This window comes from Equus quagga, chromosome 20 (genome assembly GCF_021613505.1).
Source record: "Equus quagga isolate Etosha38 chromosome 20, UCLA_HA_Equagga_1.0, whole genome shotgun sequence".
In the NCBI taxonomy this organism is placed as follows: Eukaryota; Metazoa; Chordata; class Mammalia; order Perissodactyla; family Equidae; genus Equus; species Equus quagga.
In genome coordinates, this window is record NC_060286.1 from 34207527 (window position 1) to 34279376 (window position 71850).

The following is a 71850-nucleotide window of genomic DNA, read 5'->3' on the forward strand; positions in this document are numbered from 1 at the left end:
GTAACTCCTACCTCTTTGCTGCTGTTCTCTATTTGATGAGCCATTTGGGGCATACTTTCCTTTAGTTCTTTGAACATACTTATGATCACTGCTTTAACGTCCTTGTGTGCTAAGTCCTACATCTCAGACCATTTATATTGATTTCCCCCCCATGTATGGTCACATTTTCCTGTTCCTTTGCACGTCTCTTAATTTTTTCTTGAAAACTGGACATTTTAGGTAATATATTGCAGCAACTTTGTGTTCTGATCTGCCCCAGTGGGGATGTGTTTTTTGTTGCTTGTTTGTTTGTATAGTGTATATATTTGTTTGTATAGTTTATGTATGTTTGTTTGTTTAATGACTTGTCTGGACTAATTCTGCAAAATTTCCCTCCTCAACAGTGTGTTACCACTGATGTCTATGTTCAGGTTTGTATTTTTTTTTTTTTAATTTTTATTTCTAAGGCTGGTTTCCTAGAGGTTTCACCAGGGTCAACATAGCTTAGCACTCAGTCAAAGATTGGTCAATACCTTGAGCCAGTAAAGCTTCTACCATTTCTTGATGGACCTGTGTCATCAAGATGGGTTGGGGAACACATTCAAAATTCAGACAGTTTATAAGACTGCCCTGGCTTTTAGTCTACTGGGCTTTTTAGTGTCTCCTCTGTATCTGTGTACAGCCAGAAGTGAGTAGATGACTTGGGCTCTCTCCAGATTCTCCTGAGCTTAGACAGCCTTCCAGACCACCAGGGTACGTGGGAGCTTATCAAAGCTCACTATGGCTGTCACATTACCTGGTTCTCACCATTAAACCTCCACAGGGGTTCTAGTTAGTTGTTTGCCCAACCCATATTGCAACCTCAGGCAGCTGTGAGGTTGGCATTCTCAAATGAGCCTTCTCCTCGGGCATGATGCTTGTCTGGCTCCACTTCAAATCAAATCGGCCTTCTCTGGCACCACAGTTGGGGGTTTCTCCAGCTTTCCCAGCCCTGGTAGAACTATCTCCACAGAGCTGGAGTGGGGAGGCAGGATTGGGAATTTCCCTGGGCTAAAATGTCACATGATCTCAGCCGGATTTTAATAGATTTTCTTGAATAAACGTTTCTTAATTTGTGTTGTGCCTATGGTTGATTTCCAGGGAGTTAATCATTTTTCACAATTTTGTCCAATTTTATCATTGTTTGGGGGGGAAAGGATTTGCTGGGCTCCCCCCTCTGCCATTTCAGAATTCACAATACAGCCCTGTTTGTTTAAAACTTCATTCTTAGCACTATTCAGAACTCTTCTCCTCCCTGGCCCCTGGAGCAGACCAGCTTGGTTGCACCAGAGATATGGAGTGGAGGCCAGAGTCTCAATCGGGTCCTCACACATTTCTTCTCCTTCCTTTTCAAGGAGGTAGCTCCTCTGGTGGCATTAGGGCAAGGAAGAAGCGGGAAGGAAAAGGCAAATTTTCTTACCCACTGGGCAAGGTTGTAATCTCTTTCTTTTGGGTGTGCTGTTTCTCTGGTTAATCCAGCCTGGCCTCAATGACTTCTGGGTGGTAGGTCCCTATATGCTGACTTGCTTGGACGGTATATGTGGGAATTCTTTAAACACTTTTTTGGGGGCCTGCCCACTGCCAATTGTTTTTCACATGGGAGACTTGGCTGAACTTCAGCTTCCTTCATTCTCACTCCTTCAGTGGTTAAGAGCATCATTTCTGGAGTCATATTGACCTAGGTTTGAATCTTAGATGTACTACTTACTCCCTGGGCGACTATAGGAAAGTAACTAAACCTCTTTAAATCTCCACATCTTCATCTGTAAAACGGGGGTATGTATTAGTCAGATATCATTAGGTAAGTCTGTGTAGGAAACAATTCCAGATCTCAGTGGTGTCTAAAAGCAAAGGTTTAGGGCCTGGCCCCGTGGCGCAGAGGTTAAGTTCGTACATTCTGCTTCTCGGCAGCCTGGGGTTCACTGGTTTGGATCCCGGGTGCAGACAAGGCACCGCTTGGCAAGCCATGCTGTTGTAGGCATCCCACATATAAAGTAGAGGAAGATGGGCACAGATGTTAGCTCAGGGCCAGGCTTCCTCAGCAAAAAAGAGGAGGATTGGCAGTAGTTATCTCAGGGCTTATCTTCCTCAAAAAAAAAATAAAATTTTAAAAATAAATAAAAAAATAAAACAAAGGTTTATTTTTCAGTCATGTGACATGTTAGATGTGGACTGTTTTACATCTCGTTTTCCTTCCAGGACCTTGGGATAGGGAGCAGCCCCATCTGGGACAGGCCATTCTCATGAGAGAGGAAAAAGATCAAAACAGCCAGTGGAAATACATAATGGTTCCTAACACTTCTGTTCAGATGTAGTGAAAGGTGCTTCTGTTCACGTTCCATTGGTCGAAGCAAGTCACATGATCAAGCCTGACATCACGGAGGCAGACAGGACACTTTTCCCAGAGGAGGCAGTGCAGTCACATGGCAACCAGCGGTGCTGTATAGTCCTTAACAGGAAGAGCTACTTAACAGTTGGGAACAACAATACCATCTACCACAGGATAGTAATAGTACCTTGTTGTGAGAATTAAATGAGGTGAAGCACATCCGACGCTTAACACAGTATTCTGCACTTAACAGGGGCTCAATGAGCGTTAGATGCTGTTATTATTACCTCCCGGTGCTGCTGAAAGTTTTTCTGTTCATTAGATGAGGCTGAACCTGACTAGAGAGGAAGAAAAGGAGTTGTAATCACTTCCAATATTTAATTTGGAGACAACATGGTGTCTAAGGGCATAGGCTTTGGAGTAATGTGGACTCCTTATGAGGGCAGATGAACTAAGTTACTCAACCTCTCTGAGCCTTAGTTTCCTCAACCTGAAAACGGGGATCCTTGGGACTATGTTGCAGTCTTGTCATTAGGGCCGAATTAGCCCAATCCTGTACACAAAGCAGGCACTGAGTATTTACTGAATTACCGAAGGTGGACTTAAACTAATTTCAAATATTCAATGAATCGTATGTAAAGCCCTTTACTGGCCTTTTCCATCTTTTGGGTCTCAGCTCAAATGTCACTTCCTTAGAGAGACCTTCCCTGACCACACCATTTAAAGAGCTTCCTCCATCTCCAGTTACTTCTTGTTATCTTGTCTTCACAGCTCTGGTAACACTGAAATTGTCTTGTTCACTCACGGATTTATTCAATATGTCTCTGCCGCTAGAAAGTAAGCTGCATGAAATCAGGGATCCTGCGGTAGGCCTCAGAATCCTCAAGCGTAAAACTGAGGGGGGAGGCGGAACCCGCACAGGTGAAAGCGGACCAGTCCACCGGGTTCTCAGCTCCCGCCCACTTCAGGCCGCAAATTCCTTCCAGGCTGGGCACCGCCTCTGACACCCACGTGCGCCGCAGTGGGGCCCCGCCTGTGGTGGGCGTGGCCTCCAATGTTGCGCCTGCGGCGTGGAGGACGTCGTCCGGGAGAGGTGAGCTACGTCACACGCACGCAGCCCCGCCCCGGCCCTGTCTCGCCACGGGGCGTGGCCAGGCGCGAGGACCCCGCAGCTGTCGGCGCCGCCGCCTGAGTCGCCACCAGGTGGCTACTCTCGGTTCCCGGCTGCTCAGGCAGCTCGGAAGCCACTCTGTTTTGGGGTCCTCGCCGCCCTTCCACGTCTCCCGGAAAACGAGCCGGGCCGCGGCAGTTTGCGGACGGTGTTCCCTCGGCCTGGGCCCTCTCTCGGCCAGTTGCTGAGGGAGGGGCGGCCCAGGACGACGACAAGGCCGCGGTGCGGCGGCTCCCGAGTCCTCAGGTGAGGCGGCGGCGAGGGCCCAGTGCGCGGACCGGTCGGCCTGGGGCGTTAACGGCCTGAGGCGCGGGGGCGTGGACTCTGGTCTCTCTTCCCGGTTGGGGGTGAGGGAGGAGGCAGGAGAGCCCCCTTGGGCCTCAGCCGACGTTGTTTAGTGCCCCCTCTTCCTCTTTCCCTCCACCCTCAGTCTGGTTTGACCACTCTTCTCGCTCTGGAGGCTCAACCTGGTGGGTGGGGAGCGAAGTGGGCATCTGCGCTCGCCTACGTGGGATCCACCGACTGACACTCCCCGGACCGTCCCACCGACCGCCAGCCTCCGTCCCTTTGTGTTGACGCCTGGCCTTCCAGCCGGCCCTGCCCCGCCTCCTGCAGACCCACCCCGTCCTAGCACGCCCACCCTCTCTCCACCTCGGTGTGGGCCCCTCCTGGGACGGTGCCAGAGGAATTATCTGGGGCCTCTGTGCCTCTGAAGTCCGTTCGAGATGCTTGTCAATGGGGCAAGTGCCCAGGGCACATCTTAGTATTTGTTTAATTGGGTAATCAACATTAAGCCACGTGCTTTTATTTTAAAGTCCTATTAACTTTAAAATGGGAGGTGAGGTATAAGGAATTAATGTGTGTTTTGATTGCTTTATTAGGAGAGGTAATTTGCCCCCCAGTCACCAACAGTGTTTACTTGAGAATAATGCCTTACATCTGTAGAGAGTTTTATACGTTACAAAGCATTTCACCTCCATTTTGGTTTGATTTCGCATAAACTCAGCCAAATACACAGGCACATAATAGTCCCATTTTGTGAGGAACAGGTATAGAGGGTAAGTTCTTCTTGGGGTTACTCAGATACTGAGAAACTAGATGGGGAAGGCAGGGGTTAAAGAGTGGGTCTGACTCTCTAAGATTTGAGGATCTGAGCTGCCATCTAAACTCTGGAATCTTTGTAAGCCTTTTCCCCATTTGTGAGAAACAGTGCTGCTTACCACATAATGTGGTTGTCAAAGTTACGTGTAATAAAGATAATGTTTGCACGGCATCTGATGCATAAAAACTAATTCCATTCAGCAGTGTTTATGGATGCCCACCCTGTGCTAGATGCTGGGAATTCATTGGTGAGCACAACAGACATGGCCTTAATCCACCCACTCACCTCCCCCCCTTCCCCAATAGGGAGAGAGAGAAAAAAAAGGAACGTAGTAATAAAACCCGAAGGGCTGTGAGGGAAAAGAATAACATGTGATGGGAGAATGATAGGACCTAATTTAGATGGAAAGAAAGAGCACCGCTTTTGGAGCAGGTGACTGACATTCAAGTGAACAGTAAGAATAGGAAAGAGTTAACCATGAAAGTGTTGCAGGCGAAAGGAACAATGTGTACATTCAAGAGATGCTTGTTGACTTTTTTATACAGTACTCCTTCTTCTGTATGTAAGGACTGATTACTTCATTGTTATTCTGAGTCATTGTGGCACGTCATAAGTACTCAAATACATGTATCAGATGAATGGCTATGCCATCGTATTTTTTTCTTCTGAACCTAGCTTAATGTGTACATGGTGGGTCCTATTGAAGATGTACATTAGACAGGTTATGTACGTGCACACCTAAATTATCCTTAATAGCGCTGCATTTTAACATGAAGATAGATTTTGTATTACTTCTTCGAGTGTTAGCACCTTCAAACGAACTTCAGGGAATTACAGTTTTTATTTGGTTGTAGTGGAATTTTGCCATATTAATCATTTGCTATTTGGATATATTATTTCACCTTAAAACCATCCTAAAATGTAACAGTTATTTTCCTCATTTTCTAGGTAAAGTTTCTCAGTTTCAGTTAAGTAGTTTGCTCAAGGTTACGTAGCTAGTAAGGGGCAGGGTTAGGCTTTCAAGCCAGGACTGACTCCAGAGCCTGGCCTTGACCACTGTGCTGTGCTGTTGTGCCACACTGATCACTTTCCACTTTATGTCCTTTTTACAGGTTCACCAATAGGATTATTCTGCTATCATCATGTCTTGGTTTGCTGATCTTGCTGGAAAGGCAGAAGATCTTTTAAACCGAGTTGATCAAGGGGCTGCAACTGCTCTCAGTAGAAAAGAGAACACGAGCAACATCATATACAGCAAAAATACTGACTATCCTGACCTTCACCAGCAAAATGCAGATTTGACGTATCAGACTGGACCTAGAGCTACTTATATTTCCTCAGCAGCTGACAACATTAGAAATCAAAAGGCCACCATCTTAGCTGGCACTGCAAATGTGACACTAGGATCCAGGACGTCAGTGGAGGCCTCCCACCCTGTTGAAAACGCATCAGTCCCTAGGCCTTCGTCCCAGTTTGTTCGAAGGAAAAAGTCAGAACCTGATGATGAGCTGCTGTTTGATTTTCTTAATAGTTCACAGAAGGAACCTGCCGGGAGGGTGGAAATCAAAAAAGAAAGGGGCAAGACGCCTGTCCTTCAGAGTTCTCGGACAGCTAGTGTCAGTTCTGTGAACACCAGCGTAACCACCGTCAAAACCGTCGAAGAAAATCCTTCTGGGAGCCAAAGCCATGGTAGTTAATCGGTCCTCTGTTTCTTTTAGAGTTAAGCAAATTGGATGTGTCGTTATAGCCTAACACGTTCTGGTAGTGTTTCTCGTGCTCTGTCTTGTTACCTGTCCCCACTGGTGTAAGGGCAGGCTCTGAAATGTGTGGTGTAGACAAGGGAGACAGCATGGAACACTATTACTCAGTAGACACTTATAGTGGAGATCTTTGAATGTTGTCTGTGGGTAGCCCAGCCTCTAAGAGAGTGTGTCCAAAGTGATTCTCTAAGATGTTTTAAGATACAAAAAAGACAATTTTGAAATCTGAAAGAAAACATATGATTTTGGAGTTGGGACTATCTCAATTCGTTTCTTTTTGTCATTGGGATTATAAAAATGACAGGAGGCTGTCCTTTGCATATATTCTGGGTTATGAGTTTTTTCTTTTGTTCTGTTTTCCTGCCTTGCCCAGAAATGAAACTGAGAGACTGAACTTTGATCCCAGTTGACGGGTCGAAGGCATTGACCTAGTAGTGAAGTAAAAGCATAGAATTCTGGTTGTCAGTTTAATTTGCTGTGGAATTATCCCCACATGTACATCTTCTCGTGTGCAGAAATGAGGTTAACGTGGTAATGTGACTATTTCAAGCACCTACTAACCATTTTAAAGTAGCAATAAACATGATAGGTTCTTGCGGGGATTCGTATAAAGTTGATGATTAATGGAAGGTTGTTACGTTCCTAAATGTTATAGCTTCTCCCCCAGTCTTGACTGTTAGTGAATAAAAGCTGTCATGGGGCCGGCCTGGTGGTGCAGCGGTTAAGTGCGCATGTTCCGCTTCGGTGGCCCGGGGTTTGCCAGTTCAGATCCCGGGTGCGGACGTGGCACCACTTGGCAAGCCATGCTGTGGCAGGCATCCCACATAGAAAGTAGAGGAAGATGGACACGGATGTTAGCTCAGGGCCAGGCTTCCTCAGCAAAAAGAGGAGGATTGGTGGCAGTTAGCTCAGGGCTAATCTTCCTCAAAAAAAAAAAAACTGGGGGCTGGCCCCGTGGCCGAGTGGTTAAGTTCGCGTGTTCCGCTGCAGGCGGCCCAGTGTTTTGTTGGTTCAAATCCTGGGCGCGGACATGGCACTGCTCGTCAGACCACGCTGAGGCAGCGTCCCACATGCCACAACTAGAAGAACCCACAACGAAGAATACACAACTATATACCGGGGGGCTTTGGGGAGAAAAAGGAAAAAATAAAATCTTTAAAAAAAAAAAAAGAAAAACTGTCTTGTATCTTCAAGACAAAAAAGTGGTAAAGAGGTAAGGGTTTTGGGCTTTTAAGACAGGAGCATGCAATAGCAGTTGATTAATTATGAATGCACACCCCTAAATTTCTGCTCAACTACCTCTTGATTAATTATAAAAATATTTATTGAGAAGCTGCTGGAGCCAGGATACAGAATTGAATAGGTCATGGTCTAGTGGGTGAGACAGACATGTAAACATAATTTACATATAGTGTAGTAAATGTGGTCATTGAGGTCTGGTCCGAGTGTTGTGGAAACATAAAGGAGAAAGTAATTGCCTAAGGTATTCAGGTAGGGATTCACAGGGGTCTGTAACTTGAACTGGGTCTTAAAGAGTGAATAGGAGTTTTTCAGGTGAAAAAGAAGAGGGCCTGGAAACAGCAGTCGGTGCAGAGATTCCCATACTCGCTGGGAACAGTGAGTGTGCGATGGACGGCAATGAAGAAAATGAAGCCAGCAAGGAGAGTTGGGGCCTGTTTGTGAAGGCCATTGTATGCCGCTGTTTACTTGTTTAAACTCGTTATTCCCATAAGTCATTCTTGAAGGTGTTCTCTGGACAACTTGCATTAGAATCACGTGTGTGATTAATAAAAAATGAATTATTGGGTGCTGCCCCAGACCTCCTGAATCAGATTTTCTGAGGATGGAGCCGGGACATCTGAATCTTTTCATTCTCCAGGTGGTTGCTAGGCCAATAAAAGTTGAAAGTGCCATAGCAATGTCGTGCTAATAGAGGTCTTTTAAGCTGAAGTTGACTTGAATTATCTTCCTGCTGTAAAGGATAGATCAAAGAAAGCCTGGTTGACAGGGAGGTAAGTTAGAACCAGGTAATACGTGGCAGTTATAAAAATTAGGTTTTGTTTCTTTAGGGCAGGGTCCCTCAATCTTCGGACTGTTGACATTTTGGGCCAAATAATTTGTTGTGTGAGGCTGTCCTGTCCGTTCTAGGATGTTCAGCAGCATCCCTGGCCTCTTAACCCATTTGATGCCAGTAGCACACCCAGTTGTGACAGCCAAAAATGTTTTCATGTGTTGCCAAACGTCAGTTGGGGGGCAGAATTGCCCCAGATTGAGAACCAATGCCCTCTGAGGCCTTGAAATGCCTCGAAAGGGCATCGCTGAGTTGTAGGGGGTGACAGTGTTCAACTGCACTAGTAATGAATGCCAAAGTTGTTTTCTGAAGAGGTTGTACCAATTTATACTTCAGCTGTGGTTAGGAGTTCATTTTGCTCTGCATTCTCACCAATACTTGATATTTTTAATACACCTTTTTATGTTTTGCTAATCATGCGTGAAAAGGTTTGTCATTATTTTTTACTTCTCTCATTACTAATGAGGTTGAACATCTTTTCAAATGTTTGACTGTTGAGGTTTTATCTTCTGGGAACGGCCTATTTAAGTTTTTGATCAGTTTTTTTCCAATGGATTGTCTGTCTTTTTCCTTGTTGACTCAGGGATAGTCTTTTTTTTTTTTTTTTTGGCAGAGGAAGATTTCACCCTGAGTTAACATCATGCCAGTCTTCCCCTATCTTTTAGTATATGGGCTGCTAGCACAGCACAACCACTAACAGAGCAGTGTAGGTCCATGCCGGGGAACCAAACCCAGGCCGCTGAAGTGGAGCATGCTGAACTTAACCACTAGGCCACCGGGGCTGGCCCTCATGGATATTCGTTATATATTCCAGATGGTAATTCTTTCTCATCCTCCTCCAGTTTTATCCCTCTCTCTGGTGTCTAATTGAATAGAGTTCTTAATGTAGATGAGTTTATCAGTATTTTCCTTATGGTTTGTGTTTTTGTGTCTTAGAAAATTTTTCGCTATCCTAAGATCTTACAGATACTTTCCTATATTATCTTCTAAAGGTTTTATAGTTTTGCCTTTCATGTTTAGATGTTTACCTAAAGTTGTTTTTTATGAATGATGTGAGGTAGGCATCTAATTTCATTTTTTCCCATTTGGAAATGAGTTATCTCAGCATCATTTATTGAAAATATTTCTTTTCCCTATCCATCTGTAATACTACCTCTGTTCTCTATCAAATATCCGTCTTTACGTTGCTCTGTTTCTGGGCACTTAATTCTGTTTCATTGGTTTATTTGTCTATCTTTGTGCCAGTGCCATACTATCTTAATAATGTCTTTATACCATCTTTATAATGTATCTCGGTATCTCATAGAGCAACTTCTACCACTTGGTCCTTCTTCGAGAGTGTTTTGGCTGTTCTTGGACTTTTGTACATCACTTTGCATTTTAGAATTTGCTCGCTAAGTTTCCCAAAAATTCTGTCGGTCTTTTTATTGGAGTCTGTTGCTCCTATATAGACAGTTGGGTGACAATCAGCATCTTTATAATATTGAGTTTTCTAACCCATTAACATGATATAATTTTAACTTATCTTTAAAATGTCTTTTATTAAGATTTTACTGTTTTCTCCATGAAGGTCTTGCATACTTTTTGTTAGATTTATTCCTGGTAGTGTATATTTTTTGAAACTATTATAAATGGTATCCCTTTAAAATTTTTACTTTGTTTCTTGCTGGTGTATTGTTTTTTGACAGACAGCAACCTGTGTGTCAAAGATAGCTCTTCTTGGGCCGGCCCGGTGGCCGAGTGGTCAAGTTCATGCACTCTGCTTTGGCGGCCCAGGGTTTCTCGGGTTTGAATCCCGCATGTGGACATGGCACAGCTCATCAAGCCATGTTGAGGCGGCATCCCACATGCCACAGCTAGAAAGACCCACAACTAAAAATACACAGCTATGTACTGGGGGGCTTTGGGGAGAAAAAGGAAAAATAAAATCTTAAAAAAAAGATAACTCTTTTTATTTTTCTGTATATTCATTTAGATTTTCAACAACACAATAATATCATATGTGGATAATGACAGTTTGGTTTCTTCTTAACCCTTTTATCTTTTTAAAAAATCCTTTTCTTGCTTTACTGCATTGGCTAGGACTGAAAACCAATTTTGTGTCTTGTACATATCACAAAGGGAATGCTTTGAGTCTTTCACTAAGTATGATGTTTGTGTTAGGTTTTTCATGGGTACTTTTTATCAGGCTAAGGAAGTTTCCATATATATCTAGTTTGAGGTTTTTTTGTTGAATTTTAGCCCGTTTTAACTGTATGTATGAGATATCATATGACTTTTCTTCTTTAATAATAGGGTATACAAATCAGTTGATTTTTTTAAAACCTAAAACCAAACTTAACTTTCAGTTTGCTAATGCTCTGTTTAGGACTTTTGCATTTATTTCATAAGTGAGATTGACCTGTAATATTGTTAGGTTTTAGTATTACAGTTATGTTAGCCTTATAAAATGAATTGGAAAGTGTTCCCTCTTTTCCTATTGTCTTAATTATTTGATGTAAGACTGAGATTGTTTATTCCCTAAATGTTTACTAAAACTCACTGGTAAAACCATCAGGGTCTGGGGTATTCTTACTGGAAGATTTTAACTATTGATTCATTTTGTTTTCCATTTATTTGATTTTGGTGAGTTATAGTCTAAGCATTTGTCTATTTTGTATACTTTTGGGGGCATTATATTTTGCTTAATTTCAGGAAAATAATGAAGGTGTCACAGCTGAAACTTTAACACAATCAGACACTAATCTAATCATTTATACTAACCCTGCAGAAACCAAAGCTTGATCACAGATACTACCTGCCAGATATTATCTGGCTCTGTGCTAAATGCTTGTTTTTTAAAAAAAATAGGGGCCTGCTCCGTGGCCAAGTGGTTAAGTTCACACACTCTGCTTCAGCGGCCCAGGGTTTCGTCGGTTCGAATCCTGGGCGTGGACATGGCACCACTCATTAACCCACGCTGAGGTGGCATCCCACATGCCACAACTAGAAGGACCTACAACTAAAAATACACAACTATGTACCGGGGGGCTTTGGGAGAAAAAGGAAAAATAAAATAAAATCTTAAAAAAAATAACATTAATGAAGTATAACTGACATACAATAAACTACACTTATTTAGAGTATACAGTTTCATGGGTTTCAACATGTACATTTAAAAATTTATTGGCGTAAATTATCTTTATGTTCTCTAATATGTTTCTTCTCTGTTTTGGTCCTTTCTTGTCTATTGTTAATTTCTGCTTTCTTTGGGTTTATTTTGCTGTTTTTATAACCCTTAACATGGATGGATAACTGTTAATTCTTCCTTCCTTTCATTTTTAATATAAATATTTAAGACTATAAATGTCCTTCTAAATACTACTTTAGATACAGATATGCCCCTCTTGATGACGTATCTGTCAATGAAGGACCGCATATGCGATGGTGGTCCCATAAGATTAGTACCTTAGAGCCTGGGTGTATAGTAGGCTATAGCATCTAGGTTTGTGTAAGTACACTCTGAGATTCTCACAATGACAAAATCACCTAACGATGCATTTCTGAGAATATATCCCTGTCATTAAGTGGTGTGTGACTGTATATATCCCACAAGTTTGGATATATACTTTATTTCTTTTTAAAATCTTTATTTTGGAAATGTCAAACATACCAAAGTAGAGATTGATTGATGACCACTCCCCACCTTGTATTACTTATTATCCAGCCAGAGTAATCGACAGCTCATAGCCATTCTTGTTTTATTTATACCCTGCCATTTGCCACCCCTTCCTTTACCTCTGTCCTCCACAGAATTATTTTGAAGCAAATCACAGATCTCATATTATTTCTTTTATAAATACTTCATTTTATTACTCTGAAAAAATACAAGCATTAAAAACAAATATCTGCACCATTATCACCTTAAAAACTTAGTAATTCCTTAGTATCATCTAGGACCTAGTCAGTGCTCAAATTTCCCTGTTTGTCTCATAATTTGTTTTATGTATGTTGAAATGCACAGATCTTGGCTATACAGACAAATGGCTATACCCAGGTAACCCACAGCTGTATTAGGATAAGGAACATTTCCTTTGGCCCAGAAAGTTCCTCATGTCTCTTCCCAGTTAATCTCCCCACCCCATCTCCCCAAGCACCCTCTGTTCTGATTTTTTTCACCTTAGGTTAGTTTTTGTTTTAAAACTTCATAAAAATGGAATCATATACTATATACACTTTCTTATCTGACTTAATATGTCAGCGAGATTCATCCAAGTTATTGGATATATCAATAGTTTGTTCTTTTTCATTGTGTAGTAGTCTGTTATCCACAATTTATCCATTCTTTTTTATGGACATTGAGGTTGCTTTCAGTTTTTGGTTATTGTAAATAAAGTTGCTGTGAACAATTTTGTACAGTACTTGTCTTTTGTGGGAAAGTGTTTTTTTTCTCTTGGTTAAATATCTAGAAATGGAATTATTGGGTCACACGGTAGGTGTGTGTTTAATTTCATAAGAAACTGTGAAACCTTTTTCCACAGTGGTTACACCATTTATACTCCCACTGGCAATCTGTGGGAGTTCCAGTTGCTCCATATCCCTGTCAACATTCGGTGTTGTCTTTAATTTTAGCCATTCCAGTGGGTGTTTGTCAGTTCTCATTGTGGTTTTAATTTGCATTTCTTTGATCACTAACGATGTTGAGAACTTTTTCATATGATTATTGATCATTTGTTTATCTTCCTTTGTAAAGTGTCAAGTCTTTTGCCCATACAGTTATAGTTTGGGTCTGTTTTATCATTTAGATAGAGTTTGTTTTTTAGCACATACCTAATTTTTTTTAGAGTAAGTAAAAAGTGTGTTTGTATCACATTTAGTAGCAGATTAAAAACAGGATGAATCTGAATTCACGAATCTCTGCCTCTTTAGGTAAGGCATTTTAGACTCTGCTTTGCTATGTAGCAAGTGGCTCTGATCTGTTACTACTCTCCTTGCCCTGAAACCCACAACTGTTCTTTTGTGCCTTTCCATTATTTTTACTGTTGAGACTTCTCCCTTTTTTTCAAAAATAATTCAAAGACAAAAGGGAGACCAAAACTCTTTATATCTAAACCCAACCACTTAAATTATCTCTGATTTTCTCCTTCCCAGAACAGTATTCTTTTATCTATTCTTTATCACCATTCATTCATTGTATCCAGATTTTGAGGATCCTTAGAGGTCTATAAAGCTCCATGTATGAGAATGAAATTTCATCAGAGGGAAGTCGATTGAGAATTTGTTTACTTGTTACGGTATTTTAGCTGTAGCAGTCAACTTGAGCCAAAAGACCTTCTACCAAAGTAAGCTACTGATGTGTATGTAGTGAGCGTTCCAATGTAACAAAAATGTATTCCTTTTTTACAGAAACCTCTAATAATACAGATTCTGGCCATGAAGTCCAAGAGGATTCTTCGAAGGAAAATGTATTGTCAGATGCTGCCTGCGCTGATCACAACCCAGCTCCTACTGATGACGGCAAATCACATGAACTGTCTAATCTTCGACTGGAGAATCAACTGCTGAGGAATGAAGTTCAGTCTTTAAATCAGGAAATGGCCTCACTACTTCAAAGATCCAAGGAAACTCAAGAAGGTAGAGCCTTATTTAAATTGTTCAGGATTAGGAATTTAACATTTCAAAAATAAACTAAAAACTTGGTTAAAGACTTGTAAAATAGTGTTTTCATAGTAATATAGGGCCCAGATTTGGAAAAGGGACCAATCATTCTCCCCCCAACCTGAAACCCAGAACACTGGCTTGTTTGGCCATTCTTAGAACTATGAAATTTAAGAACTGAGAAGGGCAGAACGTGAGTAGTCAGCGGGTTTATTTTATTAATTGATTCTGAACTTTCGAGAGGAACTGTGCATGAACCATAGGTGGGATTAAACAGAGTGGGAGGCTCTTGTAGGCAAGGTCACAGTATTGCACTGCTCCAGGGGACGTCAAATGAACGTGGAGTTCAGTTTGAATAGTGTCCTCTGGAATTGTGCAGTGAGGTGACCCTAGAATAGAAAACCCACAGCTTCCTCAGAAATGGATAATTAAAAAGTAAATAATCCCATGACTGAGGTAGTGATGGGGCAGTATGTTAGTGCTATTGTAAGTGTGGCTGAGGAGAAAACAAAAGAGAGGAGAAATCTCTGCCTTGGTTCCTGGTGGTGATTCAAAAGAAGTGTGGGGACTGTGGGAAGAGTTTTGCCAAGACATGGATGGAGCCCCTGCAGAGTGCAATAGGATAGTTTAAGACTCGTTGGACTGACTTTAGAAAAGGCTTCACCTTACCCAGACTGATGTAGACATAGAAATAGAGCTTTCCCTGAGACCCTGTACAATTTGCGTCAACTTAAAAAAAAAGGGTTTTTTTGCTGGTAAACTGCAATTACAGATAGTACATGAGGGTATGGAAATCTGCACTGCATTGCTCTTTCTGCACCAATTTCCTAGGTTAAAAGAATAGCATCTTTTTGCCACAGTAATGGAAAGAAACATATTCTTTTCTGTGTTTCTCTTCAGCATTTGTTTTTGTTTGTTTGGCCTTACTGGGGTGGACATTATCTACCCTTGAGTTGGATTTGCTTTCTTTCCTGTGTCTGGCAGAACTCCACCAATCCATTGACCATTTTAGTCTTGTGAACTCCCCACTATCTACTGGCCTTGGCTCCCAGATGCTTTATGCTGTGTCTCCAGAGAAAACATTTGTAGAAGAGCAGCTAGCGTCATGCCCCTTTCCACCCTTTCAACTGTAATATAAGGGTGAATGTCGGCCTTGAAAAATGAGTGGCCCATTTGGAGCAAAAAATTTGGAGATATTTGTAAGCTCCTAATTTTGGCAATAAGTAAAACACTAAAGAGACTCAAAGGAGAATCTGTGTGTGCTCAGAGAAAGAAGTGTTTGCTTGAATAGAGAAATTGTATTTTTTTTTAGAATTAAACAAAGCAAGAGCAAGAGTTGAAAAGTGGAATGTTGACCATTCAAAGAGTGATCGAATAAGTCGGGAACTTCGAGCCCAGGTAGATGACCTGACCGAAGCGGTGGCTGCGAAGGATTCCCAGCTGGCCATACTGAAAGTGAGGCTGCAAGAAGCTGACCAGCTCCTGAGCGCTCGCACGGAAGCATTAGAAACCTTACAGAGTGAAAAATCACGGTAGCCAATTCTATGAATAATGAAAAAAGGAGCTAGAATCATGCTTTCTATATAAGTAATGATAAACGTTGCAATATGTACTGCCTTATTAAAATTTAGCTTTTAGAGATTTACAAGAGGGAAAATTTATCTTTGGTAATCTTGGAAAATGTGTGTTAAGGAAAATGGATTTATTGTTTGAATCTTGAGGTGCATTGTTAGCGAATTCTGAATTTAAAAATATTTGAAGAGCATACTGTCATTAGTCTTTCAACATACAGTGATACGTGGTGTGTGCTTACATTTGGATGCCTAAAAATATAGATTACATTCCATTAAAAGAGAAAAAAATTTCTTTAAGAATGTTTTAGTTAAACCATCTTTTTTGTGCTTACAAGCTGATGCTCTAAAAATTATTCTACCTTATCACCTGTACACTTGGAAATGAGTTGTTTCAGGTGATGTGTTTTCTTTTAGAATAATGCAGGATCACAGCGAAGGTAGCAGCCTACAGAATCAAGCGCTGCAGACTCTTCAGGAGAGACTGCATGAAGCTGACGCCGCCCTGAAGAGAGAGCAGGAGAGCTATAAACAGATGCAGGTTAGAATGGGGACCACCGAGGTCTTTCGTTTCTGGGACGGGGAGGAATGGCTTTATGCTGTTTCATAACACATTCACTCATTAGTAACATTCTGTTTCTGTGACAAAAACCACGCATTTGAAAATTTAGCTTGATCCTTGCTAAATTTATTTAATTTTATGTATTGAAATATAATTAAAATAGTTAATATTCATTAGAGATAGAAATCTTTTCATTTAATTTGGTTGTGCAACAAACATTACTGTTATTTGATTAAAAGCTGATTTGGGACATCTTGTTTTTTTTTTTATTTAAGCTTTTTCTGATGCCAGTTTAATCAGATTTATTTATTTCATGAGAAAATTGTGCATAATATTTAGAGTTTTACTCTTAAGTGAATTTTGTCATCTAGTTCAGTGATTCACAACCCTCTGTATGCATTAGAATCACCTACGTAGCTTATTAATGCTTTCTGATGCCAGGTCTCTGCTCCCAGAGAGTCTGATCCCACTGTAGGAGGTAAGGCATAGACGGTGGTGGTGTGGTTTTACAAGATTTGCAGGTATATCTAATGCGCAGTCAGGGTTGAGAATCTCTGGCCAGGCTATCTTTCAAACAGGTGAAAATAGTTCAGCCCGGAAAGTAAATATCAGCTAATGTGGATTTTTGAAAATTTTATTAATATATTTTATTTAACACTGTATATCTAAAGTACTATCATCTCAAAATATAGTTAATATTAAAAATTATTAATGAGGTATTTTACAGTCTTTTTTGTATACAGATTCTTTAAAATATGGTGTATTTTACACTTAATTCGGTCATTAAATTTTCTTCTGAAATACTTGATATGTATTTAGAGTTCATAAAATTTACAGGTGAAAGAATAAATTCTCATACCCAGGTTGTTCTAAACGTATTCAGAAGTTTTCCACTTAACAGACAGTTCCTCAAAAAGTTAAACATATGACCCAGCAGTTCTACTCCTAGGCATATACCCAAGAGAAATGAAAATACATGTCCACACAAAAACTTGTATGCGAATGTTCATAGCAGAACTATTTATAATAGCCCCAAACTGGAAACAATACACAGGTCTGTCAGTTTCTGAATGGATAAACAAAATGTGGTATATCCATACAAGGAGATCTCATTCAGCCATGAAAAGGAGTGAAGTGAGCCAGACCTGATGGCCTGGTAATTCAAGTTCAGCACACCCTGCTTCAGTGGCCCAGGTTTGGCTCCCACATGCCGAATTGCACCACTTGTCTGTCAGTGGCCATGCTGTGGCAGCAGCTCACGTAGAAGAACCAGAAGGACTTAACAAGTAGAATATACAGCTCTGCACTGGGGCTTTGGAGAGAAAAAAAAAAAAGAGGAAGATTGGCAACAGATGTTAACTCAGGGTGAATCTTTCCCAGCAAACAATTTTAGAAAAAAGAATGAAGTACTGATTCATGCTACAACATGGATGACCCTTTAAAACATTATGCCAAGTGAAAGAAGGCAGACACAAAAGGCCACATTTTGTATGATTCCATTTATATGACATGTCCAGAGTAGGCACATCTATAGAGAAAGAAAGTAGATTAATGTTTGCCAGAGATTGGGAGGGAGGGAGGAATGACAGAGGATGAAAATGTTCTGAAACTAGGTAGTGATAATGGTATGTGACAGTGGTTGCACGACTCTCTGAATACACTAAAAACCACTGAGGTGTACACCTTAAAATGGTAGACTTTATGCTATGTGAATTAGATCTCAGTAACTCTTTTCCTAATGGAATTACTAGGTTTTATGTTTAAATTTAAATTGGTTAAAATGAATAAACTTGAAAGTTCAGTTCTCAGTTGCGTTGGACACATCTCACGTGCTCAGGGGGCAGCAGGAGTAGTCCTCCTGCTGCTTTTCTTCAGAACAGGAGTTAACGTTGGATCAGAGGTTTGTGGGCTTCAGATATTGGCATGTAACTCTAAAGGCTTTCTGACTTCTGCCTCACCTTCTGAGTTTTTTGATGATGGGAGCTTTTGAGAATGAAGATAAAATATAAAAAATTCTCAGAACTAGATAGGCTAGAAAGTGACAGGCCATGTGTTTTATAGAATGTGCTTTAAAAATTTCTTAAGCTAAAAAATTACATTGAGTAGTTTATTAGAAAATTTGAAATAAAGGGAAAATGTTAGCTGTGCTATTAGAAAAGATGCAGCTATTTACTTGTTTCCTAATAGACTATCTAGTTTTCTCTAGGCCTGTTATCCATTGATCAGCTGGTATCAGACCAGACCTAGTATCCAAGTGACTGGGTTCACCTGGGGAATTTCTTAAAAAACAGATTTTCAAGCCCAGTCTTGGAAATTCCAATTCGGTAAGCCTGGGAAAGGCCTTGGATGGCTGTATTTTTAACAGACTCCCTAACTGATTGTGATGCATTGCCATGTTTGAGAGCCACAACCCCACAGGATATCTGAATGGATGGTTGCAAAATATATCTCAAAGCAAAATGATGTAAGTATGATATAAAACTTTGTCACAGAGTGAGTTTGCTGCACGTCTTAATAAAATGGAAGTGGAACGTCAGAATTTGGCAGAAGCAGTTACTCTGGCAGAGAGAAAATACTCAGATGAGAAGAAGAGAGTTGATGAGATGCAGCAGCAAGTCAAGATGTATAAGTCCAACTTGGAGTCCTCTAAGCAGGAATTAATTGACTACAAGCAGAAAGCTACTAGAATCCTCCAGGTAAGCGTGAAATGTACACTTCTGAACGTTAAGAGATGCCGTTTAACCGGGAGCCACGGAGACTGTACAGATCTGTGGGATGATTGGTTCCTGTTTGGCTGGGCTGGCTCTCTTCAGATGCCTCACTCTACTTGGAAACACTGCGGAGAGGATGCAGTGTCTCTTGTTCCTATCGCTTTTTTTCTTTTTATCTAAAGTTCATTCTGCCACTGCCTAGTTCAAGTCTTCAACCTTCATCACTGTAATAATATTCAGGGTTGTCATTAAACAGTCGTTTACTCTTTCTTGTTGATCGTCTGTTAAGTTTTCACAATAGCTGGTCTAGACCTCCTCCAGCTCTCAGCATCGCCTCATCCAGCTTGTTCTCTGTTCCTCACACCTAAGGCCACCTTACCTTCTACTTTTCTAAAAAGACTGCAGTTAGCAGACATACCTTTAAACTTCTCTCTTTGCCTCTCATAGCAGAGGGAAAAACGTGTCCTTCCATTTTTTTTCTAGAATAATTTTCTGCTTGTGCATGGATTCCATATCTTCCCATCTCATTTAAGCCCTTTCTCCCTAAATTTGTGCTCTCCATCTGTATCTTTCTGCTGCCTTCTGGCTCAGGTTATTCAAGAGCACACTGTTACTTAGTGGAAGAATGAAGACTAGATCTTGGAACTCTTGCCTAAGGGAAAAAACACTCCTTTTGGCTTTTTTAACCACTTTCATCCATTTACCTGTCCTTTCTTTCAATGTCAGACTGCTGTTGTCATTTTAGAACTAATTTCAACTCCTTCATTGTAATTTCTCTCCCCATTACATTTTTGAAACTGGCTTCTCAAAAGTCTTTAATGACCTAAATATATTTTTTCTGTCCTTTTCTTAGTTTGCATCCACTTTGATTTTGGTAGAGCATTTGACACTATTAACCCTCCGACTTTCTTGAAACTCTTGCCTTCTGATGCCACTTGCACTGCCTTAGGTCTCCTTGTCCTCTCTTACTGCTGTTTCTGTCTCAGTTGGACCCTGTTACCAGTCCCCAAAGAGGAAGAATCATCTCAAGTTCTATCCTACACAGAATTTTTTGTTATTCTTTCTTACTTTGCATTATCATATACTCACTCTGCTTCTGTCACCTCAGTGTGACTTCAGCATGTCTCCAACCCTAGCTTCCTGACCCCAGTTTCTAAATGTCTGCCATGCTTCTCTGCATGGGGTGTCCCAGTCCCCAAACCAGCTTCTCCTTCATTCTGCTATTTTGATAAATATTATTGCCATCTTCCCAGGCAATAGAGCTTGAAACTACAGTGTCATTTTGACTCCCCCTTTTTCCTTTAGCCCCAACCTCCTATTGGTTATGAATGCCTTTTCCATTCCCTTCATGAAACATTGTATCCATCTCCTCCAAATTCTTCTTTCTGATTATTTTTGTTGCGTCACTCTAATTTGTTAAATCATTTAAAAGGTACTATTCGCTAGGCACTGTGATAGCTGCTGAGGATACAAAGCTCAAAAGATGTGTCCTCTTCTGCAAGGAGTGTTCAGTCTAGTGGAAAGACACTGCGGTAATTGATGTGATGAAATTATTGATACAGTAAGCCGTTAAAGTCTGTCTGAGGATGTCAGGGATCACTGGAGATGCTGTATAAAGAGCAAATTGCCAGATGAGTAGGAAGTCTTGTGGTAGGGAAGAGATGTCAGATAGAACAACCTGTGCCCAGAGCAAAGGGGACCTGAGGGAACGTGATGTATTTAGTGGACTGCAGCTAGTTCCCTATTGCTGGAGCATAAAGTACTAGAGATAAGAGATGGGAGATAAAACTCAATGGCAGGCGGAAGGCAGATCACAGATGGCCTTGCATGCCGTGCAAAGAAGTTTCATAGGTGATGGTAGGGAGTAAGGGGGTGAATTTGAGCAGCATGAACAGATTTGAGTGCAAGAACTGTGGCAGTGATGAGGTTAGGGGAGAGCTGGGTCTCCATCTTGTTTACCGTTCTGTCCCCAGCACAGTGCCTGGCCCTGAGCAGGTACTCAGTAAGTTGTTGAATACATTGAAGGGATGAAGGCTGGGTTGGTGAGATGTAGATAGTGAAGAGGCAAGTATCAAAAATAACGGTAAGAAATGATGAGGATCTGATCTAATTCATGGCAGTGGGGATGGCATATAGGGGACAGCTTATAGAAATGTGGGAGGTGGAATATTTGAGACTTGGAGATTTAATTGGAGGAAGTGGGAATGGCAGGTGGAATCCAGGGTGACTCCAGGTTTCTGGTGTGAGTGTATGAATGATATTCCCCTGTACTACAAAAGGGAAAACAGGAAAGATGGCAGACTAGGGTTGATGGAGATTATGACAAGTTCTGGTGAGTTTGCAAAATTGATGTGACATTGAGGTGAAAGTTTCAGAAAGGCACTCAGAAATATAGGCCTGCCAGCCCCAGTGGCCTGGTGGTTAAGTATGGCACTCTCCACTTCAGCGGCCTGGGTTCAGTTCCCAGGCATGGACCTACACCACTCATCTGTCAGTGGCTGTTTTGTGGCAGCGGCTCACATACAAAAAGAGGAAGATTGGCAACCGTTGTTAGCTCAGGACAAATCTTCCTCAGCAAAAATAAATAAATAAATACAGGCCTGAAGCTCAGCAGAGGGGTCTGGGCATTAGCCATGTGGACGTATAAAATCATGTTTATTATAGAAAATTTGAAAAATACAGAAAAGTTTGAAAAAGGCATCCATAATTCTACCACATAGAAAGGGAAAATCATTTTTGACGGAGGAGAGTGTCTTTCACATGTTTGTGTTTAACGTGAAAGAGCTGATGGTCCTGTTATTACGGGCCTAGAATTATAGCACTTTTTAAACTAATCTTTCCACATCAAATCTCTTCTTCCAACTCATCCTTTATCCCAGGGGTGGCAAACTTTCTCTGTAAAGGGCCAAATAGTACATAGTGTAGGCTTGTGAGCTATGTGTGGTCTCCATCACGTAATCTTTGTTTTTATTTCTTAGGATCCTTTAAAAATATAAAAACCCTTCTTAGCTTGCAGGCTGTACAGAAACAGGCCACAGGCCAGATCTAGCCCATGGCCCATAGTTTGTGGACGCCTGCATTATACCACTGCTGGATTAACCCTCCGAAAATGCATCTCTGGTCATATTGCTTCCCTGTCTACTTTTTGGTCATTTGTTTTAGCCTGCCAAATAAAATGAAAACGTTGTAGCCTGGCAGCTGAAGCTCCCGCAAAGAGGTCCTCATGCAGTAGCTGCGCTCATCTCACGGAACTTTCTTAGAGCGCTCGTGCTTTTGCGTTTTTGTGTTTTGCTTTCTGTTTTCTCTGTCCCTGGTAAAATCCTAGCCGTTTTTCAGGACCAGCATAACTGCTGTCTCTCAGGTAAAGCCTTGTCTTCCCCAGGGTGGTCTCTCCTCCCGGAACTCCGCAATAATCTGACCGTATCCTTCTCTCAACTTGTCTTTCCTGCCTTCTCCTGGGTTCTTGTAACAGACTTCCCTTTTCGTTTATAAGGCAGAGGGTGCTATCCGAGTGAGGGACCTTGGCTTTTTTACACAGGACACTCGGCACACTGCCAAAACCATTGTCAGTGCTCCATAAATATTTGTTGAGTAGAATGTTACAGGGGATAAAAGGGTAAGAAAGGATGAGAAGAAAATGAGAAAAGCCTTGTTAATAACAAGTTTTCAACAATAGCATGGTCCTAGGGACACTGTTTTCCAAGGACACGGTACAGCAAGGCCTGTTGCATTTGTATCCCAGTGGGTTTAATCTGTGGACTTTGTTTGATGGAGAACAGAATTGTAATATTTCCAGAGAGGTTTAGTTGGTACATCGTAGATGATATTCAGTATACAAGCTAATCTCTGGTTTGCTTAAAGATATTTCTTTGTCTACAATAGTCTAAAGAAAAATTGATCAACAGCTTAAAGGAAGGATCTGGTTTTGAAGGCCTCGATAGCAGTGCTGCTAACAGCATGGAGCTGGAGGAACTTCGGCATGAAAAGGAGCTGCAGCGGGAGGAAATACAGAAGCTGATGGGCCAGATACATCAGCTGAGATCTGAACTACAGGTAAGCTTCATTGTGGTTTGGCCTCACAGACGACCTTGTGCCCCCAGCTGCTATTAGCAGTTCAAGAGGTGATGAAGTCTGTATTTGGGGGGGAAGGTAGTATTAGTGAAATAACGTGTGAAACTTCTGCTGGAATATTAGTCACCAGATAGAAGTAAATCTAAAGCAGTAGGTTTCTTGTCCACTGATTAACTGTCAAGTTGTGGGAATAACAAACGTAGGTGACCAGATTCATGTTCAGCCAGTTCTTACCAAGTGCTGCCATGCCAGCATCTTCTGGGCTCGGAGTTATACCAGGGAACCAGACAGAATCTTCATATTTATGGATCTTACATGCTAGTGGTTAAAAACAAATCAGATTTGGGCTTGTCTGTAAAACTGGGGTATTTTCTGGTATTAGAATGGGCTTAGGGATGGTCTTTTAATTGTGGTTTCACACATAATCTTATAATTTATAGTTTATGTATAATTACTATATTTAATCTAGGAGTAAACTGAGCCATTAATTTAGATGAAATATAGGGTCCTTAACATAAGTATTGTAGGAGGGTCTCTGAGGATGAGAAAAGATCAAATGCAGGATAACAAGCCATCTTTTTTAAAAAAAAAAAAAACGTTTTGCAAAGAGAATCCATTCATGCATTAACTCAGCAAATTATTGATTTGTAAGATGTCCGTGAACCACAGAGGCAAGTAGGGAAGTCCCGAGGCTAGCATATCTTGTCTGGATTATGGGCTTGACTATCAGACAGACCTGGATGTAGACTAGATGTGCCCCTGCACAGAGCGCTCCCCCTCATGAGCCTGAGTCTCCTCATCTGGAACAGGCTGGGCAGCAGGTTCTCTTGAGGATAAGGGATATGTGTACAGGGCCTGGCGTTGTTCCTGATACACAGTTGGCCCTCAGTAGTAGGAGCTGCTGTTATTTCTGGATTGTTTTCTTATTGGCCAAATAGAAGAATTGGGGAAGGCTGTTGTCCTCGTAGTCTTTAAAGTAGGATTTTTTTTTTCTATAAATAATCTTGAATTCAAAGGATTCAATCCGGTGAACTTAGAAATTGAGTAGGTGCTAATCTTATTCATACCTTGTCTTAATCATACATGTCTTTAGGGCGAGATTATGAAAAATATGATTTGTTTTATTTAATATCTCATCCTTACCCCAGCATCATTGACAACAGTGACTACCTTTTCTCAAGAAGTTTATGTAATCTGTAATGCAGATTATAGTATTAGGTCTAGCAAAATGGGAGAATTGTTAATAATTATAATAGCCATCAGGTTCTGAGCACTAAGCTCTCAGCTATATCCCTTTGTTTCTTCCTTACCATTACCCTGTAAGGGAGGTGATAACTCTCATTTTACAGCCTGAAGAAATGTAAGCATGGAGAAGGAAAGTTACTTCCCGTCACCAGTAAAGTGGCAGAGCCGGGATTAGAACCCTAGTCTGTCTGATTCCAGAAGATGCATTCTTAACCATTATGGATATTGCCTGCCTCTCAAGAATTTGTCTGATTTAGTCAAATTTATGACAAAAATTAATCTACCTTTTACTAACCCTGAAAACACGATGGTAGGGGAAAATAGTTGTACTTACTGCTTTTTCCTCTAAATCCACAAAGTTGTGTGAATACAGAATATTACACTGTGATTATCTGGGAGTATCGTTAATCTATCAGTTCTTTCAAACAGTATGTGAAGTGCCAGAGTTTGTGGAGATGAGTATAAAACAGAATGTACCAAAAGATAAAGAGCAAAGTTAAGATGCTGATTTTAATCTCGTATAGTACTGTGTGAATAGATTTATCCTTAACCTGTATGTGGAAAATAGAGAAACCTAGAACTGTGTTCTTTGCCACTACTCGATTTTACAGGAAATCCAGAAGGTGGTTTTTGAGTTTGAAGAAGTGACAGTAGTGACCCCCAGAGAAATAAGTTACAGAAGAAACATGGGAAGATGTGAAAGCAGATAATAGTAATAAAGCTAAAAAAAAATAATACACTTACCTCAGGTGATATGAGAGAAAAGTTATATTCTTACTGTGTATTGATTACTTATGCACACACAAAAAACTAGTGATAACCTGCAATATCAGGGAATTAATGCAGGGAATTTCTTTTAGATGTTATGTATTTCTGTTCTTTTTGAAGTTGTTAGGTTATCATCTTGCTTTTTTTTTTTTTTTTGCTGAGAGAGATTGGCCCTGAGCTAACATCTGTTACCAATCTTCCTCTTTTTTTTGGCTTGAGGAAGATTCACCCTGAGCTAACATCTGTGCCAGTCTTCCTCTGTTTTATATGTGGGACACCACCACAGCATGGCTGACGATTGGTATAGGTCTGCACCTGGGATCTGAACCTGTGAACCTGGGCCACCAAAGCAGAGCGCGCTGAACTTGCCTCCTAGGCCACGGGGCTGGCCCTGAAGTGGTTAGCTTTTGAATAAAGATCTCAGTCTACCAGTGAGCCACTGTCCCCTCATACTCATGAGACCAAATGATGCATCCTGTTCATTTCTCTCGCCCTTTCCATGTTATATAATGGAGTGTCAGTTTGTATGCTCCTTGTAGGCTGAGACCACGTCTCGCACATCCTGTCCCTCCAGCGCCTGCTGTGCCCAGCTCCTGGCGCATAATGATGACTCAGCAAATGTTGACCTGAACAGTTAAGTATTGCTTTCACATGTAAGGTGCATCTTTTTAAGGATATGGAGGCTCAGCAGGTTAGTGAAGCAGAATCAGCAAGAGAACAGTTACAAGATCTGCAAGACCAAATAGCCCAGCAGAAGGCGTCTAAACAAGAACTAGAGGCAGAGCTGGATCGACAGAAGCAGGTAAGGATTTGAGGTTGATGATTACTGGGGAAGACTCCGTCCCCTAGTGGTCATACGAGGAGACGTCCTGGTAAAGCAGCTTACTGAAATTCTTAACAGCGTGAGCTCACAGTGTTGATGGTAGATGGTCCCTCCTACCTTATTACCCCATCCTCCTCATTGTTTGTTTGGGTTTTTTTGTGTTCTTTTTCTTTCTTTTTTTTTTTTTGAGGAAGATTAGCCCTGAGCTAACATCTGCTGCCAGTCCTCCTCTTTTTGCTGAGGAAGACTGGCTCTGAGTTAACATCCACGCCCATCTGCCTCTACTTTACATGTAGGACGCCTGCCACAGCATGGCTTGCCAAGTGGTGCCATGTCCACACCCGGGATCCAAACTGGCAAACCCCGGGCCACCAAAGTGGAACATGTGCACTTAAATGCTGCGCCACCGGGCTGGCCCCTGTTTGTTTTTTAAGAGATGAAAAGTAGAAGCACAAAAATGAGACTTGCCTAATATCATACAACTAATTATAGAACAGGATAGTGCCCAGGGTTCCTGTCGCAGAGTTCTGTCTGCTGCCCTGTCTGTATTTTATTGTATCTTTTTGTTGGAGTATGTATGTATAGAAAACTTAAAAATGTCAGTTGATTTTCATATTTTATTTGTGCTTTCTAGGAACATCAGTAAATATTCTTTAATAGAAACATATATGCCTTAGTACCATTAGACTACTCTTTCTGTTGAGAAAAGATGCTTATACAGACTGTTCCTACAAATCATGTTTAGAATTATATTTCATTGTTCAATCAGCAGTTGTCTGCTCCTCAAGCCAAATTATTCTACTTTAATATACTTATGTAATAGTTTAAATATTAACACAGTTGAACTTGCTTATGCCACATTTGCATAATTTTGTATCTAATATTAATAACATCTCTAATTTACTGAGAAATGACATTGTTATAGGCACCTAGTTTACATTATCTTATTTCATCCTCAAAATTGTTATTCTGTTCGTTTTACAGAGAGAAAACTATTCTTATAATTCTCAGTGCATCACTCCTAACATTTCCAGCTTTGCATATTTATATTCTTTAAAGAGTTTTTTCATTGGGATTTATCATTTCTGAAACTAGTTCTATTCTCAATGTTTGTTTTTATTATGAAAGTTGCACTTAAATCTATTTCCTGAGTATTAAGAGAAAAATTCACCAAGTAGCAACCTGTGGGGTACATCATAGCTGTTTAGATAATTTAGTCATAAGATTAGCTGTCCTTTCAGAAATTGCATTTTAATTTACTAAAAGGCAAAAATTTGATGTTCTTGATGGTGAGTGAGATAATTTTCATTTTATTGTGGCAGATGGTTTTACTGCATCCACTTCCAGTGCCTTTTTTAAGATGAGGGAGTTAAGTAGAGGAAAGTGGAGCTGAAGGCAGCTGTGGGCTGTTCACTTAGTAATCAGATGTTCTAGATGTAAAGTGCTCAATCTTGGGATTAAATAGTCCTGTAGCGCTCCTTATTAATTTAAGTAATTTCAGCCTTGAATTTTGTGCTAGCCTAGAGCTATAAAATCAGGCAAACCTTGTAAATAGTGATTCTCCAACCCTAATTACCCTCCTGATTTTCTCTCTTCTCGTTTATCTCAATTTGTTGAGTCTGTGAAATGAGCAGGTTGAGCCAAGTGTCTGAAGTAGTCTCTAGCAGTTTGATGTTCCATGTCGTGTTTACTTCTTCGTGCAGCTCCCTTTACGTCTTTTATTAGCATAGTTAAGCATAATGCTTTTGAAGGTACTTAGTTAATTACTCTCTCTTCCCTGGCATGTGCTTTGCTCTTAAATTCTGACCTGACTCTGACTGGTCATATCCATTGGACAACTAGTAGTTCACTAGTGCAGCTGTTAGTGAATCTGGAGGTATTTCTTTTTTTTCTCTCTCACTTTTATCGATGATAGAGTAAAACCGGTGCAAGATATTGCCTGATGCAAATAACCATATGGAAAGCTGCTCAGCATCCTTAGCCATTAGGGAAATGCAGATTAAAACCACAATGAGATACCACTGCATACCTGTTAGAATAGCTGCACTTACCGAGCCTGACAGTAGCGAGTGTTGGAACTGGAACTCTCCTGTTGCTATGGGAATGCAAAATGGTACAGGTATTTTGAAAGAAAACTCGGAAAACAGTTTGGCAGCTTTTCTTCCCTTATTAGACATACACTTTTGTGGTCCAGGGGTTCTGTTCCTACATATCTATCCAAGAAAAATGGGAATATGTGATCACATGCAGACTTGTGCTTGGATGTCATGTGGAGGCATTAACTTTTCATCAGACCATCCGAGTCCAATGTCTCAGTCGGTGCACACGCATCACGTGTTGCTTGAATGGCGACCGTGTGTCAGGCGCTGTTTCAAGTACTGGGGATGAAATAGGGAGCTCTGATCTAACTTTTGCTCATTTGTGCCTCACTTTGTAGGAATTCCACTACATGGAAGAAGATCTGTATCGAACAAAGAACACACTGCAAAGCAGAATTAAAGATCGAGAAGAAGAAATTCAGAAACTCAGGAATCAGGTAGGAATCAGCGTTCACAACTTGGGAGAAGATAGCATGGTGAAGCTACATTTTTTAAAGGGTACAGTAAGCCTTTTTCCCGTATTTTCACCTGAGTTCTCTTGTTGCAGTAGTGAGATAATTTATTTTCAGCCTGATTCACAATTTTCATCTAATGCCGTTTGAGTCTGCATTCACTATATTCAGGGGCTTGCTTCTTAGAGAAGTATCTTATAGCCAGAGTCACCCAAAGAGATGTGAATTACCGCAAAATTTGTACCGTCTAACTTCAGTGGTGGTTGTGCTGATCGCCAGTTACGTAATTTTGGTTTCTCTTTCCTAAGGAAAATCCAATGATAAACCTTCCTATTAACAATTGATAGGTCTTCCATAAGGTCATCAAGACCCTTTTTAACTCTGGAAATGTAAAACAGAAGATAACAAGTGCCTAGCACCTAGATTTATTAGCCTTTATCATTAACTGACAAAGTCATGCATGCTTGCCCTGTAATTGTACATTGTCCTTTCCTCCCTTATACTCAGATGATTGACTTAATAAATAATGGACTTATTGATCATTTAAATAATTTGCATAAAGATTGACTAATTATTTTTTAGTTAGCTAATGACTTAGTTTGAACATGAAACGTCAAATAATTTTAATTTTCTAAGTTTTTAGAATTCATAGTAGTCCATAATTTGTAATGTTTTAAAATATTTCATTTTAATTTTTATAAGAGTTGGGAACAGCTAATTGATTTATGTGTTCCCTTCTCCTTCTCTTACCTACATTTGTGCAATGCTTACAAACGGTAATGTGATTTGCTAAAAGAAAGTCAAGAAAAGAAAGGAGCATAAAGCGCAAATTGGTTTAATCTTAGAGAAAGCTCCTATATTTATTATTTATTGAGTACCTCCTATGTGTAAGATACTGTGCTGTTTTTGTTAATCAGGAATCAACTATAGGAAGATGCGTCTTAAAGATTTTTCATCTAAGTAGAACAGAGGAAAAACTTTGTCTCAGAGAAGGAATTTGCCTTGTACAATTTACGATTTTATTTTTCCTTTCTCTCCCAAAGCCCCCCAGTACACAGTTGTGTATTTTTAGTTGTGAGTCCCTCTAGTTGTGGCATGTGGGATGCTGCTTCAGCATGACTTGCCAGGCAGTGCCGTGTCCATGCCCAGGATTCGAACCGGCGAAACCCTGGGCCAGCGAAGCAGAGCGCATGAACTTAACCACTCGGCCATGGGGCCAGCCTCTGCCTTGTACAATTTAAAAAGAGACTATCATCTTAATACATTAAAAAAAACCCCACACAATCAGAATGAGTTAAGATTTATACTGAGTGAACAGTAAAAATGCTGCATCTGCTTATCCTTTTACCTCTGGGCCTCCTAAATACCATGTGCAACAGGCACTGTTATCCTCACTTATCGATGAGGAAACAGATTCAGAGAGGTGACAGCTGGGAAATTGATGAGCTGAGGTGAAGACCTCACATTGTGGTCTTTGTGCTGTGCCACAACTGTTGAGTTACGGAAGGTTTTGAATCCAGACCGAGAAGTGTGAACTGTGTTCCTGGACCAGTGCTTTGAGATATTTTTGACCATGATGCCACAGTAAGAAATAAAGTTTACATCGTGACTCAATACTCACACACACTTACACGTTCAAAGCCAAAACGGCAGTTATACAAAATAATGCTAATACTATGTGCTGTGTGCTCTATGTCCCGTTCTATTCTATTTTTTTTAAATGCCAGTTGTGACCCACTAAATTGACTTGGTGACCCACTAGTACAGTTTGAAAATCGCTTCTGTAGACAGTGAAAGAATCGTTATAGAGTTTTGAAAAATCAGTTAATGCCAGCGTTTCCCTATGGGAATGGAGTACCATGGTTTCTATGTTGTATGACTTTGGTTTTATGTAATAATTTAATGAATGCTTTGCCTTTCAGCTTACCAATAAAACTTTAAGCAATAGCAGTCAGTCCGAGTTAGAAAATCGACTGCATCAGCTGACAGAGACTCTGATCCAGAAGCAGACCATGCTGGAGAGTCTCAGCACGGAGAAGAACTCGCTGGTCTTCCAGCTGGAGCGCCTGGAGCAGCAGATGCACTCCGCGGCCGGCAGTGGTAGTAATGGGCCTTCCATTAACATGTCTGGAGTTGACAACGGCGAAGGTAACAGAAACGTTTCATTGCCGTAATTTCCAACCTTGCTAATTCAAACATGGCTTTGAAAAGTTAGAGAAAGACCGTTTCATTTGAAAGGAAGCTTCGTCCAACCGAGTCCCCGCTTTTCTCCAGACGTGTGGCCTGGGCCCTGCGCTGTTGGTGTGATCGTTAGCCAGCCGGACAGTGGACTGATTAAGATCCCTTACTAGTGTGGGACCCGGAGAAGGGAGGCCCGAGGACCGAAAATCCTACAGGAGTCTGTAGGACGCTCGACAAGTTGTCGCTGACAAGTGACTGAGTAGAAAGGCGCTTTCAGGGCCTCAGAGCCAGATTTGCTTCAATCTTCCCGCCCGTAATTGTGACTAGAAAGCTTAATACGTAGTCACGGGAGTATCTCCAGTCTATGATTTTAACAGAGAAATCTACAGATTCCCACAATACGTAACCAAACAATGTTAAAGATTTTAGTATAAGCTTCAACAGGCAAGTTTTTACTTTTAGAAACTTGTAAAGCCTACAAAGTAGTCATTCAGGAAATCTCCCAGCTTTTTGGTTTTAATTTTTTTATTCTTAAATTTTTAAAACATAACGTTATTTTATATATATATTTTTTTTTTTTCATAATAGCACATGGTTGCTATAAAAAGAAATACCAAAAAAAAGGAAATTAAAATCACCTGATAGTCTCTTGTCCTCAGATAAAACTTTGGAACATCTTCTTTCAGACTTTTTTCCTATATATGTTTGTAGTATCTGTTTTATTGATTTTCAACTTTTTTCATATAAATTTTTATAATATATTTTACACAATAACTTATATATTGCTTCATAGAAATCTGTCACATGAAAATACCATAATTTGTTGAATCAGTTCCTTATGGTTGGCGATTTTGATTGTGGCTAATTTTGTAACTAATGGCAGTTCTGAGGAAAATATCCTCTGTACGTATTTTCTATTAGGATAAATTCTTAACAATGGACTTGCTGAATCCATAGGTATACGCGTTTAAAGGCTTTTTATTTTTGTTGCCAAAATCAGCAAATAATTATTAAGTGCCTACTTGGTTCCAGTTACTGTTCTAGGCATTGGAGATGCAGTGGTCATCAAAAGAGACCAGAATCTCTGCCCTGTGGATCATGCCTTGTGGTGTTGCCGGGGGTACAGGTGGAGGAGACAGGTGATAAATGAACTATGTGAGATGGCGCTTTGTGCTGCAGAGGATGGTTACGCAGGGAAGGGAGATACACGGTGCCAAGCGTGAGATGGGATTCTAATATAGGGCGGTCAAGGAAGACCTCATTGAAAAAGTGGCACTTTGTTAAAGTCCCGAAGGAGGTAGGGTAGTAGACTATGAGGAGAGCCACAGGAAAATGTTCCAGGCAGAGAGAGGAGCAGGTGCAAAGACCCTGAGGCGGGAGTGTTGCTGGTATGTTGCAGAGATAGCAAGGGGCCGGGAGCGGCTGGAGTAGACTGAGTGAGGGGGAGAGCAGGGTAAGCGGGATGAGGAGAGCCTGGAGGAGACCGTCTAGGCCTGTGTAGGGACTTTTACTCTGAGTGAAGTAGGAAGCCACTGAAGGGTCTTTAATAAGATGCCGCTGGCTGCGCTGTCCAGAGCAGACTGCAGAGAGCTAGGACTGAAGGCAGGGAGACCAGGGAGGAGCCATTGTGTCAGTCCGTGGGAGAGACAGTGGTGGTTCCAACCAGAGTGGGCACCTTGGGGATTTATTTTAAGGGTGAGCTGACAGAATTTGCTGGCAGATTGGATGTGGAGTTTGGGACAAAGAAAGGAGTCAAGGTTTTTGGCCTGAGCAGATGGAAGGGTGGAGCCGTCGTGTACTGAGAGCGGAAAACTGCAGGACGAGTAGGTTGGCAGTGAGGACAGGAAATCAGGATCCTAGTTGGGGCCTGCTGAGTCTGGATGTCTGTTAGACGCCCAGACGGAAATGACGTAGCCAGTTGGACGCGTCTCACTTTGGAGGGGTCTGGGCTGGAGCTAATGGATTTGGGAGTCGTCAGTGTTGTAGAGGGGGTGTCCAGCCTCGCTCTTGCTGGCACAGGAGGAGAGTGCCCGTTAGTATGGACTCAGCAACACTTGGTGTTTGCAAACTTTAAGTTTTGCTCATTTCATAGGAGAATAATTTTCTTAGTTTTTAAATTTTTGTTTTTTTGGATATGGAAGTTTAAACATTTTATAGAATGAGTTTATCTATCTTTCCTTTATGCTTTCACCTTCTTTGGGTGTAGTGCTTAGAGAGTTGGCCTTGAGAATTTCTTCCATATGTAATATAATGAATATTCAACTAAAATTTTGTTAGAAAATTGGTTTTGGTGTCTGTACATTAATTCATTTTTTTCTTGTTTAAACAGGCACGCGTCTGCGAAATGTTCCTGTGCTTTTTAATGACACAGAAACTAATCTGGCAGGAATGTATGGAAAAGTCCGCAAAGCTGCCAGTTCAATTGACCAATTTAGGTAAGCAGTACCAGTAACGATGAGTGATGGACTGTCCACTATTTTTGTAACGTTTTCCAGTGGTTTCAATCATAGTGAGTCCCATTAGGCAGAGCTGATATTTAAAGTGACATTTACCTTATTCCTCTCATGGAATTTCAGTGTCATGAAGTTGCTTTAAAAGGTCTGCAACTGCCTATATTTTATTGAAGATGATTACCTCTGACCATTTCTCTTCTTTCTATAACAGACTCTGTTAAAAAACTCATGGGGCCGGCCCCGTGGCCGAGTGGTTAAGTTCACGCGCTCTGCTTTAGCGGCCCAGGGTTTTGCCGGTTCGGATCCTGGCCGCGCACCTAGTACCACTCACCTGGCCGGGCAGAAGCGGTGTCCCATGTAGCAGAACCAGAAGGACCTATAACTAGAATATACAACTATGTACAGGGTGGTGGAGGGACGCTTTGGGAAGAAGAAGAAGAAGAAAAAAAGATTGGCAACAGATGTTAGCTCAGGTGCCAATCTTTAAAAAAAAAAAAAGAAAAACCTCATTAGGGGCTGGCCTCATGGCCTAACTTAGTGGTTAAGTTCGGTGCACTCCACTTCAGCGGCCCAGGTTCGGTTCCTGAGTGTAGACCTACACCACTCGTTGGCAGCCACTCTGTGGTGGCATCCCACATACAACCTAGAGGAAGATTGGCACAGATGTTAGCTCAGGGACAATCTTCCTCGGCCAGAAAAAAGAAAAATTAAATTTCATTGAGCAAGCCTCTGTCTCATGTAAATAGATCTATTTGAATATTTTATCTCATTATCATGTGATTAGAATATAAGATGCTACTGTAATAAATGAACAGTACTCATTTTAATGTTTTAAATGTTTAAATTACATACTACCCAAATAGTATGTAATTTATATGTATGTTATGTATATTATAAATAGCCTTGTATATTAGCAGACATCTACTTTATAAAGAAAATGTTTTAATAGTTTATATATAGCCTTGATAAAGTTCATGTCTAAATAACCTACTAAACTCTTCTGCCTTTCAGTGTTGATAATTAAACAAAGTTTTAATGGATTGTTGTATAATAGAACAATCTTTTTTTAAGTTTTTGTGCTAGGATAAAGCAATGGTGTTAAAAATAAGGAGGGCAATTTACTAAGATTCCTGAAGCCACAGGCTTAGAAGCCACAGTCATTCTCTCCAAATTATTAAGCACATCCATCTCAACTATTCATTTATTCAGCATACATAATACTTTTTAGAGAACCTATGTGCAAGGCCTTGTGCTAGTGGCAATGACAGAAGCAGAAAGGCATAGAAGAAAGGTGTATTTGCTTGTATGTGTATCCATCTTGATGCGGGAAAAGGTTGCAAGTAGGTGGGAGTAATAAGGTCTGGATGTCTTGATGTTTCCCATGCTGACTTTAAATGTTTACTTGAGTTTCTATAGTTCTGTGCCTTTTAGAAGCATGTATCCATGCAAAAATTTCCAGATTAGCTATTTGCAGATTAATTCCAACCAGAGTCTTCTTTTCCCATTTGTGTGTTCACAACAGCCTTATCTTTTGTAACTTCTTTGGTTCCTAAAAGAAAAATGATTTAGACAGGGACCCAGTTTGTCTTCTACAGTTGTAGCTCCAGAATCAAGAGAAGTAGCTTGTGCTAAAGTTTAACAGCCAAACCCCAAATAATGACAAAAGTATTTGTTTACTACTGTCACATTTCTGTATAGTTATTTCAGGTAATCATTTAACGATCTTCTATAGAATAATCTTTCTTTTATGGCGGCCATGTAAATAGTTTAAATGAGTGAAATTTTAAAAAGCATCAGAAACTGTTGCCACAGGAAGATCTGTTTTGAGTGTAACTCTCTTCTCCTCTCCACCCCCACCACTATTTGCACAGCATCCGTCTGGGAATTTTTCTCCGAAGATACCCCATAGCACGCGTTTTTGTAATTATATATATGGTAAGTAAATTTGTTTGAAAAAACAATGCTGCACTTGATTTTTAACTCGTTTTTTTTTCGCTGCTCATCTTTTTGCCTAAAAGTTTAGCAATCAACTTTGAAAGAAAAGAACTCATTGTTAGTAATTATGACTTTTTTCCCTTAGAGTATGCACATAAAATGACAATTCATTCTGTCTAAGAAATTGCTGAAAGGTTTTCCTACGATAACGTTAACTGTAGGCAGTTTAATAGTTACCTCCATTCTGAGGCCCCCTAATGATAATGGTAGAAGACAATTGATTTCGTTTTTATCTCGATATAAAGTTGCTTCAATTTTTTCCATGTGTTTTGCTTTATTTTCCAAAGGGATCTCAAAGTTGATTTATTTTCTTTCGGATTTCTTAGCTCTCATAAAATGACGACCATAGTTTGGCATGTCATTTCGTGTGTCCTGTGAGCCTAAAAAGCTCACGGTCCATGATGAGTGAGGATGTGTACAAGTAGTTGAGTTGAATTAAAACAGGCAGTTTTCTTGAAAAGAAATAAAAGCATACCTAGAAATTTCTCTGTGATCCACTAGAGGGAAGAGTTAGTCCTTTAAATAAAAAGTTTTTAAGAAGAGAGGGATGGGGAGAACAAAAGAAAGAAAACTGAATGGCCTGGGAAAGGGTCCAGTACACCCACATCGGGTTGCTTTCCTGCGCTGCAGAGTGTGAGGAGCACATGCGCCGTCGGTTGGCGTGAGATGGGGCGCGGTGCACTGCAGAGGCGCAAGGCCCTGAGTAACGGCCCTCACTCTGGTTCAGCGCTCTCATGAGGGCGTTAGTGGAACTTTATCACCGCAGGCCCTGTGCTGGACCCTAGATCAGCCTCTGAAACCTGGCACATTATTCCTGGCAAGAACATCTCCCTGTCACCTCTTCACCAAATCATGGCTCAACCCTCTTTCTAAACACCAGCCAGAACTCGGCTCTAGAAAGCCTTTCCGACCAGCTTCATGTTTATCTAGCAATTTTAATCATGCCATTTACTCTGCAGTGTCGTTACCGGACTGATTATTTATGTGTCCATGCCATGTGCGTAATGTGAATGTGTTGAGGACTTCACGCCTCTCCGCTGAGAATTCTGTAGGGGCAGCTCCGTATTCCCCTCCCTTGTGCTCAGCTCCTTTGACTGTTCATACATCTGGTTCATCCTTATTTGTCCAGTCAGTGTTCAGAGCCCCTACAGGGTTGCAGACCCAGCGCTAGCCTCAGGTGTACAGAGACGAATAAGACGTGGTGCTGGCCCTCAGGGCACTCACAGTGGGCCTTGCTGGAGATGGATTTATTGCTAATGCATACATTGCTTTTCTTTCCTTAGGCTTTGCTTCACCTCTGGGTCATGATCGTTCTGTTGACCTATTCGCCAGAAATGCACCATGACCAACCAGATGGCCAGTGAACTGACCCAGTGTTTCATGATTGGTTGTCTTTGTCCAGACTTGGGATCTGTAAGAGGGCCGCCTGCCTAAAATTCCTGAGGAGGGTGCACAAGATTATTTTATCACTATAAGCTTTTAACCTTTTAAGTTATTATGCAAGTGCTCTGCTACATAAATCTTCCTCTGATTTCCGTCAGATGGTGAGAGTTTCTGAAACAGACGGTAATTTAGCAACGTCAGCTCTGCTTTTCCTGAGGTCAGTGGTTCAGTGTGTGCACACAGTGATGCTGGGGTCGCTCACCTCTGTACAGACCGTCCTGTATTTTAGGTGACACTCATTATGGGTTATAATCAGGGAAACTAATTGTATTTAGTGATATAAATAAAATGTTTTCTTTTTGATAATTCCGTCTGCTTTTATATTCTCATATAGTTAAGTTTGTAAATATAGGTGTACTTTTTACATGTTAAAGGCCTGATTGGTATAAATCTTTTTATAAATACATAAATAAAATTTACTGTGCATTTTTCTTTTTTTAAAATAATAGTTTTTCATCCCCCTTAAACAAGACCTTTCCAGATGTGTTTTAGTGAGTAGAGCCAGAATGGTTTTTTTTTAAGATTTTATTTTTCCTTTTTCTCCCAAAGTCCCCCCGGTACATAGTTGTGTGTTTTTAGTTGTGGGTCCTTCTAGTTGTGGCATGTAGGATGCTGCATCAGCATGGCTTGATGAGCAGTGCCATGTTCGCAGCCAGGTTTTGAACCAGCGAAACCCTAGGCCACCAAAGCAGAGCACGTGAACCCAACCACTCGGCCAGGGAGCTGGCCCCTAGAGCCAGAATTCAGTCAGGAGCTGACGTCACTTTAATTTAAGTGGTTTGCTCCGGCTCCCAGTGTGTGCTCTTTTCTTCCTCTCTCTCCCCACCCTCACTGTGCTATCTTCCTTCTGTCCTTTTTTTTTTTGGTGAGGAAGATTGGCCTTGAGCTAACATCTGTTGCCAATCTTCCTCTTTTTGCTTGAGGAAGATTGTTGCTGAGCTAACATCTATGCCAGTCTTGTATGTAGGATGGTGCCACAGCGTGGCTTGATGAGCAGTCTGTAGGTCCATGCCTGAGATCTGAACCTGCGAACCCTGGGCCACTGAAGCAGAGTGCGCAAACTTAACCACTATGCCACCGGGCTAGCCCCTCCTTCAATTCTTATTCACTCATTCATTGTCTTCCTCCACCTTTTTTCCTTTTCTCCATGCTATACCTTGGGTTAGCTCAGGACATCCATAGCCCCTGCTTGTAGCATTTAGGAATTGAATCTGGTGTAGCACCATTTGCATTTTTAACTTTTTTTTCTGTGAGGAAGATTGTCCCTGAGCTAACATCTGTACCAGTCTTCCTCTACTCTGTATGTGGGATGCCTCCATAGCATGGCTGACAAGTGGAGTAGGTCTGCATCCAGGATCTGAACCCACGAACCCCGGAGCGGAGCGTGCAGAACTTCAACCGCTAGGCCATGGGGCCGATCCCCAATTTGCATTTTTAAAGCACTCCAATGCAGAGACGTTTTAGAGTTATTCTTTGAAAAGAGATGTTTTCTTTGTCTTATGTCCAGTATAATGTCTCTTTCAGCTTTCCTTTTCCTCCACACTTCTGAATCCTTTCTCTGTCCCCTGGGTACTCGGTTCTCTCTCGACTGTCATTGATACATGGATCTTGGGCTGTGCAAGTGTGCAGTCCTTGCCATCAGGAATGTCTTTGAAGCAGTCTGCTGGTGCCTAACTGAAAACCCAACTGGAGTTTCTGTTCTTAATGATGTTTCTACTGTGACTGTCATTGACCTATAAATTCTTCGAAAGTTTTGGTACAGTAGATGTATATGTTTCTTACTTTTCACCGGAAAATGAAGTTTTAAAGGTCCTCCTAGATATGTTTGTGCTTTTTTTCACCTGAGCATGAATGAAAAAGGCAGGCAGTTCCACACCATCTAAAAGTGGGTGTGGGATATTGGAGGGTGGGGTAGAGACATGTCGTTAAATCTGTAGGATTTATGGCACAGCTCTCATTCGGGTATGATGGCTCTCAGAGTCCGAGCTGTGAAGTCAGGTCTGATCTCAAACAGAATAGTTTAGTCTTCTTAATATCTTTTGAAGGTTTTTTTTTTTCCTTTCTTCTAATTTGGAAACATTTCTGGAAAATGATTGAAACCAGGTTACATACTTAAAATGGAAAACAGCACATGCTTCATCCTCACGTCTTGCCAGACTTCCCGTCTCTGCGTGTCCTCCTGGCTTTTGTTGGGATGGTCCTAAATCTTTTGTTCAGCCTTTACACATTCTTGGCGTTGGAAATAGTTTGACAAAGTGTTTCCGAGATTATTTTTCTGCAGTTAGTGAAATCTTTTGAGTTTCAGTTTCAGTATTCTTGACCACTGACAAACTGGGGATTTTTGAAAAGAGTTACCATTCACTTATCCTCAAATAACACAAAAGCTTCTTGACCTAATTAAAAGAATCGCTTGAGAGCCGAGTTTTTTTCCTTCTCAATCCGATGTATCCGTGTAAAGACAGACGTAAATATACACACATTATCAGAGGTCTTGTACTGCTTTGTATTTATAGCTGTCAATTGGAAAGTAAGATTATTATAAGAAAATTTCCATTTCTCTAGACTTTGTGCTTGCCAAAAACTGCCATTTCTATTGCTACAGAACAAAAACTTGAAAAGCATAGGTTTTGTTAAGATGTAGTGGAACCGGGCTTACCCTGTTAGTTCTGTAGACGAGGGATCGGAACGCCTGGGTGTGGGCAGTCCAGCCTTTGCTTAAGGAGCTTACGTCTGACTCACTCTGGAGGGGAAAAAACCCAACTACAGTCACGCGTCGCTTAATGACAGGCCCGTGTTCTGAGAAATGAGTGGTTAGGTTATTTCGTCACTGCAAACATCATGGAGTGCACGCACAGAAACCTAGATGGCACAGCCCACTACACACCAAGGCTCTGTGGTACTCGGGACCACCGTTGTATGTGCGGTCTGTCGTTGAAAATGTCGTCATGCGGCACGTGACTACTCAGATAGGCCTCATTGGACCCCAGCTCCCTATTGCAAGAGGCCCGCTGTATTGGAAAAGGCCAGTATGGGCATCGTAGTCTGGGTGGAAGCAGAAGGAAAGAACTGGTAAAGCCGAAGAGGATGGTCAGGGACTGACGGCCGGAAGCTCTTCAGGCTGTGATCACTCGGAAGAAAGAAAGGACTGAGAGAAATGTCTTAGTGGTTGTTCTGAACGCATTGAGGCTAGTGTTCCTATTAACTCTTTCCTGAGTGAGAAGAATGTGGATTAAAGGATTCTGAACTTCCACCTTCCTATGAGTGGTCTGCTTTCCAGACACGGATGCAAACAAACACTTTCCAACAAGTGAAACTTTCTCTTCTGTACGAACACTTGTCAAGTGTGTTGCATACAGAAGCCACATTTATAGATGTCCCCAAGAAAAATAGTGGTGGTAAAATAATTTGACTTTTAGCCGTAAGAAGACTACAAAGTAATCCACATCGTGAGTGCCATGGGTGCTGGCCCTTCTGGGAACTGGGCCTGGAGTGGGAACAAGGAGGGCCCTGCTGTTGTGGCGCTCACATTTCAGTGGGGAAGGCAGACAGCAAATGCGTCACATGTCACTTAGTGTTAAACGCTGTGGCTAAAAAGGAGGTGAAGGTAGAGATGGGGAGGGGAGGGAAGTCCTCTGCAGGGGTGACAGCCGTGCGGAGCCTGTATCACGTGGTGGGCAGTGCAGACGCGAGGGGCAGTGGGTTACGTAAGTGTGCACCTCCCAAAGGGAACGTGCTTGGTGTGTTCAAGCAACAGACCAGCAAGGGGGCCAGCGTGGCTGGGACAGAAGGAGGGAAAGGGCGAAGGGAGCCTGGAGGCCAAGGGAAGGGCTTTGCAGAATCCCTTTGTGTTTCTCCTTGGTAGCCCCCTCTGCCCCTGAACCACTGCCTTCTTTAAACAGGGAAAACCTTTACACTTCTGTGTCTAAGAAATCTACAGACTACAGTTGCTTCACGTGCAGATGCTCAAGAGCATCTGTTTCATTTTGTTGCGGTAAGGCCTGGGGTGAGGACAGGCTGAACCCGAGGAGGAGATTTTCCTAGGTAGTTACAAAGACACCAAGTCAATGGATCTGCACATTCTCCCCTAACTTCTCCATCTCCACGTTCGCAGTTAACTCTTCCTTTTTGTTCAAGTCAAGGGCGAACAGAAAAATGGAATGAAATCCAAGAATGGAGCCCTTCGTGACTGAAGGCAAACGCCTCCAGGCCTTTGACCAACCCACCCGGCCTGGCCCACCGCCTGCACTGCCACCATCAGGCTGTCAGATCTCATCAGTGCAGGTGTCTCTGGATGCTCCTGAACCCCAGAGGGCAGACAGGGCCGTTTTCACCCACTGTTGTAGTGGATGGACCACTCTGCCTGGCACGCGATTGGCCTTCGATTGAGCTTCGCTGAGCTTTGCAGACAATCAGGCAGAGCCCTGAGCTCGCGCACGGTTCCCCTAGAGCTCTTGGGGCTTCGCTCAGTGCCTCTCCCATCCACGCAGCGCCTCTGGTTCCCAAAACCAGAGCGAAGGAGGGAGACGGGCCAGGCACGCTGGGAGTGGTGAGGACTTAGACTGGCAGCTCGCCGGGGTTTCCCCAAAGAGGGAAAAGCCATAAGACTTTAAAATACAAAGCAAAAGGTGACCCGAGGATATCGCTGGTCCTGGATGTACTCGGTGAAGACCTTTAGTCATCAGGAAGAGCTCGGTTATGTTTAACGGCCTCGCCCGAGACAGGCGGGGCTGCCTCACCCTGGGGAAGTCTTCTGAAAGTGGTAAGATACTTAGATGCAATTTTTGTTTGTTTGTTTGTTTTTTATTAAGGTTATAAAGGTTAACATCCTTGTGAAATTACAGTTGTACATTATTATTAGTCATGTTGTAGGTACACCACTTCACCCCTCGTGCCCTCCCCCCACCCCCCTTTCCCCTGGCAACCAACAATCCGTTCTCTTTGTCCATACGTTAACTACCACCTATGAGTGGAGTCCTGCCGAGTTCGTTTTTCTCTGTCTGGCTTATTTCACTCAACATAATACTCTCAAGGTCTATCCATGTTGTTGTGAATGGGACAACCTTGTCCTTTTTTATGGCTGAGTAGTATTCCATTGTATAAATATACCACAACTTCTTTATCCAATCATCAGTTGCTGGGCACTTAGGTTGGTTCCATGACTTGGCTATTGTGCATAATGCTGCAATGAAGATAGGGGTGCATAGAGCTTCTGAAATTGCTGATTTCAGGTTCTTAGGATATATACCCAGTAGTGGGATGGCTGGGTCATAAGGTATTTCTATTCTTAACTTTTTGAGGAATCTCCATACTGTTTTCCATAGTGGCTGCACCAGTTTGCATTCCCACCAACAGTGTATGAGGGTTCCCTTTTCTCCACAGCCTCTCCAACATTTGTCACTCTTGGTTTTGGATATTTTTGCCATTCTAACAGGTGTAAGGTGATATCTTAGTGTAGTTTTGATTTGCATTTCCCTGATGATTAGTGATGATGAGCACCTTTTCATGTGTCTATTGGCCATCCGTGTGTTAGATGCAATTTTTGAAAGTTCTGCAAAGCAGCGCCTGGATATAGCTACGTTCTTTCCTAACATCAGATGTTCAGCTTCCTCTCTACCCCCTGGGCCTCTCCTCTCTAGCCACGCAGCCTCTTGCCCTGCAGTGCTAGTTACGCTGAGTTTAAATAAAGTAGTAAGGCTTGGGCGTGTCAACTTAACTACAAGCGATTTGCTTTAACTCACAAACATGATTTAAGTCAATGGAATCCAAGAATTAATTTAAATCTTACATGTAATCGCAGCTAGAACACGCATTCTAACGGGGGCTGATATCACCCCCCGTTAGAGGGGGGGTGAAAATTGGTTCTTACGAGGGCAAAAATATCTTACTGTTTTTGTGTATAAAACCCAGATGCACACACCATACACAACAGTGTATCTGTGGCATTAAGATTTGATGGAGGTTGGTAAGGATGAAAGAAGTTTGAGAAACACTGGGCTAGGAGGATAAGGCAGTGACCCAGTTCCTGCCCTCGGGGAGCCTCCATTCTAACAAAGGAAACTGGGTTCTGAAGTCATGTGTGCTCTGGCCCTCACCATGAGCTTCCAGCCGCTCCCCCATCTTATTCTACACCCCAATCTCTTGTTGTACTAGCCTATTACTTTCCAATTATTGATGCCCATTCCCACGAGAGGTTGTCAGCCTTGGCCGTATGACCTGACTTGCTTTGACTGGTGAAATGTCAGTGGAAGGGACACGTTCCATTCCTCAGCAGAAGCTTTAAGCGTCGTCTTGTGGTTTTGCCCCTTAACTTGTTCCTCCGCCATGAGCCCAGCATGTTCCAGGTGGGGGCTGCCCCCTCAGCCTAGGTCCTGGAAAGAAGACGACAAGGGACTGAGCCAAAACATGGAGCATGTCCGCCATGCACTTGTAGTTTGAATGAGAAGTAAATCCTTGCTTTTGCGGGCCCTGAGATGTGGGGGTTGGTTGTTACTGCAGTATAACCGCAATGACTAACGTACGCACAATGCACCGTACTTGCTCTCCACCCCCAGACCTCCCCTCTGCTTAGAACACTTCCCTTCTTGGTTCCTGTTCCCTCCTGGTGTCAGCTTAGATGCCACTGTCTTCATGAAGTCGGAACTCCTCCCTCCCCCTCCTTCCAAAAAGGAAAAAAAAGTACTGTGCTAGATGTCTACAGTAGGCAGAACAACGGCCCCCAAAGATGTCCATATCCTCATCCCTGGAACCTATGAATATGTCTGATAAGAGGGACACTACAGATATGGTTAAAGTAAGGACTGTAACATAGGGAGAGTATCCTGAATTACCCAGCTGCGCCCAGTTTAATCACAAGGGTTCTTAAAAGATGGAAGAAGAAAGCAGAAGAGTCAGGGAAGGAGATGTGATGACAGAGGCAGAAGTCAGAATGGTTGAATTGCTGGCTTTGAAGATGGAGGAAGGGGCCACGAGCCACCGAATGCAGGCGGCCTCGGAAAGCTGAGAAAGGCGAGGAGGCAGATTCTCCCCTGGAGCCTTCACAAAGGAACGCAGCCCTGCAAGACCTTGATGTGAGCCCCATGAGACCCATTTCAGACTTCTGACCTCCAGAACTGTAAGAAGAAATTTGTGTTGTTTTAAGCCACCAAGTTTGCGGTAATTTGTTACAGCAGCAAGACTACTCATGCAGTGTCCCTCCCTGGCAATGAGCACCCAGAGCATGCAGGGTTTCCCTGATCATATTACTCACGCTGAACTGAATTGCCTCTTCACTTTCCATCACCCCAACTAGACTCTAAGCTCCATAGATCTATCCTGTCTCAATCGTCTCTTCAGAGCCTAGAAGAGTGAAAGACACTTAAGTTCTCAATGCAAATTTCTGGAATGAAAACAATTTTCAAAACCAAGATGAATGAAGAACAGTGATATGTGACAACAAAGAAGTATGAACTTAATATTGGACAGGCTGGCCTGGTGGCATAGTGGTTAAGTTTGCACGTTCCACTTTGGCAGCCTAGGGTTTGCAGGTTCGGATCCCAGGTGCAGACCTTGCATCACTTGTCAAGCCATGCTGTGGCAGCATCTCATATAAAATAGAGGAAGATTGGCACAGATATTAGCTCAGGGAGAATTCCTCAAGCAAAAAGAGGAAGGTTGGCAACAGATGTTAGCTCAGGGCCAATCTTTCTCACACACACAAAAAAGGAATGCTACTGCTTTCTGGCTTGTTGAACTAGCTGGGGTGCTGGGCAAGTCACTAAACATCTTTGACCTCAATTTCCTCATCTTTAAGAATGGAGAAGCTAGAAAGAATTACAAAGAATTCCCCATAGGTAAAAAGAGAATGTTCTAAGTTGAAAGTATACTCAAATGCTGTTTTTTTATTGGGTGGTATGTTTATTTTAAAGTTGGATGGGACTGAGAAAGTGGCAAAAGGCCCTCCTGACAACCAGTCAACCGTGTTCCTGGCAGAACATAAATAATGCTCAGAACAAGACACTGACAAGGCCACTCTTGTGAGCACAAAAATTACTAGACACCTCCTCTTCTGACAAGCATTGGTCCTTTCTGAGCAATGGCTGCTGTTTCACCAAAAACAACTCAAGCCACATTTTAACTCTCCTTCTAGGTGACTGTCATTGAGATGCTCAGTCACGAAATTGCCCCTGCTTCTTGGCAGCATCTAACCCAGAACTAGCCCCCAATTCTTTGATGCCCCTCACAATCATCCAACTCACACCCAAACCCTATAGGAAGCCCCTCTGCTCTCCCCTCCTGAGGTGCGCCCCGGGACACGTTCTCCCGGGCTGCAGCAAGCTTGGTTAACCTAACTCTTTGCGGTGGTTCTGTTTGTTTATTTTGACCGCAGGTGTGGTCTGGGCAGCTGGCTCTGAGAGAAGCCCCTCATACTCAGTTCTATAATTTTACAGACAAGCAAGCAAGTTCAGAGACGCATCAAGGTCCCCTCCTTAGCTGTAAAAATGAGAGCAAACATTTCTTTTGTTTGTTTGTTTTCATATAGCCGTGGGTTGGAACTAGTTGGTTACTGAGCATGTCAGCTTACCAAATCTGTCTGGCACAGAGTCTTCTATTTCCCGTCTTGGCTAGAACCTTCCAGTAGCTTTTAGTCACTGAAGAAGACCTGCCACATTTTTTCAAATAACACCTAGTCCTGGGGCCAAGCCAGATGTGTTCTGATGAGAGTTCCTGGTTCTTTACCAGCGTGAGGGGAAGCAGGTGCATGTTCCCCGCTCCATCTGATTTAGTTCTTGGAGCTCTAGGAGCAGCCTCCCCATCACCACCCAGGCAGGAAATCGCCTTTCTGCAGAAGGCAAACAAGAGAGTTTGCTTTACTTTTAGCCATAAAATTGGACTTAAAAAACATTTCAGATCACCTGAGGTTTTTTTTTTCCTGATTCTTAGAGTAATATTCCTTAATTGTGAAAAATACGGAAAAGTATAAAGAAGAAAATATGCATCCACAGATTCACCACTCCAAACTAATAGGTCTTCACGTTTTGGGCTGTTTCCTTCCAGTCTTTTTTCCCCCTTGTGTGTGTGTACCTGTGTAGGAAGGTCCAGCGTATAGCTGAAGTCAGACTGCATATACGACTTTCAATTTTAATTGTATTTTAAAATTACATGAATACATGCTCATTGTAAAAATTCCAAGCAATACCTTAAACAGAGCAAAAAATTCTGGTGCCCTTCCAGCACCTCCCCATCCTCCTCCTTCTCAGTGATGAGTACTGTTAATTTAGGAAGAAACGGGATAAATACGTGCAGTGCTGTGGTGCTCAATCGTAAATACCCCATAAAAACGTGTCTAGTGGTGGGTAGGGGCGGGTGTGGCAGTTGTTGATTGAATTCTTCCCATCCCTTTTGGGACAGACAGACCCTAAGCTGACCCCCAATGATTTCCTGGAGTCCATGCCTTTGTGTAATTCCCTCCTCATGGATGCAGGTAGGACCCATGGCTGGCTTCTAACTGATAGAACATGACAAATGTGATGGGATATCCCTCTCTTGATTTGATTACTTTATATGGCAAAGGTGATAGGGTGTCAGCCTCATGACTACATTATGTTATATAAGATTCCCTCTTAGCAGCCTGGATTCTCCTTGTTGACGATGAAATGAGAGGCCGTGTTGAGGATGCCCGTGTGTCAAAGGACTGTGGGTAGCATCTCAGGCTTGATGACAGCCTCCAGCTGACAGCCAGCAAAAACCCAGGGCCCACAGTCCTACAATTGCAAGAAAATGAATTCTGCCAACAAGCTAAGTGAGATTGGAAGTAAATTCTTCCCCAGTCGAGCCACCAGATGAGACCACAACCCTGGCCAGCATCTTAATTGCAGTCTGTAAGACCCAGAACAGAGGACCCAGCTAAACTGTGCTCAGCGTCCTGACTCATAGAAATTGTGAGATAGTAAATGTGTGTTGTTTTAAGCCACTAGACTTGTCATTTTTTTATATGATGATAGGAAGATAACACACTTTTTCTATGCATTTCCATACTGTAGTAGTCAGGCCCCCTTGGGTGCAAGCAACAGATATCAGCTCCAATGGGTATAAGCAAAAAGGAAATCCACAGGTTCACCTAACTGCAGGCGTGTTGAAATCCAGGAGCTCAAACACTGTAAACTGGTACCTTTATCCTTCCTTCTTAGCCCTCTTTCTGTGTCAGCTTGATTCACATGCAGCTCCTCCCCAAACAAGGATGACCATGCTCCTTCAGTTCACATCCCATTGGCTTGGCAACCTCGGTGGAAAAGTGTGCAGCCTTTTCCCCACACGTCCAGCGAAAGCCCTGGGGTTGATGTCCATTGGCTCTGGTTGGACTAACCGAAGATGTATGCCCACCAATCCCTGGGGGCAGATGGATGTGGTTTGTATGCTCACATCCAAACCTCATGAACCAAAAGAGGGAGGAGTGGGGCCAAAAGAAAACAAGGGTGCTGCTCGTTAACAAAAAGGTGAATGGAAGTGGAATGATAAAAACAACAGCTGTCCACTCCAGGTACATGCGTATTTGCATATCCAAATGTATATGAAACTTTTATCCTGCTTTGGTGATGTCACAGTATCCAACAATATTGTAATAAATGCCTCCCGTACATTTTTACCAATGTTTGTGGAAATAAACATGAAAAATTTTTAACTCACAGAAAAGTTGAAAAGATAGCACAATGGATAGCCATATGCCCTTCACCAAGATTCCCTCATCGTTAAGAGTTTCCCCATCCAGTCTCTCTCTTTTTTTTCTGAATGACTTAAATTGCAGACCTCATGACACTTCATCCTAAGGATATTTCAGCTGGGGTCTAAGGAGAAAGGTAGTCAGTCCTCCTGTACAACGACAATATCATGAACATGTCTAAGAAACTTAACATTCTGCAAGGATGTTACCTAATATACAGTCCATATTGGCATTTTTTTCTAATAGTCCAAAAATGTTCTTTGTAAGCTATTTCCAAATTTTTTCTGATCCAGAATCCAGTTCAAGATTCAATCTAAGATTGTATTGAATTATCCTATCTCTTCTGTCTATAACAGACTCCTCTCCTTTTTTGGGTCCTTCATACATTGTTAGTTTGAAGAGTGTGGGCCAGTTACCTTGTGGAAGGACTCAGAATACGGATTTGTCTGTTTCCTCGTGACCAGATCCAGGTTTACTCTTTTTGGGAAGCGTACGATATAGTTGATGTTGGCTCACTGCATCAGCTCAGGAGGCACACAAGGTCAGTGATGCTAAGTCTGATCACTTTATTAAAATGGTTCCTGCCAGATCTCTCCATCATAAAGGCGTATTTTTACTTTTTTTGTTAATAAATGTTTTGTGGGGTGAAACCTTGAGACCACGCAAATGTCCTATTCCCCAACACTCAGCGGTTTTAGAATGGATTGGGGATCCTTGCCTGAATTATTATATTGGTAGTTGCAAAATGGTAATTTTCTAAATCTATCATTACTTCTACCATTGGCAGCTGGCATTTTTCTCTCCCTCCACTCCTCATTTTTGTTTTTTGGGGGAAGTTTATCCCTGAGCTAACATCTGCCACCAATCCTCCTCTTTTTGCTGAGGACGATTGGCCCTGAGCTGACATCTGTGCCCATCTTCCTCTATTTTGTATGTGGGACGCTGCCACAGCATGGCTTGATACGTGGTGCTAGGTCCATGCTTGGGATCCAAACCAGCAAACCCAAGGCCGCCAAATTGGAGGGCATGACCTTAACTGCTACGCCACCGAGTAGGGCCCATCCATTCCTCTTTTTTAATTCTATCACCGTGTGCTAATGCTTATAGATTCTTTTTGTTTTTAATTCAATATGTTAAAACCCACTCTCATCTTTTTTCTTATTGATATTTAAATTGTCCCACATCTGGCCAGTGGGAGCCCCTTCAAGTCTCTCCCGGGTCCTTCTCACCTGTCCCCGTTCATTTTGGAGCACACCTTTGCTTTCTGGCATATCAAGATGTTCCAGTCTAATCTGGACCTTTCCCTGCCCTGGACCTCGAATCAACTATTTCTGCAAAAAGCACCCTTGTTCCTTTTAGTGGAGAATTATATTTAGAAACCAAGATCTTGACATCAAGACCTTTCATACAATTTTTAAAGTCGCTTACCACCATTTTAAATTGCTTCATAATATTCCCATTAAGTAATTGGATTACTATGCATCTATTCTGTTAACACGCGGTATTTTAGAGAGGAAGACTCTTTCACCATTCAAAATAACACTGTGATGGAGAGCTGGGTGCATAAACATTTTTTTGTTTTTGAATTGAGAGTGAGCACCTTAGGATACGTTCTGGAGCAGAATCACTGGGTTAAAGGGTAGACATGCTTTTCAGATTCTCTTTGCCAATCACCGAAGCGCCCTCCAGAAAGATAGGGCCAGTTTACCCACCCAGCACAAGAGAATCAGAGTCTTCGTGCACTCTCACCGGCAGTAAGAATTAGAATTTAAAAAAAACCAGAGAGAGCTGTTCCACAAGTCCAGTAGAGAGTATGGCGTCTCATTGGCTTCATTTCATTTCTTTGACTACTGGTCAGATCGAGCGAAATCAGGTAGAATATTTTTCGTGTTTGTTGTTTGAATGTGTCTTATAAAATCAGATCATTTTAACAGGAAGACTCAGCAAAAGAGGAACTAAGTGAATATTTTCAACGTTCTTGTCGCATCGTAAAAGGCAGGGAAGACAATCATGAATCGTTGGGGCCAGTTTTTCTAATCAAAGTGGCTTTGAAGAAAAGCCACACGTTACTGAGGTGTGGTTCTAGGGGAAGAAGTCTTGGGGAAATGATGATAGCTACCAGGTGCCATACCCTATGCTAAGGAATTATATACATAGTCCTTATATATATTTATGTAATGTCATCCTTATAACTGCCCAATTAGGCACCAGGGTCGCACAGCCACTGGGTAATGTTGCTGGGAATGGAAGCAGGCCGGTGAACCCCTGGGCCAGTCTCTTACCCCCGCAACTCCATTGCCTTCCTGGCTGAGACACTGCGAGTGTGAGGCCTGGCTGTGTGGCTGTGTGTACGTTACAATCTCGCTAGGCTTCAGATGCTTCAGCTTTTTGTTTTCTTAGTAAAGGAATGTGAGATCCAGCCCCAAAGGCCTAGTGGTTAAAGTTCGGTGCGCTCACAGCTCCAGCAGCCCGGGTTTGCTTCCTGGTCGTGGAACCACACCACCCGTGTGTCAGTAGCCATGCTGTGGTGGTGGCTCACTCAGAAGAACTAGAAGGACTTACAACTAGGATGTACAACCATGCACTGGGCTCTGGGGAGAAAAGGAAAGAGGAAGATGGGCAACAGGTGTTCCTCAGGGAGACTCCTTCCCTGCAAAAAATAAATAAACAGATAAATAAGTGAACGTGGGACTAAGATGAAATAATGCTTGAGAATGCTTTGGAGAAAGAAAAAAAACACTACTCAAGGTTAGAGTAAAAAATAATATGATTAAGACCTTTCCTCCAGCAATGAGCAGTGGAAATGCATGGCCTGCAACTCAGATGGACCTGGCTCTGTCAATTGCTTGGCAAGTCGCTGGGCCTCTCTGAGCCTCTGTTTCCTCATCTGTAAAATGGGAACGCAGCTCCCACGGTAACTGCAAGGATTAGATGAGATGATGTGTGCAACCACGTCTGGTTCTGCCTGGCATACAGCAGGCACTGGATAAATGCTGGCGTCCTTCCCCAGTGTCTCCTTCTGTTCACGGTCAACCCCAGGGGCTTGGAAGGAAGACTTGGAGCAGCTTTGCCAGGCCACCTGATGAGAAGAGGGCATCTTTGCAGAGCTCTCTTTCCTTGCTCATCCTATGGAGGTTGCTACTTCCTGCCAAGCCTTAATTAAATCGTGGAGCAGCGAGCTCAGATAATTAACGGTGGGGCTTGTCAGGCGTGACTTTGGTTAATGTCTATGATTGTGGATGATCCTAGTCATGGACAATTAGTATTTATCGTCTAATTAGGATGCTCACTTGGCAGAAGGGGGTGAGCAGCTTGCCTGTCTGGGGCGGCAGATGGAGGGCTGGGCCTCGCCTGGGCATAGCAGGCCAGATGCGGGCCAGACGGGGGCACGAGTCGGCGGACGGCTTGTGGCTGAGCTGCCCTCTGTGCGCGGAGGCCCCACGACAGCTTGAACCCTAGCAGCTCTGCCTTCAGCTGGCAGCCTTCAGCTCAGGGGGCCAACATGCAGAGCCTGGATGGGGCATGTTTGAACTTTGAGTTATAAGAAAATGGAAAAATGAATTACTTAAATTTTTACCTTCTATTTATTTAAGTCGTGAATAGGTAATACATTCACATGGTTCCACCATCAAAATGTGTGAAAAGACAAACTTGGGAAATCTTCCTCCCACCCCTGACCCCCATCTGCCCGGTTCCCAACCATCCCCACCCAGGGGAGCAGGTGACTGTGATGCTGGATTTCTGTGGATCCTTTTCCAATGTCACATGTGCACATACAAGAAAATCCAAATACGTACTTTCTCTCCCACTTTTTGAAAAACACAAATGTTAGCATATAAACATACTTTTGTTATTTTATTTTTTTTTTGAGGAAGATTAGCCCTGAGCTAACATCCGCTGCCAATCCTTCTCTTTTTGCTGAGGAAGACAGGCCCTGAGCTAACATCAGTGCCCATCTTCCTCTACTTTATATGTGGGACACGGGCCACAGCATGGCTTACCTGTCCGCACCATGTCCATGTCTGCAGCCAGGATCCAAACCGGCAAACCCCAGGCCGCTGAAGCAGAACGTGCGAACTTAAACGCTATGCCACCGGGCCAGCCCCATAAATATACTTTTTTGATAAGAATTTATTTATTTATTTATTTATTTTACAATAAAGGTTTTCTTTATGGCAGTGAAATGACCCTGTATGATACTATAATGGTGGGTACCTGTCATTACATAATTTGTTCGAACCACAGACTGTGCAACGCCAAGAGTGAACCCTAACATAGACCACGGGCTTCGGGCGATGATGACTTGTCAGTGTAGCTTCTTCCATCAGAACAAATGCACCGCTCTGTGGGGTGTTGATAGAGAGGGAGGCTGTGCCTGTGGGGCAGGGGTGATGTGGGAAATCTCTGTCCCTTCGGCTTAATTTTGCTGTGAACTTAAAACTGCTCTGAAAAATAAAGACTATTAAAAACAATTTTTTTAACTTCCTCATTTTTTTAACAGCTGCATGGAATTCCGCTGGACAGATGTGTCTCCATTCTTTAACCAATCACCTGCCAGTGGACATGAGGTCATTTCTGGTCTTCTGCTGTTACAGACAGTGCTCTGAAGGATAACACTGAATGAACAACGAATACCACAGGTCTTTGGTGTGGGTGTGTGTCCCTGTAGAGTTGTATTAGTTGGGAAATAGGCCAAATGCTGTAACAAAGAGACCTCAGATGGCAGGACGGGATGCTCCACCATCCCTTGGGCCACTGTCCTGCGCTCTGTTTGCAGGAAGGAGAAAGAGAGAAAGCCCAGGGCAGCAAGTAATTTAAACAGCTGAGGGCGGAAGTTGAGTGGGTAGCTTCCATCCCCTTTCCACTGGTGAAAACATAGCGCCATGGCCATAGCTGGCTGCTGGGAAATGCATCAGCTGGAAGCATGTCCAGAAGAATAGGGCACAGAACTGAGAAGACAGCCAGCAACCGGCCCCAAGGGAAATCCCCAGACCTAGGCATGCTGGACCAAAGGTTAGAGACAGGAAAATAATGAATTCTTGGTAAAATGTATTTCATAGGCAAGCACCTCTTGAAGCATCAGCTCAAAAGAAAGTCTTGAGGTTTGGGAATCACTGACCAGATGATCCCTTCCAGCTCTTAAAAAGAAATCTAAAAGAAAACCACCAGAAAAATAGCAAGTGTTGGCAAGGAGGTAGAGAAATTGAAACCCTTATGCACTGTTGATGGGGTCATAAAATGGTGCAACCACTATGGAAAACAGTGTGGAGTTTCCTCAGAAAGTTAAAATAGAATTGCCATATGATCCAGCAATCCCACTTCTGGGTATATATCCAGAAGAACTGACAGCAGGGACTCAAACACGTCTTGTTCGTATGGTCATAGCAGGGTTATCCACAATAGCTAAGAGGTGTAAGCAACTCAGATGTCCATTAACAGATGAATGGACAAACCAAATGGTCTGTACATACAAGGGAATACTATTCAGCCCTAAAAAGGAAGGAAATTCTGACACACGCTGCAACATGGATGAATATTGAGGACATTACGCTGAGTGAAATAAGCCAGTCACAGAAAGACAAATACTATGTGATTCTGCTTATATGAAGTATCTAAAGTAATCAAATCCGTAGAAACAGAAAGTAGAATCATGGTTACCAGAGGATGGCAGGAGGAGGAATAGGGAGTTGTTGTTCAGTTGGGACAGTCTTAGATTTGCAAGATGAAAAATTCTGGAGATCCACTTCACAGCAATGTAAATATACTTAACTCTACTGAACTGTGCACATAAAAATGGTTAATATGGTAAATTTCGTGTGTTTTTTACCACAATAAGAAATGCATTAAAAGAAGAGAGAAATCTCTAGGATATGTTTAAACTGTTCATGCTCTCTGAGTCACCTGCTCCGCTTCTTAGCAAGTGGGTGAACACCTGTACAATTATCCAAGCACCAACAGTTCAAGGTAGACTTATTTATATTAGCACAAAATTGAAAACCATCCCGAAGTCCAGAAATAGAGGCATGGGTAAGGACTTGTGACATCCTCAGTCGAGGGGAAATACTTCAGACGTTCCAAAAATGCACAAGAAGGGGGTGCTTATAGAAAATTTACAACATGAAGAGAGCTAAGTTTTAATTAATAAGAAGCGAGGAGTCAAAATGTTAGGTACCATGCTACGCAAAACCAAAGAAGATGTTGGTGCACTCACTCACACACACACCCCCCCCCCAAGGGAATGATAGCACAGTGCTAACAGCATGGTCTTCAGGCACAGGATAACAGATTATTTTTCTTCCTTTTTCTCTTGGTTTTTCTCAACTTCTAAAAATTAGTGTACAATTTTCTTATCATGAAAAACTTCTCATTTTTAGAAAAACAAACTGTGGTATATCCAGACAATGAAATATCATTCGGCACCCAATAGAAATGACCTATTATGCCTTGAAACAACACGGAGGACCCTTAAATGCATGTGCTAAGTGAAAGAAGCCAGTCCGAAAACACTGTATGACTCCAACTGTATACATTCCGAAAAAGGCAAAATTGTAGAGATGATAAAAAGATTAGTGGTGCCAGGGGGTGGGAGGTGGGAGGGTGATGAAGAGTGGAGCACAGGGGCTGTTTAGGGCAGTGAAACTACTCTGCAGGATACTGTCTACACTTGTCAGAACCCATAGAATGTGCACCACCAACAGCGAAGGCTGTGGGGAGTTATTGTTTAATGGGCAACAGAGTTTCAGTTTGGGAGATGGGTGGTGGTGATATTTGTACAACAGCATGAATGTACTTTTTTTTTTTTTTGAGGAAGATTAGCCCTGAGCTAACATCCCCTGCCAATCCTCCTCTTTTTCTGAGGAAGACTGGCCCTGAGCTAACATCCATGCCCATCTTCCTCTACTTTATACGTGGGACGCCTACCACAGCATGGCTTGCCAAGCGGTGCCATGTCCACACCCGGGATCTGAACCGGTGAACGCCGGGCCGCTGAAGGGGAAAGTGCGAACTTAATGGCTGTGCCACCAGGCTGGCCCCTAGCGTGAATGTACTTAATGCCGCTGAACTGCACACTTAAAAATGGTTAAAATGATAAATTTTATGTTGTGTATATTTTACCACAATTTTAAAAAGAGTGAACTATGTCAACTGTGACCTTTAGGTAATAACAATGTAACAACACTGGTTTATCAGTTGCAATAAGTGTGCTACACTAATGAAAGATGTTAAGGGAGAAAACTGTGGGGAGGGTGGAGGAGATATGTGGGAATTCTCTGTACTTTCCACTCATTTTTTCTGTAAACTTAAAATTGCTCTAAAAAAATAAAGTCTATTAGTTTTTTTTAAATCCTCACTTTGCTTTTGATTAAAAACAAAGCCTAAGTTTTATCAACAACCATCTTGAGACAAGCAAGCCATGGGCTGTGCGTCTCCCCAAAGCATCCAGGCAAACTCAAGTGCTCGGAGAGGGGTCAGCTACGAACCATTGCTGGGGGCAGAGAGGTGACAAGTCTGGGTCAGGACTTGAGAGCAGCCTGACGGGACACTACGCGCTCTCCAAGGATGCTCACGAGACAGGGAACACTTGTGAGTTCTCAGGTGGTGTCTGAGCAGGCACAGTGGAGAGGCACTGGGATGGACCGATGGACAGACGGGCGGGGGATGACACAGGACTGATACAACGAAAGCCAGCCCCTCAGGGCCCTCAGTCACCTAGTCTGTCAAATGGGACAATAGTTTTCATTTGCTCCCCACCCCTGCATGATGGGAGAGGGCTGACTGCACAGCTGTGTGCGGGATGCTCCACAGACGAGAAAGCAGAGGCCGCGGAGAGGACCAACGACTTCCGATCACAGCCCCTCCGCCTCATGTGACCGGGCTTCAGGAACGCTGACGCACTTTGAGGACTGGCCGGAATAACTTCCAAAGGGCGTAAGGTAACCTTGAACCTTTTTCCAGAACCTTTTTCCTTGAACCTGTACCCAAGGGCCCTGAGATTAAGGCTGCTTTTTCCAGCTTTGTATTTATTGTTTTTAAATAATTTACAATCGTTTTAAGTAATTGCATTTGTTTTAAATAATTCACAATCATTTTAAAATAATTGTGTTTATTGTTTTAAATAATTTACTGGGAAACTGATCAATGTTTTATGTAGAACATTTAGACTATCCAGATAGACAGAAAGAAGAAAATTAAGATCAGCTGTGTTCACACCGCCTGGCAACACTGCTATAGACATTTTGAAGGACCCCTTCTGGCCCTGTTTTCTGTGGCCCTTTCTCATTCATTAAACAAACTCTTATTACCCCCTACTGGGTGTCAGGCACTGTCCTAGGCTCTGGGAACACAATGATAAATAAGACTTGATTTCTGACCTCAAGGACTTGAAATGGAGACGCACACACACTCTCTGTCACTCACACGCACTTACACACTCTCACAGTTTGGTTTGGTTTTGCCTGGTACTCAACATAATGATCACCCTGAACATAATGTCTCGGGAACTTTCTTCCCATTTAATGTGTTACGAACTCTTTCCCATGTGATTAAACATTGTTTCACGGAACCATCTAAATGGCTACATGATGTTCCATGCCGTGACTGTGCCTTCATTTATTTGACCAATCTATTGTCGAACGTTGAGTCTTCAGAGAAAATCTTTGTTGCTGGATCTTTGCGCACGTCCACGGTGATTTCCTTAGGCTAACGAGCTAGAAGTGGAATTTCTGGGCCAAAAGTTTTATTTGTAATTCTCTCCCAGAACGAATAAGCTGGCTTCCTCTCCCATTGGTAGGACAAGAGTTTTTATGTCCTTGCTTCTGCTGTGTTTTTTTGTTTGTTTGTTTGCTTTTTGATATCATTTCAAATTTACAAAAAGATTGCAAGAATAGTACAAAGAACCCCCCCTTTACTGAGATTTACCAAGTACTAACATTACCCGGTTCCTCCTCCTCCCCACCCCCTCTCCCTCCTCCCCATGGATCCTCCTGGAGCCCTGTCCCCAGATCAGCCTCTTGGCCAGGGTTTTGAAACAGCACAGTGTCTGATCTGAGCGACGACACCTCATCCGTCCTTCCACACTCAGGAGGACGAACGTGATTCCTGTTTGGGTTTGACGTTTCCTGCGAGATCTGACTCTCTGCCAACCCAGGTTCTGTTTTCCGAGAGGCCACCTGCTGAGTGTCAGCGGCCCCCAAGGTCGCTATTGATCAATGGTTCCTGGCATCTGAGGCGGCTCCGTGTCCACGTCCGGGAGAAGGGAATGTGCGCAATGGAAAGGCCCCCAGGGCGCGCTGCAGGGGCTGGACCCCGGCCAACCTGGGCTTCACCTGCCTAACCTGGCCAAGCCCCTTGATGCAGGTGAGCCTGTTTCCTCTTCTGGAAAGAAGGCAAAAACTGAGTCTCATAGACTCTGAGACACTCACGGGGGGACAGCTGCCAATGCCACCGTGACACCCTGTTATCTTATCGCTTATAATTGTTATTTTGTACGTAGATTTTATTAAATCGGTTATCACTCTTTTGTGCAGTCATAAAAAGGAAATTAGAAGGAAAAGAAACTCCAATATTCATGGTCTGATTCTTCTGAATCACATATTTTTTTCCTTCTTTCATATCTTAATTTTTTCTAATGAGGGAAAATTTAAACACATAAAAGCTAGCGGAAGTTGGATAACGAATCCTCAGGTAACTGTCATCACCTCGGTCTCACCCACATCCGCCTCCCACACAGCCGCCCGGATTAGTATAGAAGCGACTTCGTGCATCACATAACTTCCTCCGTAAACATGCCAGTTTGTGTCTGCAAAAGATAAGGTCTCCTTGTTTTTTGACGTCATCCTAATGTCATGTCACACCTAAAAAGTAACTGTGATTTCTTAATACCCTGAACATATTCAGTCAATGTTCAACGTCCTTATTTTTCTGTAGTTGGTTTGTTCAACTCAGGAGCCAATGAGGCTGATGTCTTCCACTTTGGTTGATACGTCTGTTATCCTGCCCTCATTTTTTCACCCTTGCAATTTATTTGTGAAAGAAACTGGGTCATTTGTCCTGTAGAGATTTTGCATTTTGGATTTTTCTGGTGGCAATTTTATAGTCTCATTTAGCGTTCCTCTGTCCCCTGTATTTCTTGCAAACTGGTAGGTGGAGTTGTTCTGACAGTCCAAAGAGAGCATGTAGCCAAGGTACCTCTCTCAGGCAATGTGAATTTCCCTCAAAGAGGGTTTGGAAAGTTAGAAATGACCGGAGAGACTGGGACAATAGGGTTGGGGTCAACAGCCCCAACTCTGTTCCTGACCGGCTGGGTAGGTGGTTCGGGTGGGACACATGCCTCGCTGGGCCTCAGCAGAGGAGCTGGACTTGTGGTCTCACTGCTCGTCCCCCAGGGCACTGACTTTCTAGAATCAGTGAGGGAACAAGGCCTCTAGAGGGGCATCTCTGGTCGGCGGTGATGCGCTTGGCTCTGGCTTCTCCAATCCCAGAGCTGAAGGCAGCTGGTTCGCCTGGTGCAAGGAGACCCCAGCTCCCTGTGCAGCCACTGTTAGAGCCTTGAACAGGGCACCCAGGAGTGGAGGCTGGGAGGCCAGCCCGGTGTGCAGGTTTCCCAGTGGCATTGAGATCCACGCGCCTCCTGGTCACATCTCCTGGGACAGGAGATGCCCCCCGTGCATGCCCCCCGTGCATGCGGGCTCCATTCTTAAGCGGCCCCAGAGATGGCAGCAGTGGGTCTCCTCATGCACAAGTCACAGCTCCTAGAAATAGTGGTAAAGGTTTCTTCTCTCCTCTTTTCTCCTTCCTTCTCTTCCTTTCTTCTCTCTCCGATCTCCTCTGTTCTCTGTTTTTCCCCCCCTTTTTAATAATCAATTCAGTCATTTTTCAGTGCACTAGGGGGAGCTGCTATTTAACAAAACTTGCAGGGACCCTTCAGCCAGGGGAAGAGCCGCCCTCAGTCTTCCAGCTTGTAGAGACGAAGCGGGTTACAGTAGAGTTGCCTAAAGCAGCCCCCCAACCCCCAATGGAATTGGCTTTATCACCCACAAGACTCAGGTGAGGCGGTGGGAGGTCTGGGATCAAGTCCTGCTCCACCATCACGGCGGCAGAAGAGCTTTCCCTCCTCTGGCCTCCAGTGGTGAGGCACATGGTCCTGCATCCTGATCCTGCCACTTACCTGCTGTGTAAACTTGACCAAGTTGCCTGACCTCTCTGAGCTCACCTCCTGAGTGAAATAAGGCAGATAGTCCAGAGTCCCAGGATTCAATAAGATCATGCTCTTAGCACAGAGCCCAGTGCATGGTGAACACTCCATAGTGTTGTTATTTATAAGATAAGGTTGCCCGGGGTAACTGCTTTCCCTCTCAGGTCTCAGAGTTATAAGAAGGAATCTTGATCACATAAGTTGGTAAACATGGATACATTTAAACAAATGTTCACTGTAGGAAACGACTTGTGAATGTGTTAGTTACGTGGCAGAAAGGACTTTGCAGATACAATTAAGCTAAAGATCTTGAGGTGGGGCGATTATCTGGGGCTATCAGGATGGGCCCAATGTAATCAGGAGGGACCTTAGGAGAAAAAGAGGAAGGCCAGAGAGCCAGAGAGAGAAAAGACGACGTGAAAACGCAAGTCGGAATGATACGGCCACGAGCCAAGGAATTTGGGCAGCTGCTTGAAGCTGGAAAAGGCGAGAAAACAGATGTTTCTTCTTCAGGAACCAGCCCTGCTGACCCCTTGATTTTAGCCCCACGAGGCTCTTTAGGACTTCCAGCCTCCAGAACTGTAGGATGATAGATTGCTGTTGATTTGGGCTGCTAAGTTTGTGGCAGCTTGTTACAGCAGCCACAGGAAACTCATACAGACCTAAGGACGGACAGCAAGTACGAGGACGATGAAAAACATAGGTGAGATTTTCTTCTCTGATGACGAGGGAGTTGCCCTGAATTTCCTACATCCAGCTTCCTTTTTTCTGAAGGAGAAACTTCTACTTTGTATAAGACGTTATTTTTCAGGTCTTTGTTAATTCATAAGCTGAATACTTGATACAGTGATAGAGATCAGCTCATTTTAAAAAGTGTATAAATTCCTTGTGATTCTTTGTCCCTTGACAATTTGAAAGAATTCATCCATAAACGTATCTGAGATGGAAGGCTTTTTGTTTTGTAATAACTTTGCTGGTTTCTTTCTTGGCCGTTGACTCACTCAGGTTTCCTGTTTCTCGAGTGGAAAGTGGGGCTTGGAGTCCTGAATTTGGGCACAGGTTTCGCCACTTACTGGCTGTGTCTGTTCATTCGTTCATTCATTCATCCCATAACTGCCGGTCAACACCACTAGAGCCAAGCACTGTGCTGAGCACTGGAGATCCGTGGTGGACAAGATGGACAGGGTCCCCACCCTCAATACCCTCACCTTCTTCAAGAGGAGAGACACCACAAACAGGCCAAGAAATAGGAAAAGGAAACACAAGTGGTTGTTTGTAAGAAAGAGACAAATGAGAGGCTGAGACTATGAGTAGGGGGAGAGGCTCTCTGGGCGGGCAGTTGAGGATGGCCTCTGGGGCAGACGTGGTGCCCAGATGCCCTCAGATCCCTCAGCCGGCTCAGTGGCCCATTCCCCACCCCCCACCCCGCTCTGCGTCTTAGGGCTCACACCTGCTGTCCTCCAAAAACTGCCGTCGGGCCATGGGAGCAGAAGTGCCTGGGGTTTGGGTCCCTCCCTGGGGGCACTCATGGCCACCGACTGACTGGTGCAGGAGTGTGAAAACCCAGACCCCTTGCCTGGAGTGAAGGAAAACTCCAAGCCGTAATCTACTCTCCAGGACTCCCCGGGGGTCAGGCTGAGATCACACACTTGCTTGGCATCTGCTCTTCCCCTGTCCTGCTTCCCGAGTCCCTTCAGTCTCCCCTCCCCACTCCTCGCCAGGGTTTGCTTTCAGTGAATCTGACCTAAGACAACCCCCAAAACCAAGACCTAAAGTGTGAGAAGTAGCCAGTCATGGAAGAGCCTGAGAGAGTCAGGGTGAGGTGCTGGTTTGGGAAAGAGACAACAGCATGTACAAAGGCCCTGAGGTAGGGAAAGGCTAGCTAAATTTGAGGCTTGAAAGTGCATATTTTGTTTGGGGAATGCTGAGTGGGTCCCTTGGGTGGGAGGGAAGTCAGGGCAGGGCTGAAGGGTGAGGACTTTGAATGATGCACCAATGTCCTTAGATTTTATCCTGTGGGCATTGGGAGCCATGGAAGGATTCTGAGCAAAGAAGAGGCAGGACGAGGGCTGTGTGCTGCACTGTGAACCTGGGAGCTGAGTTCTAGAGTAAATCTGACAGCAAGGCAGCCCTGGCACCTCCCTGGTCCTGGTCACTTCAACCCATAGGCTCCTAGGAAGGGTCCCACAGATGCGGTGGGTGACGGGAGCCACTGGGATTTTCAGCAGGGGAGAGAATTAGCCAGATCTGCTCTTTAGAAAGGCTCCTGAGGCAGTAACACAACAGAAACATAGAGGACATCAAGATTGGGGACGGAGAGATCATAGGGGCAGGGCAGGGGTGGCAATGATCCTGGCATGAAGTTATGTGGGCTTGAACTTGGTGCCCGTGGGGTGGGGAGGAAATTGCCAAGAGAGATTAAGAGATAAAATGGAAAAGACTCAGGAGGCTGAGTAGTATAATGGAAAAAAATTCGATTACAAGAGTAATACGTGAAGATGTAGTTATAAGAAATGATGCCCATGCACAGGAAACAGACTTGGGAAGAAGACATTCTTGGATTTGAACTCAGGTGAGCAAGCTCCCCTCCCTGAGTGGCAGGTGCAGCATCTGTGAGCTGAAGGTGCCTATGCCCATGGTATTGCTGGGAGGAATAGATGAGAAACGCAGAATTCATCTCGTTTTCCCCTCTCTCATCTCTTCAGGATGAAAGGGCTGACCCAGAAAGACATTCCCCAAGCTGTCTTTCAGCTCTGTTGTTCTGTAGTTTTTATCCTCCTACAGACCAGGAGCTGAGAGCACCAAGCCCTGTGTTTGAAGAAGCGTGCTTTCCAGGTAAGCGGGGCAGGATTGCAGTCAAAGGCGTTAAGTGGTTTCCAAATGGCTGCAGCATGATTAAATTCACCACTTAACCCAATTGCTTTCTATTGCGTTGATCAGATGCTATTGCAGGGAGATAAAGGGGCTTAATGGGAAAAGCTTGGCTGGGCTGTGTGACGAATGAATTAACTTCCCTCCCACTGTGCAGCCTCCTGCCTGCTGGCACCCAGCCCCCACTGCCTGTTCCCTGGGTAGAGGTCACCATGAGGATGGCAGCATGGTGTCCTCATTGTGTGAAGTCCTGGCTCTGGCACTTCCCCTTTAGTATTTTCTTCCCACAGCTGACAATGGTCGGGCTAGTCTCTGGGAAAAGAGACAGCATGGTGGGGTAAGAAGAATATCACTCAAAGCTTGGGGTCTGGGGCCGGCTCCCCCACTTACTAGTGTGGGACATCCAGCAAGTTACTTATTCATACCCAGAGCTCCAGGTCGTAAGCACTTACGTGAGCCGAGAGCCTTGCTGGGTGCTTTCCCACACTCTCTCTTTACACTTCCCCTTCCTCAAGGCTGGCAGCAGCTCCAAGACGGTAGATGTCTTGTTGATTTCTGTGTCCCCAGCTCCAAGCCCAGGGCCTGGTGCACAGCAGACCCTCAGAAAACGATCTGTGTAAAATGATGGATGCATGGAAGGATGAACAGTTGGGAAAATGGTTGGATGGATAGATGGATGAATGAAGGAATGGAGGATAAACAGATGAGTGAAAGGATGGATGGACTAACAGATGGAAAGAAGAAAGGATGACTAGATAGAGAATGAAAGGACGGGTGGATAATGGATAGAAGGATGAATGATGATTGGTTGAAAGGATAGGTGGGTGGAAGGAAGAATGAAAGGATGGATAGATGGACAGAAGGAAGGATAAATGGAGGGAAAGATGAATGATGGTTGGAAGGATGGATGGATAGAAGGAAGAATAAGAGGATGGATGAATGGATCGGTAGATGATGGAAGGATGAATGATGCTTGGATGGATGGATGGATGGATGGATGGATGAAGGGAAGGATATGTGGACTGAAAGACAGATGGACCTTGCGGATGTTCCTTATAAGGAGATACTGGTCTGAGAGGTCAGCCCAAGTTTCTTTGTCCAAATCCATCCAGTATGACCCGGGAGTCCTAAACTTATGTCTCTCTCATCCCCGCCTGTAAAATAATGGGTTAGATTAGCTGATTTCTGAGGTCTTCGTTTCATTTCCTGCCCCGTGGCACATTAATTCTTAAGAATAGAGGGGAAATGACAATAATCAACATTTCATACAGTTTTACAGTTGGAAAGAACATTCACTCACAAACACTATTTCATATGAGCCTCAAACAATCTGTGAGAGCGCAGAGCAGCCATGTTATTATCCTCCCCATTTCACAGATGGGGGCACTGAGGCTCGGAATGGTAGCACATGGTGCTTAGAATGCTTGCTCTGGAGTCAGGCTGCCTTGGTTTACACCATGGTGTGATGGAGTGACCACTGATGGGTCACTAACCTCTGTGCTTCTGCTTCCTCATCCAAAAAAAGGGGGGGGCATGGCAATACTCGCCATATGGGGCTACGTGAGGAATAATAAGGTCATTCATTCCTTTCATGTTTAGAAGAAGACTACCGCATGCGGTGCCCTCCTCTAGGCACCGAAGATGCGGCAGGGAACAAAAACTCCAAACCCCTCCCCTCATGGAGCTAAGATTCTAAAAGGGGGAGACAACAGTATAGAAACGGACAAACCAGCAAGTGAGTTATAAAGTGTGGCGGCTGTGTAAGTGTCATGGAGAACAGTGACACTGAGAAGGAGGAACAGAGTGCTGCCAGTGGGGCTGGAAATGCAATTTTAAGGGTGAGCAGGGAAGGCCTCACTAAGAAGGTGACATTTGAGTCCAGATCTAGGTAGGTGAAGGAAAGAGCCAGGAGGGTGTCTGGGAGCCTTGCAGTCCAGGCAGAAGGAACCAGGAGTGCAAATTCCGTGGTCTGGAGTGGATCTGACATGTTTGGGGAGCAGCACGGAGACAGCAGGGGAAGACTAGTGGGGAAGAGGTCAGAGAAGTAGTGGGCGGGGCACAGATCACACTGGGCCTTGAGGGCCATTGCAAGGACCTCAGCTTTGACCCTGAGTGAGATAAGAAGCGGTTGGAAGGTTTTGCTCAGAGAAGTGACATGATCTGAGTTAAGTTTTAAAAGGATCACTTTGCGTTGAGAATAAAGAGGAGGGTACTAAAGACAATGGCGGGGTGAATGGTTAGAAGGCACATGCTAGGGGTGCTTGAGTCAGAGGGGAAGCTGGGGAGATGGTGAGAAGTGGCTGGATTCTGAATACGCTTTGAAGGCAAAGCCAAGGGACACTGACATGCTGGATGAGGGTGAGAGAGCGAGAGAAAGAAGTCAAGGTTGACTCTAAGATCTCTGGCCTGAGTGCCTGGAAGGACGGGGTGGTCATTCCTCAGATGGGGAAGGTTGTGAGAGGTTCACATTTTGGGGGGAGGGTAAGGAGTTTGCATAAAACTGATGAGATCATCTAGGGAGATGTACTAGATAGAGAAGGGGTCCAAGGTCTAAGGCTGGGGAGAGGAGGAGGAGCAGACAGTGGAGTAAGAGGAAAACCAGGAGAGGAAAGTTCTCTGGAAGCCAAGAGAAGAACGTGTTTCAAAGAAAGGGGGCATCTCAAACGTTGTGAAAGTCAGGTAAGATGATGACTGAGAACTGACCACTGGATTTAGCAACGTGGAGGTCATAGGTGACCGTGTCTAACACAGTTTTTGTGGAGCAGTGAAAGCCTGATTGGAGGGGGTACAGGAAAGCATGAGTGGAGAGGAAACGGAGACAGTTGTAGTGGACAACTCTTGAGGAGCTTTGCTATGAAGGGAAGGAGGAGGTGTAGGATTGAGGGAGTTTTTGTTTTGTTTTTAGGATGGGAGAGATGACACATTTGTATATTGAAGGAAGTAATGCAATCTATCATCCAACCATCCATCTATTCACCTACCCATCCATCCATTCACCAACCCACCTGCCCACTCATTCGTCCATCCATCCATTCAATCATCCATCCATTCAACCATCCATCCATTCACCCACCCACCCGTCCACTCATCCATCCATCCAACCATCCAACCATCTACCCATCCATCCACCCTCCCACTCACCCACCCACCAGCGCTTTCTGAGTGTCTCTGTGTGCCGGCCTTGAGCTGGGAGTTGAGATTGATAAGCCATCTACCTTCAGTTGCTCACAAGCTGCGAATGGCACACAGACAAGTCAGTATCAGTAATGCTGGAGTGTGACAAGTGCTGTGACTGGGAATGTACGAAGGATTATGGGAGCCAAAAATATGGAATGTGTGGAGAATTTAGGAAGGCTTCAGCGTGCAGGTTGATCTTTGAGCCAGGTCTTAAAAGCAAAATAGGAGTTTGTCCTGTAGACAAGGGAGGTGTGGCATGGTGGAGAGCGAGGACGAAGATGCATGGAAGGGGGGAGGGCTTGGACTGGAGCCAGGCTTAACGGGCTTTGCTTCCTTCTTTGCAGACATGAGGAAGCCCCTGAAGGATCTTGGGCAAGAGAGTGACGTGATCAATCATAGCTTTTAGAAGAGGGGCGGCCTGGAGGATGGGCTCTGCTGTGGAGAGGAGGGCATGCTCCATGTGCAGGAGGTGGTTGAAGCCACGAGAGTGAATGAGACCACCCAGGAGGGGACAGGGTGTGAAGCGAAGAGGGAGCCTGAGGGGACAGCAGCCTGGAGAGGGTGAGGAAGAGGAGTGGTAAAGGAGGGGGGCTTCTCTGTGACCCCCAACCCTGGTGCACCTGGCCTCAGCCTGATGTCCATGCCCTCCCTCTCCCTTCCTCTCAGTGGGCTGCCTCAATCTCCCCAATTGCTGGAACCTGGAAGGCACCTCTCCCAGCCCCACCCCCTCCTCAGCATCCAGCTTCAGCCTGGACACCCCCGGAGACCAGAAGGGGGAGCCCACTAGTTGGGAAGGCCCTCGTTGCCCTGGGGAAGGGGTCGGTCTCCTTTCTCCTCCTGTTCTGCTGCCCGGCCCAGCCTGGCCCTTGCCAACCACGTAGTCTCAACGCCCATTGGCCCCTTGAGGACCCCTTGGCCCCAGAGTTGGAATTCTCCATTTGAAAAAAGAAATGACGTTATCGGTTTTGCAAATTGAAAAAATAACACACGCTTGTTTTATTTTTTAAATCAGATGATCCAGAAAGAAAGAAAGTTAAAATTACTTACGACCCCATTTCCCGGAGAAAGACATGGTTAATATTTTGCTGTGTATTCCAGTGTGTTTTCATGGATGGGCACACGTGTTCGCCTATACACACTTTTTGTGAAATAAAAACTGGAACACACCATACACACTGTTCTGAGAGCTGCTTGTTGTTTCTCGCTTACGTTATGAGAGTGTTTCTCTGTCGGCACACATAGATCTCCAGCGTGGTTATTTATTAGCTGAAGAATATTCTGTGGTGAGAAAGGGCCTTAATTTAATCACACCCCTCTGACAAACATTTAGGTTCCACCGCTCCAAAAAACTTTTCCTATTATGAATAATGCTCTGTGTACATCCTTGCTCATAAATCTTTGAACAATAAAATTGGACTGTTTAAACATAGGGGTTAATATGGCCCCTGGCTCACGTCATGAAGGAAATTGATTTTTATTTTCAAAGTCAGTGGTGATTAAATGAACAATGGTTGCCAGGCAACCTGTGAGCGGGGATTGGGAGTGGAGGCTGAGCAAACAGCAGGCTTCACCCCCCAGCCCAGGAACCCGGAGCCTCTCAGGCCCTGTGTCTAGGCAATGAGCGCCTTCCTACTCCGGACCCCCAGCCCCGGCCACGACCCACACCCAGCCGAGCCGCCCTGGCTTCCTCCAGCCCAGCCTCCTGCCCTGAGAAATGGAAGCCAAGGACACAGCTGTTCCAGGCACCCTTCCCAAAGCAACTCCGGTCGGTCAGCCGACTGAGAAGGTCCCATGTGCCAGGTTGGATGGGGAGGGGCTGCAGAGATGCACGTGGTGGCCCATGTCCTGGTCGGAGGTGACTCTCACACTCTCTTAAGGGAGAGGCTTAGGAATTTGGGGGTATTATTCCCGTCGAGTCTGTAGTGGACACCAATGGTTTTCAACGTATTTATTTTTTCTTTTTCTGCCTCAGGTTACCTGATGGGTAGGATCCTCTCCCAGCGTAATAGGGCGTCAAAAGGGCAAGAGTGTGGGGCGTGGGGGTGGGGAGATGATCAGAATCTCTGAGGGGGCAACTGGAGTTTGATAAACGTCCCTCCCCATGCCCCCAAGCCTGGGAATCTGGTAGAGCTTCCTACGGGACAGGGCATGGCTTCCACCAGGAGGAGCCACTGAAGGATTTTGAGCAGGGGAGGAACAGAGAACAATCTATAATGTAGCACCTCTCCCACCCCGAAGTGGGAGGGTTGCTGGGGGACGCTGAGGGAGGCGTCAAGGACCCCCTGCAGCCCCGGGGGGCAGTGAGGAGAGGGAAGGAAGCGGGTCAACAGAACTGAGTTCCGATCCTGCCTCAGTTCCTCCTCCCTCCTCTGTAGGAATCAGACTCCCGCCCTTCCTCTCACAGATGTAAGCTTACCAACATCGGTACGAGGTCGCCTTCGGGGTCAGGTGTGTGCTGCGACTTTGACACAGGTTTTCTCACTCAACGCAACAGTCAGGCACTAGGGTTATCCCCACTTTACAGATGTGGAAACTGAGGATCAGCATGTCGGTTGTCTTGGCCAACGAAAACCAGTACTCCGTGATTGGAGCCCGTCTGGTCCATGGCCCGTACTCCCTCCTACACCACTTTCTTGAAATGAGATTTTTAAAACAGCCCTGGTTCCTGCTCATTTGCTGTTAGGAGCAGCTTTGCGTTAGAAAGAGTAGCTTTGGCCCGTGTCCCACCACAAGGGACCCCAATCCTGCCCCTCTGGTCTAACACCTGTCGTCGCTCCTGACACCCGTGTCAGAGAGGAAAACCAAAGAACCCACCGCAGTTACGGTAATGCCCCAAGACGGCCATCACCATGCCTTCTGCACTCAGCAGGGAGAGAGAGGCAGTGAGCTCATTGCCATGGTGTTGAGCTAGGGCTGAGGCTGTTCTCCTCTGGGTCCGCTGGCCCCGTAGCTCTGCGGGAGGGTTGGGGCAGCAACCCACCAGGTGGAAGAGATGGTGCTACTTCCCTTCTGGACGAGACTGACGCACGCAGAGTGGGGCAGGGCAAGCCTTCCTCTCCAGGATGGCAGCGGGGCTGGGAGGGTGCCCTCGTCACAGCCACCAGGTGGCCCTGTTCTATGCCCCTTAAGATGGCCCCCACTAAGCCTCGACTCCCGGTATTCACACCCCTGTGTAGTCCTCCCTACAATGAACGGGGCTGACCTATGTGAACAGCAGGATATAGCAAAAGTGGCAGGCGATGACTTCTGAGGCCAGGTCATAACGGGATCATTCTCTCTGGGGGAAGTCAGCTGCCATGTCACGAGGACACTCCAGCAGCCCCAGGGAGAAGCCCATGGAGCGAGGAACTGAGGCCTCCTGCCAACAGCCAGCACCAATTTTTCATTCATGTGAGTGAGCCAGCATGGATGCAGATGCTCCAGCCTCCGTCAAGCCTTCAGATGAGCCTGCTGCTCAGGTTGGTGTTTGCTGCCATCTCACAGAAGACCCTGAGCCAGAGCCACCCAGCAAAGCCTCTGCAGGATTCCTACCCCTCAGAAACTGTGGGATGGTAAACTTTATTGTTGTTGTAAGCCATTGCATTTTGAGGTGATACGTTACACAGTAATAGATAACTAATATTAACAGAATACACCCAGGGAAACTGGTGCAGACTCAGGGCTCTGAGTGCCTGGGTGATTCTGGAAAAATCTTTAAAACCAAGTTTTCACATCAGGACTCAAGAATGGCATCCCAGAGACGTCAGCCTTGGGGTGTGTGTTAGCGAGAATTCTTTCCCACAGAAGACAGAAACTTAACTCATGAACTTAAGCAAATTAAAAAAAAGTGAGGAAGGTCTTATCCCATAATTAGACCACGTGACTAGGAAGGCTAGGGAGGCGTCAGCTGTGGGCCTGGTGGGATTTGGGTTTACATAGTTCCAGGCTCCCAGAAGTGCAAGGGCATGAGTCAGGGCGGTGAGCTGGGAAGAGGGGCTGAGGGCCCGTGGGACCCGGGTCTCCAGCATCCTCGGACTCCAAAGAGGAAAGAATCTTGGTATCAGAGACACATCTGCAGGGTCAGGAGAACAGCGGGCTCCAACACACCTGTGGGCTTGTCCTCCACCTGTCCCTTATGTCTCAGTGTCCTCATGCTTCCCATCCTCCACCCTCCACTGGCCTCGCTCCACCCCCTCCCCAGTAGCATCAGTATCTCTCGAGTGCTCGTCCAGCGCTGGACATCTGGACATCTCCACCTGGCCCTTACCCTCGCCAGCTCTGCCCTCCTTTACCCCAAGCCTTCTGGATTGCAGCAAGGTGCAGTGCCATCCATTTGACCACCTGAGTCTGAACCCTGGCTTCACCCCCACCCCTCCCTCACCCTCCATCCCCAGCCGCCACTACCCACTCACAAGGCCCTAGATCCATCCACAACTTTCCATTCTAAGGCTTCCACCCTGCTCCGTGCCATCCCCCTACTTCCTCCCCACCCCATCGCAGTAGCCATCTCCCAACTGGTCTCCCTCCCTGTCTTCCCACCCCCGCCTCTCCCGCATCCCTACACCCACCAGTCTGCCACCTCCTCCTCCTACCTCCATCCCTGGGCTGGGGCTGTGCGCTCCATCTGAAATTGCATTTCCCACTCTCACCTGCCAGCTGAACTCTCCTTTATTCTTTAGATTTCTGTTCAGGTGTCACCTCCTCCAAGAAGTCCTCTTGAACACTCCAGAGCTAATCACTCTGTCCTCGATGCTGTTGCTGAACCTTCCACGCACCCGTTTGTAGAGTGGTTATAAACATGGTCCTGAATCAAAAATGGGCTTCCAGACCCGCCACTCACCACCTGTAGGATCTTGGGTAAAGCAGCACCTCACTGTCCACATCTGTAAAATGCAGACGATTCCTACCTCAGTGCTAGTGGGAGGGTCAAATGAGACCGAGTCTGTGGACGCCGTGAATTCCATCCTGACTCGGGATCCATCTCATAGATGGGTCCCTGGAGACCAGGCTGTATGGGGAGCGAGGCCGGCACTGAGCAGAGGGGCTTGGGGAGGGAACTGACATACGTGGAGCACCTGCCTGTGCCAGGCGCTGGGCTAGACTCTGTATCTCTATGACTTAACCTAATCTTTGCAACAAGAGCTGAGCATCCTCAGCCACCTTTTCACACATTTAGAAAGTGAAGCTCAGGACGTTCGTGGCTTGCCTAGTGTCACACCGGGGATGGAGGTGGGATCTGAACCCTTGTCTGTTGAACTCCAAAGGCTTCCAGCTCTGGCACTGAGTCTGTGCAGACCCAGCTGGGAGGTCCTGGGCCCAGGACAGTTCTCCAGTCCTCAGGAGGGGAGCAAAGCGAGGGTTAGTCAGCCTGGCCCATGGTGGACTATCCCCTCCTTTGTACTGGGTGATAGACTTCTAGTAATACAACCCAAGAAGACCATGGCTTTGCGGTTTCCTCTTCCCAGTTGTGGAATCAGTTCAATCCTGCTTACCTCCAGGTCAAAACAGGACACCTTCCCCCACCCTGAGCCCACCCTGCACATCATAGCTTGAAATTAACTTGCAATTGCTGTGAGCTCTGATTCACCCCCAACCTCCAACTGGTGCCAACACAAGGATTGCATGAGCCAACAGCTCATGGCTCATGGTGTTGGATGAAGGGTGTGGAGTGGGGTGAGGGTGCTGTTCCCTTTCTGGGGGTAATTTCCTTTTGTTGCTCAGCTCAGCTCAGCAGCCACCCGCCTCCAGCCTCCCTGGCTAATTAATCGCCTGATTTCCATCAGCCTGATTAGGTCCATTTGAGCCACCACCCCACCCTGAGCAGCAGGAAGTTGACTCCAGTTAAGAGAGGAAGCGGCTGACTTAGGGAAGTGGAGGGGGTACAGGGCAGGGGAGGGAGGGATGAACGGAACTGTTGGCGGGGGGAAGCAGAGAGAAATCAATGGGCTCCCTGGAATTTTCATCCCTTGGAAGCCATGCAGCACAAGTTTTATCACTTGATAAACATTTAGTGAGCACCTACTGTGTACCACCTCTGTTCTCGACATGGCAGCGAACAAGACAGCCGAGGTCGCCGCCTGTCCTCCTGGGGCTCTAGATAAACACGTTCTAGATAAACAAGGAGAAAACACTGCTATGATGGAAAATAACATCTGACCTCCCTCCTGTTAGAGTCTCGCGGAGTTTTGGAGCCAGCTCTCGTGCCCCCTCTGCTCGTCTCTTGCAGACAAAAGCCCCACGCTTCCCTCGTCCCCTCCTCACATGGCACACCCTTTATTATCGCATGTCACCTGCTTAGCATAGCACTGGCCCAGCTCTCGACTGTTTGGTATTATTCTTTCACAGCAAAGGAAACTGAGTCACTCAGTGAGAGGGCGATGGAGGTGGGGTTAGAGACCAGGTCTCCAGACCCCGGGTCCCATGCTCCTCACACTGAACGTGGCAACGCGGTGAGGCTGACAGCCGAGGTGAAACTCTGTGTTTGGTGGACCCATCAAGAGCCACATGGGTATTTATCCAAAGAACTTGAAATCAACAATCAAAGAGACTCATGCACCCCCATGTTCATTGTAGCATTGCTCACAATAGCCAAGATGTAGATGCAGTGCAAGTGCCCATCGACTGACGATTGGATAAAGAAGATGTGGTCCATACATACAATGGAATACTACTCAGCCATAAAAAAGACAAAATCGTCCCATTCACAACAACGTGGATGGACCTGGAGGGTGTGATGTTAAGTGAAATAAGTCAGACAGAGACAAACGCCATATGATTTCACTCGTATGTAGAAGATAAACTAACACATGGACAAAGAGAACAAATTAGTGGTTACCGGAGGGGAAGGGAGGGGGTGGGAGTTGGGGGGGGGGGCAGAAGGGTACAGGGGCACATTTGTATGGTGACTGATAAAAACAAGACTATTGGTGGTGAGCACAAAGCAGTCTATACAGAAACTGATAAATAATAATGTACACCTGAAATTACACAATGTTATAAATCAATATGACCTCAGTAAAAAAAGAAAAAGAGCCACATGGGCACCTGGTGGCTCATGCACTCTGGACACACAGGCCACTGCCACAGAAGGTGTCCTCTTTGTATGGTTCACACCAGAGAGCTGAGCATTCACAGGATGGCTGAGAGTCAGGGCGGAGGGCCCTGGAACGTCACATTTGGACAGGGCTGGGTGGGAACAGATGAATTCAGGTGTCTGCAGGTACAATGTCCTTGTCGTGAAGTCACAGATCATGCAGGCCGGTGTTCCTGAAACTGCTGTCACTGGGTCCTCTAACGTGAAAACCCCCAGATGAAAAACAGCTGCAGGAGGAGGAGTCCTGTTTGCAGGAGGAGGACGGGAAGCCCTGCCACCCTCCGCCATCCCCAGCCCATGACTTCTGTGGGACCAGGGGCTCTACAGAGTACAGAACCACCGATCGCATCCGCCCTCTTCTTTGTATAAATGGGTAAA

The 71850-nt window shown here is 44.2% G+C and overlaps 1 protein-coding gene across 2 annotated transcripts; it reads left to right on the forward strand.

Annotated features, from left to right (window-relative positions):
- The first annotated feature begins 3599 nt into the window (after window positions 1-3599).
- On the forward strand, window positions 3600-36768 carry GOLGA5 (golgin A5). 2 transcript variants are annotated; one of them, XM_046647467.1, is made up of 14 exons: window positions 3600-3764; window positions 5733-6309; window positions 13837-14064; window positions 15401-15620; window positions 16077-16200; window positions 18714-18917; window positions 22815-22985; window positions 25690-25818; window positions 28277-28375; window positions 30313-30538; window positions 31604-31710; window positions 32901-33006; window positions 34896-34959; window positions 36303-36768. In XM_046647467.1, the coding sequence occupies exons 2-13, from the start codon at window positions 5763-5765 to the stop codon at window positions 34931-34933; spliced, it is 2199 nt and encodes a 732-aa protein (XP_046503423.1). In that variant the 5' UTR covers window positions 3600-3764; window positions 5733-5762; the 3' UTR covers window positions 34934-34959; window positions 36303-36768. The 2 variants fall into 2 exon arrangements, with proteins under 2 accessions (XP_046503423.1, XP_046503422.1); XM_046647466.1 differs by lacking the exon at window positions 31604-31710 and having other exon boundaries at window positions 3602-3764.
- Window positions 36769-71850: the final 35082 nt, after the last annotated feature.

What these genes read in the sequence shown, in the direction of transcription:
- GOLGA5 (XM_046647467.1), top strand. Translation starts at nt 5,763, where the DNA reads ATGTCTTGGTTTGCTGATCTTGCTGGAAAGGCAGAAGATCTTTTAAAC. An exon ending in TTACAGAGTGAAAAATCACG is followed by an intron (nt 15,621 to 16,076) that starts GTAGCCAATTCT and finishes GTTTTCTTTTAG; the next exon opens with AATAATGCAGGATCACAGCG. An exon ending in GGTACAGGTGGAGGAGACAG is followed by an intron (nt 31,711 to 32,900) that starts GTGATAAATGAA and finishes TTGTTTAAACAG; the next exon opens with GCACGCGTCTGCGAAATGTT.